The 71,885-nt window shown below is 46.2% G+C and overlaps 3 protein-coding genes across 3 annotated transcripts; all 3 read left to right on the top strand.

Annotated features, from left to right (window-relative positions):
• Positions 1–35,406: 35,406 nt before the first annotated feature.
• On the top strand, positions 35,407–39,977 carry LOC123396646 (conserved oligomeric Golgi complex subunit 8). Its single transcript, XM_045091524.1, has 12 exons — positions 35,407–35,614; positions 35,730–35,882; positions 36,753–36,901; positions 37,091–37,168; positions 37,241–37,334; positions 37,575–37,649; positions 37,861–38,157; positions 38,253–38,320; positions 38,399–38,453; positions 38,651–38,789; positions 38,906–39,090; positions 39,278–39,977. Exons 1-12 carry the CDS (start codon positions 35,462–35,464, stop codon positions 39,683–39,685), a joined length of 1,854 nt encoding a protein of 617 aa, XP_044947459.1. The 5' UTR covers positions 35,407–35,461; the 3' UTR covers positions 39,686–39,977.
• A 2,105-nt stretch (positions 39,978–42,082) lies between these two features.
• LOC123396647 (E3 ubiquitin-protein ligase MIEL1-like) lies at positions 42,083–47,074 on the top strand. The gene is made up of 12 exons (XM_045091525.1): positions 42,083–42,373; positions 42,633–42,720; positions 43,760–43,804; positions 43,897–43,929; positions 44,021–44,098; positions 44,176–44,219; positions 44,295–44,335; positions 44,797–44,879; positions 44,952–45,043; positions 45,163–45,232; positions 45,409–45,447; positions 46,567–47,074. Exons 1-12 carry the CDS (start codon positions 42,279–42,281, stop codon positions 46,723–46,725), a joined length of 867 nt encoding a protein of 288 aa, XP_044947460.1. The 5' UTR covers positions 42,083–42,278; the 3' UTR covers positions 46,726–47,074.
• Positions 47,075–50,521: 3,447 nt separating this feature from the next.
• LOC123396779 (putative glutaredoxin-C14) lies at positions 50,522–51,336 on the top strand. Its single transcript, XM_045091606.1, has one exon. The coding sequence runs from the start codon at positions 50,706–50,708 to the stop codon at positions 51,015–51,017; it is 312 nt and encodes a 103-aa protein (XP_044947541.1). The 5' UTR covers positions 50,522–50,705; the 3' UTR covers positions 51,018–51,336.
• The last annotated feature ends 20,549 nt before the right edge of the window (positions 51,337–71,885 follow it).

Genomic DNA, 71,885 nt, shown 5'->3' with positions numbered 1-71,885 from the left:
CTGGATCGCACATACAAAGAATGTTTGTCATGGTGCTGTAAGTACAAGTAAAAAAGAAAAGGAGAGTATATACCTTGCTGGAGAGGAGACGTAGAGATTGATCTAAATCAACCAGATCCTAATGGAACCTTCCTAATAGAAAGAAAAGGCAAACAAAAAAAAAGTTAGATCGAAATTTCCCACGCAATCTACGTGATAGATATGGATGCTTGGTTGAACACACGAAACTCACCAGAAGCACATGGCGATCCGTTCTACTCTGAGATTGCCAAGTCGTAATGGAACACTCGCACCTCCTATGTCTAACAAAGTAAAGAGATTGGATCAAATAATCATCACAACCGAGATATATGCCGCAGATTGGCTGACGACATGCATACCAAAAAACCCAAGTGATGCAAGCAACGAACTACACGCAGGGCAAAACAACCCTGAATCACGATGCAAAGAAAGGGCAAAGAAAAAGACGTACGCTCCTGCCAGACCATGCCTATATAGCGGCAAGCCGGCCAATTCATAACAACCATTAAGGATCAAGGCCTTATCCGATTAAGAGATCCTAACTAACTTTCAAAGATATGAAAAAAAAAACGCACGCAACACAGTTTGCATCGAGCCAGCTGTTCAAACTAAATACGTTTACGCCTGGAGCGCTAAGTCAAATATTGGAGACACGTAAAAAAAACACATAGTTTCGAGCTCTTAAATCCGAATCACAAATAAACAAGTGTTCACATTAAGACCTCGAGGGGCATCTGCTGACATGGATTTTGACCAAAATAAAATAAAATGCATAGACCACATAAAATATAAATGCAAAACAGCAAAAATTAGTTTCATATTGGAAAGAAACAATTTAAAAAAGATAATGAACCGCTTAAATTGAGGAACGACAAAAATAAACATACATATTCGATATATTTTCAACCGTCAATGATGCACATATTAAACTAATAATTATAAAATTCGACAAACAATTGAACAATCATCAAGTTTTTTACTATAAAAAATGGAGGCTACCTGGTTTGTATGTACGAGCACCGTCGCCGATGGATAATGATATAAAAAGACGGCGCTAATATTGTCGAAGCATCATGGAGTATGTTCCTTATCAAAATATTATTGTATATTAACGGATACGCACAAATATAATTGAGAGAGAAAGCCAGTAATAGAATCGATCTGCTACACACAAAAAAAAGATACATTGAATATCGTACACACACAAAAGTTATGCATACATGCATGACATGGCCCACATAGCCACACACGGTATTGGTTTCTTCCTCTTAATCATGACATGCATGCATTAAAATCGAATTAAACAATTGGGTTAAGAAGCCCATATGTTGGCTCAATAGACATCAATCAAATATTAAACTAACCTAGTCCAGAGCCCACACGATTGACTAGAACATGGCCTAATTAAGCACATACCGGCTAATTAGTACCACACAATTAGTGATTAAGAAATAGAAAAAGGAACGAAACCAGAAACGCTCCCACGATCGTCAACATGATCCCACGATCTGGACATGGGCACGCGGTTCCCGAATGAGAGCTAGCTACTACTCTCTCTTCCGCACCTATAAATACTAGGCCATTTTAGCTGCGCAAGGGTCGGTTGCTCATTCATCCAACCATCTACAAGCACTCAATCCATCAGCTCATTCATCCGTCCATCCAGCAAGCAGTCCGTCGTCGTCGTTGCCGCCGCATCCGCTCATCGTCGCCGTCGGCCATTCGCTTGCCGCCGTCGTTGCCGGCCGTTTGTCTCGTCGTTGTTATCGCCGTCGGCCGCTCGTCATCGTCGCCGCCAGCCGCTCGTCGTCGTCGCCGGCCGGCTGCTCATCTGCATCTTGCTTCTCCACACGTACGGAAGAAGATCCAAGGCAAGGTGTGTCGGAACCCCGATCCTAAGCCATAGGAATCCAGCCTGTAACACATCGCATCCATTTGCGGTCTCACGCACGGTTAACTCCATGGCTGCAACCTTACCTTAGCTGGGACCGTTTGCGTCTTTTGACTCACGTATGCAATAGTGTCGCTAGCATTCCAATGTCAAAGAACCCGGATCGACATGTCTAGTCATAAACCAAAGTGGCAGTACCGTACAAGGACAGACATACATGACCCAACAAAGCAGGTGTCGGTCACCAGCGAGTGTAGACGAGTCGTAGCAAGCTACAAGGACTCCATTACATCGCGTGACATTTCCCCAAAGAGGACAGACACAGCAGCTAAGAAGGACACATGCCGGTCAACCAATGTGTCTGGAGCAGTAGCGAGCTACCAAGGCTCGTTGGATCACAAAGGGGCATTTCCTTGTAAGGAATGCTACTAAAGTTCACGACTAGGTAATCGAACCCCATACATATCAAGTACGACACACGTACGCATGGCATACCGATATGTATAGATACATCGATGGCATCACAACATAACCATAAACATACAAACTTTATTTAAGAGGCTCGGAAGAGCCACACACATAATATTACACATTAAGGGTCTCACGACCCATAATAGCAGTCATTCAGTTACAAGCCAGCGGAAGAGTTTAAACTGTCTGAGTACAGACAGGGCAACTAGAAGGCACATGGCCTGACTATACTACAGATCCAACGTAGGGCCAGATCGTAGCTGGGACACCAGCTACTCGTCGTCGTCGATGTCTACGAAGAACCCTCCATTAGGGTCATTAGCAACATCTGCAACATTTATTAAGCAAACATGAGTACGAAGGTACTCAGCAAGACTTTAGGATAACTAACTACTCATGCAAGGTACCAAAAGGTATTGTGGGGTTTCATGCGGAAAGCCAGCATTTGACTCGTGGCTAGACAACTTGCATTTTTAAATAATTTTGACAACTTAATTTCTCGCACACGAGTCCACTAACACCACAACAATACACTATCGTGGAATCATTCCGTCTCCATACAGAAATGCCGTCCACGACACTCACGCTTATCTTGACAATTTTATGAGTAGTCATTGAAGTTATCTATGAACAACATATGTCTCCAAGTAGTCCATATGCGGCTATTCGAATAGATCATAACCCTGCAGGGGTGTACTTCGTCACACACGCTCTCGTCACTTATCGCCATGTGCACGTCATGCACCTCGGCAACCTTCAAGCGGAAGCCCAGCGAGGGAGTCGGCCACGACCGTTAACCACACTAGTACCTAGTCCAGGTTTATCGCCTATCTGAGAGTAACCCGTACGGAAGTCCGGCCGAGGTTTCCGCCACGGCCTCAAACGATGTGCGCAGGGTTCCCAAGCCCACCATCCGGGTGCCACTTGGTACACCGTGCCACTGCCTACCGCATCACGGTCCACCTCTCAGGTCAGCACCATGCACGGCCTCCAGCATTACTATAAACACCAGAAACTACTTGCAACTCCTGGACCGAGTACTAAACGATTAATAGGCCGAGCGGTGTCATATTTCAGGGCCCAGCATGTGGTAGTATCTAGTCTTGGATTACATACACAGAACTCGGTTCCTAAGGACGGTTCCAATGAAACAACCCGCCATGTACTCCTACACAGCCTTTCACCGGTACCTTTACCAAATCAGATTCAACACACAACCTTTGCTTACCGAACGCATTCTCATAGTTCTGTTCATCTCCCAGATGACAGACCATACACAACTCTAAGCATAGCATGCATAGCAGGATAAGGCACATCATGGCTCAAGCAACTACCAGGTATGCTAGGTTGCAAGGTTCGGCTATTTACTGTGACAAGGATAGGTCATGCAAAGGAAGTGGGTTCAACTAACGTGGCAAAAGCAGTTGAAGCATTTGATCCTAATGCAATAAATAAGTGCAGGAGCAAGAACATGGGATTTATCGGGATGATCAAAAGTGTTGCTTGCCTTGTTGCTTAGAGGAGGGACAATAACCGTCAAACGGATATTCGGTGGAATCCGGGGGTGCGGAGCCTACCGAAATGAATGGCAACAATCAATAACAATCATATGCAAGCAAGATGATGCATGAGCATGGCATGAGAATGCAAGGTGATAAACTATTATAATCAACATGTATTAGGTTTAGGGTTGATTTGAATCACATTCGAATATCAATTCAAACGAGGTATTCTCGGATACGGATTTAATTGATTCGACCTGATGCTCAGATCAACTTGATGTTAGCATGCATGAGATGTCATGTTAAGGTACTGGTTTGTTATTAGATTAATGTTTGATCATGTCAAACAAAAAGAAATTTAATTACTTTTCATATTCCATTTATAAAGTAATTATAGGAATGGACTTATTCATTATTCTACATGTTAGGGTTCTGTAACTTTTTCAAACATGAATGAAAATAGCATATTTAGATTCCTTGAATTTTTTTGATACTTTTTCATATATAAATTATTTTCATTGGAGTTACAGATTAATTTCTATGAATTTTTGAAGTTTTAAACATTTCTGGAATTATTTCTATACTCGAAAATACTTTTATTGCATCAGCATGACATCAGTAGGTCCATCTGGCCGTTGAAAGTCAAACCTGACCAGTGGGACCCACTGGTCAGTCTCTCTGGTCAATTTTAGATTAGGATTAATCTTATTTAGTTAATTAAACTCACTGGACCCACATGTCAGTGTCTTATTAATTTATCTGATTTAGTTTTATTATTTCTAAACTAACCAGAGGCTGGCCCCACTCGTCAGTGGCTTAGGCCAGCTGAGATCCACCGGCGGCGAGGTTGTGCTCGCCGGCGGGGAGCCTCCGGCGACCACCAGAACGGCGGAGGGGCTCGGAAACGGCGCACAGGGGGCCAAACGTTGCGCGGAGAGCACCAGAAGAACGACACATCTCCCGCGGCTCCATTTCTGCACTTAGCCGGGGCTGATCTGGCCGAAGATGACGCCGGCGACGAGCTTGGCGGCGGCCAAGGCTCGGGCGTCATCGGGGTCTTTGATACATAGGGAACTACGCACGGTTCTTAGCTCCTACAGCATCTACGCGACGGCCTGAAGCTGCTGGTGCCCTTGGAAGGACGAGCTGATCACCGGAGGGCTACCGGCGACGAGCTACAGCGGCGGATCTTATCGGGCTCCGGTGGAACTAGGCCTAGAGAAGGGGATCGACGGGGAGATCTTAGGGGAAATGACCGCATGCTCACGGGGAGTGCAGCGGTGGCGCTAGTCTGCTCGGGGACGGACTGGAGAGGGAGAACGTCAGCGGCGATCTTCGGTGACCCGAGGAAGAAGACGATAGCTGCTCGTCGATTCACTGCATCTGGGCGTCGGGCTCGTGGCTAGGAAGCTTCAGGGGGTTGCGGCGGAGCTAAGGCGCGGCTCAGAAGGAAGGGAGGTTGGCTAGAACGACGACGAGCTCGAGCTCTGCTCGGGCTCCAATGGCGGCAGAAGGAGGGAGGAGAGATCCGAGAGGAGGGGGAGAACTGGCGCTGGGAATGGGTAGCCACGGGCTCGGGGAGCTTATCCCCGGCCTTGCCAGCGCGAGGCAGCGACCAGGCAGGCACACAGGTGCTGGCCGCGTCGGAGAACGCGGCGGCCACCTCCTGCTCCTACTGGCGCGGGGGAGGAGACGACTAAGGGAGATGGGCCGGGCCAGGCTAGGCGACACGTAAGCGTTTTCCCATTTTTTTCTGTTTTTGTTTCTGTTTTAGCTACTTCAATAATTTGCTATTTATTTTAGCTCCCAAATAATTTGTAAAATTTATTTGAAGCACCCTAGAATATTTGTTGGAATATTTCCAACTATTTTCAAAGTTTTCAACATTTTTTGAAAATTTAAAGTTTCTGATTTCAAATTTAAAACTTGAAACCAGTAGCTTTTGCATTTATTTAAAATGCTTAAAGTGTCAAGAAAATAGTTTTCTCCAATGCTCATTTACTTTCAAGATTTATCAGAAAGTTTGAACATTTCTTGAGGCCATTTTGGGTTCATTGATTTTAACTAGTTTGAGATTTCCTTTGTTTAAAGAAGTGGCTAGGGTTTGAGTTTTTCCTTCACCTCTTTCTTTGTTCTTGTTGAAGATTTCTTGAATGCAATGCAAAGAAGACATGAGCACAAGACTAACTTGCTTAAGGGGTTAGGGATGTGACAAGGTGAGAATCCATGGCTGCCTCCTTGCTCCCTTCTTGATGTATTCCTCGTGCACCACATGTCTCAAGTAGTATTGGTGTTCTCCGTTTCTCCATATAACACACCTTGTTTTGGTCTCATGGGGTCTAGCATCCTTTGTTGATACAAACCAAGATTAAATTAAGTCACTCTTGTTTTGGTCTCATGGCAATATTGCATCCCATGCTGATACAATTCAAGATCAAGATATATACATCGATGATGCTTTAGTTTCACCGTACACATCTCATATATGTTCGGTTTTACCCAATTAATCTGCCCCTGATTTGGTCTCATGGTGGTCTCACATCCCATGTTGATACAATTTAAGAATTAAAATATGTCTGTCTTGTTTTGGTCTCATGGGATCTCGCATCCCATATTGATACAATTCAAGAAATAAAATATGTTCTTTCTTGTTTTGGTCTCATGGTGATCTTGCATCTCGATGTTGATACAACTCAAGAACAAATGATAGCCATCTCGTTTTGGTCTCATGGTGATCTTCCATGTCCATGTTGATACAACTCAAGAACAAATCATAACCACCTTGTTTTGGTCTCATGGTGATCTCGCATTCCATGTTGTTACATTTCAAGAGCAAACCAAATCCTACTTGGTTCGGTCACATGGTGATTTTGATTCCATGTTGATGCAAATCATAGACGGAAATAAAAATAAAAGGTTTCATAACTACCCATATTGATAGAAATTGAGACACATTCCTTTCATATAAGATACCTAGACTCCTAAATGCATGAGTCATTGTTCCATCACGTGGTATTAGTTATGTATGCATGAAGTAAAAATCAAATAAAATAATATTTGCATACCGTCTGCCTAGTTAACAACCTTGATTAGCATAGGATGTAAACTTGGTAAAAAGCAACCCTAGTGCATGCGGCCATGTATGCTTAAAATATTCATTAGTCTCAAGAAGTAGCATCATGCGCTCAGAATTGATGTGAAACAAAGCTATACACACATGACAACTAGAATATATTGTACATGACTTTGCTCTACATAGTTTAGTGTCATATATCTAGACTTAAAATGAGAACTGTCATACACCCCACCATGTCCATATAAAATATAAATTGATATATACTTCTGTTTGTTTACACTACGAGCATACAGTCTATGCTATGTTAGTAATAAAACAAACAAGAAGAAATCACCATACTTCATTTGGTTATGCTACACATGGGCGCAATGTTGCTCCATGATGCTAGTACTAATACAAGTGGAGTGAAACTTTATGTCGTGGGTATAAGCCTGACAGTAGATGTGTAGGGTACAAAAAGGATGGGCAGAGCCTTAGCTACGGCGAGGTTGTATGAGTTCAGGCCCCTCTGCGGTGGAGGTAATAGCCCTACGTCTCAGTGCTCTGGGAGCTTGTTGTCGAGTGGAATATGGAATACAAATGAGTTGCCAACCCCTTCACCGGCGGGGGAGGGTGGCTTATATAGAGTGCGCTGCCCCCCCACAACGGTTCTGGTACACGGGTGGAGTAGTGGCGATTGAATGCATACATTACAGGTAACGTACGTCCTAAATGCTAATAAATGCACCGGGAAACGTACGACCGTTTCCCTCCAGGGGGGTTACGATGTTCCGAGCGACATCCAGTCGGTTAGTTGGATGTTCTCCGAATGCTAGTCTCCGACTGGATGGTCGAGGACCTGTTACTGTTTGGATGATGGAGACTCCTTAATTCAGTCGGAACTGACTAAAGGCCTCGTCTCTTATGAGGAATAGTCCTTGGGTAGGACTTACAGGGCAGGCCTATGACCCTACCCTAGGACTATAACCCCATCATTAGTCCCCGAATGGATTGGGGTTGGAACAACGAAGCGATGCTTGAAGTTTAGATCCGACTGGAACGGATGTGACTTTGGCGTTGCTTGCCTCGATCCATTTTATCTTCTCTGACCAACGATCCGAGTGGAAATCTTTGTGGAACAAACTGTCGGAAACCGAGTGCTTCCAGGGTATCTCTTGACGTGATCAGTCAACTGACAGCGGCGGATTTTCCGGGATCCTCAAATTTCGGTTTCCGCACGCTCAGCGGGGATGACGCCAGCGCGCTCGAGTAGCGCCTGACGCCTCGATTCTCGCACCTTCGACTTCTCCACTGATATCGCCGCGGTCGGTAGGGGGATAAGGTTTCGGGGCCACCTGCCAGCGACCCAGTCGGAACCTTACTTAAATCCCAGCGGCAAGGGTTTTTCGTTACGCCCGCCGGATCTTTTGCCTTTGCTTCGTCCTCCTCGCCGTCTCCAGCGCACCTAATCTTGCCTTTGCTTCGTCCTCCTCGCCGCCTCCAGCGCACCTAACTTCTCCACTCCTCCTTCCCCTCCGTGGATTCGCAACTTCCGCCATGACCAAGGGTCAGACCAGCAAGATGGAGGCGAGGAAGAAGAAGGGGAAGGCTGTGACAGCCCGAGACCGACGTTCCAGAAGATTCCCCCTTCTTTTCCGTTTTCGTCGTGTGATTAGAAGTATTCTTGCATCGTCATGTAGTTGCATCACGCATAATGGCATCATGTCATCGGTGTTTTGTCGGTGTTGCTTGTTGCTTCGTGTTGTTGGGTGTTAGTGTTTCGTGAGTGGCGTCGTTTGTTGGCGCGATGAGAGAGGGAGCGTGAGAGCCGCCGTTAAACCCTGTTGCACCGCTGACCTAAACCTTCTCCCCTCTTCTCCCCTCCTAAGTTGTTTTGTGGTTTTGCTAAAGATTTCTAACTTTACCCCTCTTCCAAAATATTCGTCTTCTTTTTAAAAGTCCTTTTATTAAATGTAGGGGCAACCCTTAGGTTTTATCTTAACTCTCCGTTGGTTTTATTTTAAAACCCTCCCATTTTATTTTCTCTTTTAAAAGGCTCTTGTTTATTCTTTGAATAAAGAGGTTTTAATTAATACTTTCGAAAAGGGGTTATTTTTATCTTCTTGTTAAAAGAGCTTTATTTTAATTCTTTTTAAAAGGGTTGTGATTTTAATTCTTTTAAAAAGGGTTTTGATTTCTTTTAAATTCTTTTAAGTAGGGTTTCATTTTAATTCGTAAAAGGGGTTTCATTTTCGTGTTAAAAAAACCCAAGCTACTTTAGAGTTGGGGTATAATTTACAAAAGGAGTGAAACATTTTTTCTATTTATTTTATTTTATTCCGCCCCGTCGTGCTCGCCGGACCGCCGTTCCTTTGCCGACGCCGAGGTAGCACGCCGATGTGCCACGGCCTCTTTTTTGCTGTTGCTCGCGCTGATGCACCGTTGTTGTTTGCATGCTACTGCCAGAGGAGTTGATGTCTTGCTGCTGCCGCTGGTGCTTGCGTCTGTTGTTGCTGTCCAGTGTTGCGTGGTGTCCGCGATAGTTGTCGTTGCCTGCCCTGCTATGGCGTTGCTAAGCTGCTGCTGCCTGATGTGGCGGTTGCTGCTGCTGTTTTGAGCTGATTGCCTACTTGTGTGGCTTGCCGATGCTGGTCCGTGTAGCTGCAGTAGCTAGCTGCTTGCCTGTTTGTGCCGTGGCTGTCTATAGTTGCTGCGTTTTGTTGTTCTGCTGCCTTAGGTGTGCCTGCTTGTCGCTGTTGCTGTTGGCCGCTGCTGCTTGGAGATGCCGGCGCGCCGCTGCTGTAGCTGTCGCCATTGCTGCTGATGGCATGCTGTTGTTGCCGTGCTTGCGCCGCTGCCGTGCATTTGCTGTTGTAGCTTGCTTTGCTACTGCTAGTTAGCATTGCTGCTAGTGGTAGGTTGCTGCTTGCTAGTAGATGTTGCGTGCTAGTGCTAGTGCCGCTTTGCCGTTGTAGTTGCTGTCGAAGTTCCAAGTCTATCAGTATCTCTTTGTAAAGCCTCATCTATATCATTGCAAGGCCTTTAATCTTATTCATTTCTACTTTGATATCTTTGCATCATTCTTTTGTATACGGAGGTCCTTCATGGTGCTTCATCAAGGTTTCAATTCATTCTCATGTGTTCTTCAAGATTCTTGTTGGAGTACCTCTAGCATCCTTTCTCTTGCATTCATATGTGCAATTGTTCTTCCTTTATCCTTTGAGGTGGTATTATAGCCTTCTTGTTAGTGTAGGAGCCTCGAAGAGACTTCCATTCAAGTATGAGATAATTAAAACCACCAATTCTATGATCATGAGATATTTCAACCCATGATTTCTTCATTGAGCTATCTTGGTTTGGATTTCACCTAAAGCTTTTCCTATGGATTATGCTATCATGGTGCTTGTCATTAATCCAAGTTCTCATTGTATCCTCTTGGTGCACGTAATTGTTCTTATCTTGTTGCTTCCAATACGTCCTTGTTTCTTGTAGTGGTTGGTTGTCACCTCATGTTTGTTGAGATGATTTTCATAAGCCCACTACTATCTTGTCCTTTTCGTTGTTGGTTTTCCAACTACTCCGTCTATTCTTCTATCCGGAGGCTCTTCAATTCTTTTGTGATGATAGTTGGCATTCTTTTCTTCATTCTCTTCTTCTGCTTGAGCTAGTTCATATTCTCTTGTTCTGGATGCATTGTGTTGTTGCTCTTATGGGTCTATTGTGTTGTTCTATCAAGATCATGGTGTCCCTTGCTCTATTGTACTTGTTTGTTGTGATTATTGTCTAATTCTCCTACCTTTTCGAATTTTTTGTCCCTTTTTCCTACCGAAGTGCTGCCGAAATTTTCCGTGAATTCTGGCTTCTTTCTCATGTCATTCCTCAACTCCTTGCAACCTTCAAGGGTCGTGGGTTTCACTCGTTTGTCAAAGAAGCGACTAAATTTTTACCTCTTGTTCTTTCTCATCCTCTTCCCCCTTTCATTCTTGGATCTCGGGGCGAGATCTTCTTGTAGTGTGGGAGAGTTGTGACAGCCCGAGACCGACGTTCCAGAAGATTCCCCCTTCTTTTCCGTTTTCGTCGTGTGATTAGAAGTATTCTTGCATCGTCATGTAGTTGCATCACGCATAATGGCATCATGTCATCGGTGTTTTGTCGGTGTTGCTTGTTGCTTCGTGTTGTTGGGTGTTAGTGTTTCGTGAGTGGCGTCGTTTGTTGGCGCGATGAGAGAGGGAGTGTGAGAGCCGCCGTTAAACCCTGTTGCACCGCCGACCTAAACCTTCTCCCCTCTTCTCCCCTCCTAAGTTGTTTTGTGGTTTTGCTAAAGATTTCTAACTTTACCCCTCTTCCAAAATATTCGTCTTCTTTTTAAAAGTCCTTTTATTAAATGTAGGGGCAACCCTTAGGTTTTATTTTAACTCTCCGTTGGTTTTATTTTAAAACCCTCCCATTTTATTTTCTCTTTTAAAAGGCTCTTGTTTATTCTTTGAATAAAGAGGTTTTAATTAATTCTTTCGAAAAGGGGTTATTTTTATCTTCTTGTTAAAAGAGCTTTATTTTAATTCTTTTTAAAAGGGTTGTGATTTTAATTCTTTTTAAAAGGGTTTTGATTTCTTTTAAATTCTTTTAAGTAGGGTTTCATTTTAATTCGTAAAAGGGGTTTCATTTTCGTGTTAAAAAAAACCCAAGCTACTTTAGAGTTGGGGTATAATTTACAAAAGGAGTGAAACATTTATTTTATTTATTTTGTTTTATTAAAAGCATTTTTTTCTTTTCTTTTTCTTTAGTCTTAAAAAAAAGAGCTGTTGTTTTAAAAGTGTTTAAAAAAAACATTTGGGGGAGGAGCCAGCCCAGGCCGAGCCGGCCCAGGCCAGTAGCCCCCCCAACCCTAGCGAGCCTCTCGTCGCCTTCTCCCTCCTCCACGCGCCTCCTCCCTCGCCTCCTCTCCCCGCACGCCGCAGCTTGGCCGCGCCGCCGCCTCCGTTCCCTGTGCGCCGACCTCCTGCCGCCGACTTGCCGCCCTAGCCCAAGCCCCGTCGGTCGCCGCCAAGCTCCTCCCGTCTGTCGCTGCGTCCCTCCAGCCCCGAGCGCCGCTCCTCCCTCGCCGTGCCGCGGCTCCCCGCGCAAGCAGCGCCGCCTCCGGCCTCCGGTGGCCTCCGCCCTGCCGCCGCGTGTGCTCGCCTGCGCCTCGGCCCGTCGCCGTCATGGCCGCGCCGTCAGCGAGCCGCCCCGCACGCCGCCCTGTCGTGCCCGCCGCCAGGGGCTCCCCTCCGCCGCACTGCGCGCCGTGGACGCCTCCTCCTCCTCGGACCTCGCCCCCACGCGCCATGCTGGTCGCCCTCTCGACCCGAGCGCGCCACCGCCGCCGTCTGCTGCGAGGATAGCTCCTCCCTTCGCCCCTGCTTCCCCAGGCCCGAGATCGTCGCCCCGTCGGCCTCGCCCCCTGGTCATCCTCGCCGGCCTCCCGGTCGCCGCCCCATCGTGCTCGCCGGACCGCCGTTCCTTTGCCGACGCCGAGGTAGCACGCCGCTGTGCCACGGCCTCTCTTTTTGCTGTTGCTCGCGCTGATGCACCGTTGCTGTTTGCATGCTACTGCCAGAGGAGTTGATGTCTTGCTGCTACCGCTGGTGCTTGCGTCTGTTGTTGCTGTCCAGTGTTGCGTGGTGTCCGCGATAGCTGTCGTTGCCTGCCCTGCTATGGCGTTGCTAAGCTGCTGCTGCCTGATGTGGCGGTTGCTGCTGCTGTTTTGAGCTGATTGCCTACTTGTGTGGCTTGCCGATGCCGGTCCGTGTAGCTGCAGTAGCTAGCTGCTTGCCTGTTTGTGTCGTGGCTGTCTATAGTTGCTGCGTTTTGCTGTTCTGCTGCCTTAGGTGTGCCTGCTTGTCGCTGTTGCTGTTGGCCGCTGCTGCTTGGAGATGCCGGCGCGCCGCTGCTGTAGCTGTCGCCATTGCTGCTGATGGCATGCTGTTGTTGCCGTGCTTGCGCCGCTGCCGTGCATTTGCTGTTGTAGCTTGCTTTGCTGCTGCTAGTTAGCATTGCTGCTAGTGGTAGGTTGCTGCTTGCTAGTAGATGTTGCGTGCTAGTGCTAGTGCCGCTTTGCCGTTGTAGTTGCTGTCGTGTCGCGTGCCGTCGCTGCGTGCATGATCACCGCCTTCGTGGGTCCTCGACAAGTTCGCCGCGAGAACCACGACGCCCCGACGACCCCGGACATCTACGGGTTCGTGATCGACTACCGACGCCGAAGACCGTCTGCCGACGCCGAGAGTACGACTACCGTCGACGAGCCCGTGTACCACTACTTCAACTACCGGCGCGTGAACGTCTACTTCCACGACGACCACGACGTCCGCTTCGACCGAACCCCTCCGACTCGCACGCGTCGAAGGTATACCGATGGGACATGTCGTGTACCGTGTGCTAGTGTTGTATGGATGTGTGTGTTGTACCAGTCGAATGCATGTATGCACCGTATTTATGCACCGTTTTATGCACTGTTTATTTGCCGTGCACGTCGTCTTCCTTTTTCTTCGAGCCCTCGACACATGGGAACCCGGGATACGGGGTCACCCCACCTTTATCTACCGTTCCCGCGCGCGCTCCCTATTTGTTGTCACCGATATCTCGTTGAGTATCGGGATAGGAACGTTGCCGTGGCATCGTTTCCGATTTGCCGCCATGGTTTCCTCTCGCTCGCCATGGCATCACCATGCTTATATCCCTCCTTGTCGTGATGTTTGAACCCGCATGCATAACGCATTCATGGCATATTTAGTTTGTGTTGCTTGTTCTTGTGTCGTAGCTCCGTTCAAAGTCCGACGTGCTGTCGACTAGGTTGTCATGTAGGTTCTTCGCTCACCCCTTGCCATGTTAACAACATTTAATATTGTCGTGATAATTAACGGGAGTTAATTAAATATTTAAACGTGGAGTTTCGTCGATATGCAACCCGTTGCATATCGAGCTTCATTTAATGTGTAGGGTATGTGTGAGATGTTTTGCCGTGCCATCCCGTGCATCGATGACCTGTTCATGCATCATATTAGGGTTTGCATCATGTCTTGCTTTGTGGTGGTGAATACTTGTGTTGATGTTTGTTTCCGGTTTCCTCCGTCTCGATAGAGTTCCGCAAGCGTGTCGGAATGTGAGGGCCCGTTCGACTACGTTGGTTCGCTGATTTCACCGAGTTGTTCTTCTTCCAAGCGGGATCTCAGGCAAGATGATCATTTCCCCAGATACCATTACTATCATTGCCATGCTAGTTATTTCGTTGCTACCGTTTATGTCTCGTTGCCTACCACCTGTTAAATTTCAGCCTGTCAACAATGCCATGATTACCCTCGACCTATTCGACCTAGCAAACCACTGATTGGCTATGTTACTGCTTGCTTAACCCTGTTGTTAGCGTTGCTAGTTGCAGGTGCAGATGCTTCCATGTGAAAACATGGGTCCCTTGTCATATCACCATATATTAATGCTATTTAATTTAATGCACCTATATACTTGGTAAAAGGTGGAAGGCTCGGCCTTTTCTAGCCTGGTGTTTTGTTCCACCTTTGCCCCCTTAGTTTCCGGCTACCGGTGTTATGTTCCATAAACGAGCGCTCCTAACACGATCGGGGTTGTTATGGGGACCCCCTTGATAATTCGTTTTAGATTAAAGCTGGTCTGGCAAGGCCCAACTTTGGTACTACATTTGCCTAATCACTAATAAACTGCATAGGGAGTAATTAACCCGAGGAAATTTAATCAACCCCTGGGCCAGTGCTCCTCATGAGTGTTGGTCCAAACTAGAGCCGTTTGCGGGGCCAACCCGGGGCAACTCGGGAGATTTCTATCAGGCCACCGTACGCTGTGCTTATCCGTCGTGTCCTGAGAACGAGGTACGCGACTCCTATCGGGATCGTCGACACGTCGGGCGGCCTTGCTGGATTAGTTTTACCTTTGACGAGATATCTTGTGCATCGGGATTCCGGTGATGCTTTGGGTAATCTCCGAGTTGAGGTTTTCCACTAGGGAATTCGACGAGATCGCGAGCTTCGTGATTGAGGATTTCTATGCGGCTTGTGGTAATTTGTGATGGACTAGTTGGAGCACCCCTGCAGGGTTAAATCTTTTCGGAAAGCCGTGCCCGCGGTTATGTGGCAACGTGGATACTTTGTTTAACACTGGTTCTAGATAACTTAAAGTTAACTTAATTAAAATATGCCAACTGGGTGCGTAACCGTGACTGTCTCTTTCGTGAGTTCCTTCTCCGATCGAGGACACGGTGGGGTTATGTCTGACGTAGGTAGGTGTTCAGGATCATGCTTTTGATCATCAGTAGTTCACGTCCGTTATGCGTAGATCTTCCCCCTCTTATTTCTGGTACTCGTAAGTTAGCCACCATATATATACGCTTAGCCGCTGCTGCAACCTCACCACTTAACCATACCTCACCCATTAAGCTTTGCTAGTCTTGATACCTTTGGAAATGAGATTGCTGAGTCCCCTGTGGCTCACAGATTACTACAACACCAGTTGCAGGTACAGGTAAAGGTTACTTGACGCGAGCGCGTTGATTGTTCATTTGGAGTTGCTTCTTCTTCTTCTTCTTCTTCTTCTTCATCGATCTAGGATGGGTTCCAGGCCGGCAGCCTGGGATAGCAAGGATGGACGTCATTCTTCTTTTGTCGTTTGTTTTCGACCGTAGTCGGATCCTGCTCTTACTCTTGATGTTTATGTAATGTACTGATGTGACTCTGATGTAGCTTGTGGCGAGTGTAAGCCAACTCTTTATATATCTCTTCTTTTCAGTACATGTACTTGTAACGATATCCATTCTTGCGACATGACGAGATGCGCTTCTATCCCTGACGAGGCCCTCGTGCCAAATTGAGGATAGGGTCGCATCTTGGGCGTGACAAAGGCGGTGGGTCCTGCTCAGCGGTGGCAGCGGCCGTTGCCGGCGGGGTGGATCCAAGGCGACTTCCTCCCCTCCACGGTGACGGAGGGGGGTCTGCTACAGCTGGTGGAGGACGGGATGATCATGCACAAGTCTTGGAGGCTGCCGGCGGAGAATGAGGTCGAGCCGGCACCCCGGGAGGGGGAGCGCGTCCTGCTGCTCAGCCATGTCTATCGAGGTTTCTCTCTGCCCCCGCATCCTTTATTCAAGGGCATTATGAACCACTTCGGGGCACAGCTTCATCACTTTCCCCCGAATGCTATTGCCCATCTCTCTGCTTTCATAGTTATGTGCGAGTGCTTCATCGGCTGCCCTCCCCATTGGGGGTTGTTCAAACACATATTCTCTGCTAGATCTCAAACTATCAAACGGCTCAGCCAGTCGGATGATAAAACGCATCTTCTTCAACTCTGCGGAGGCTTAGGTTTCCAGAAAAAGAGTCGGAGTAGTTATCCTGCTCTTCAGCTGAGTGAGTCGGTTAGGAACTGGCAGTCGACGTGGTTCTACTGCCAAGACATTGCCTGCCCGAATGCCTCGACAGGGTTGCCTCCTTTTAGCTTAGATCGTCCCGCTCCACCTAAGCAGCTCGCGCTCACAAAGGCGGAGAAGATCGACATCCAGCCCCTGGTCGACGCACTCGTAGACGTCGTCAGAAGGGGGGTCACCGGCATGGATTTGCTGGAGACTTTCCTTGGTCGGCGCATACAACCACTGCAGGCTCGCGACCACGCCATGTGGCACTACGCGGGGCCCGAAGACTCCACTCGGACCAACGTCTTGAGCGTGACCGAGGAGAAGGTGGCGTCGTGGGTGCTCCAGATCACAGGCGCCTGCGAGAACCCCAGAGGGTCTCGGCGAGTGAGGGCTTTCAGCGCGGACAATCCTCCTCCGAACCAGGTGAATACCATTTGTCGAGTGCACGTATCTGTTTTAGTTTTATCGCTTTCTTGAATCCCTGCCCGTCGTTTGATGTCGCCGACTGTTTTTCACGCAGAAGTGGACCAACTGGTTTTCTCCTGTCTCGAACGGGAACCCGGACGAGGAGGAAGAAGGCAGCCAGGAGGGCAGTGTGGAGAGCGGCGAGTATGTCTCCGACAGTGGGGAGACGGAGGAGGAGTCTGGTGAAGAAGAGGAGGATGACGAAGAGCAGGACTCGCCGCCTCCGCTGCCAGAGCACCGGACCAAGCGCCGACATGAACCTGCGGTTCCTTCGGCCCCTCCGGCATCCTCGAGTGCTCCGCCTGCTACTCCTATGGTTCCGAGTGCTCAGAGCACCAAGAGGGCCAGGGACGCTGCTATCGAGCCCGTGGGTCAGCCTTCCAAGGCGGCCAAACCGAGTGGGTCCAAACCTCGGAAGGCTTTGCCGCAGATAAGGGTCGTCGTTCCTGTCACCTCGACGTAAGTGCTCTGTTCCTCCAACTTCTTATGATATTCGGTTGAACTCCTGTTTGAAGGTCGAATGAATTTCACTCGACAGGGTTGCCACCTCTGCCACCTCTCGGCGCGCCAGGAGGATGATCCCATGGACGCGGACAACGTTGTCTCGTCCCAACCAGGTGCGTTGTAGTAACTCCGAGAGTGTTATACTATCGCGGCGTGAATTCTATCTTAAGTCTTGCCTCTTTCTTTTTCTGAGATCTCGTGTCGTTCGGTCTATCAGGGGCGATTTGCGTGGACGAGGGCGAGCAGGGGAGACCTGAGCAAGCCGCGGAGCCTGTTCTCGAGGCTGCCCCTCCAGTCACTGTTCTCGCCGTAGACGTGCTGCCGGCCGAGGCGATGCCGCCGACTGAAACGGCGCTGGTGGCTGATGAACCTACTGGAGCGGGTCTTGGGATGCCCCAGGAACTTCCAACGATGCCAGGCTCGTCGAATGTCGAGTTCAACATCCAGCGTCTCCCGGAGGAGCAAGTGGGAGCGGCCAAGGGGGCCATGGTGCAGGCGGAGCTGATGGCGGGAGAAGCCAAGAGGGCATACGACTCCATCGCATCCCTGTACCAGCGGAGTTTGGAGCTGCGGGAAGATATCCGAGTAAGTGGGCTAGTAAGTATTTACTTTTCTCTTGTAACCCACTAGGTGTTCTCGGATATCGGATGATGTTTGCAATGGGTTCACTCTGAGTGAACCCAGTGGGTGTAGTCCCTGAGACTTCTGTCAGTGCTTGCACCGGCAGTTGTCTTTATACATATTGTTTTTGCCTTGGTCAGATCTTGAAATAGTATGGTCGACTGCAAACAGTTGTGGCAGTCAGGGTGCACTTACTGTAAGAGTCCCCGAGAGTAATTTTACTCAGGTCGGGTAGTATTAGCCTCGTAGGCGTGGGTGGTAACATGTATCTCAATAGGGCAGGCCTGCTTGAGTTGCATGCCAGTGGGGTCACTCTCAGTGAACCCACTGGGTGTAGTCCCCGAGACCGCTGTCGACTGCTTGCGTCGGCAGGGGTCTGAAGAACTTAGACTTTTATTGTTGAATTATTTGATTGTCTCTTGGTGCTGGCTGGCAGAAAACTTGTGAAATGGGGACAGCATATGAGACTCTAAGGACGGAGAAGATTCAGTTTGCTGGTGAGTGGGGTGCGGCACTGCTTGCAATGGATGGTATGAAGGTGGTTCTGGCGGAGCGAGAGAAGTCGTTGGAGCAGGCTCGTGAAGCGAACAAAGTTCTGACTGAGGAAGTTGAGAAGATGGGGAAACAAAGGACTGCTCTGATGGGACAAATGGACGTGTTGAACAAACGGTGCAGAGCGCAGGAGAAATACGTCACTGACTGGGCTCGGCAGATGATGACGCGTCTGGCTGGTAAGTCCTGCTTTTTCCGAGTGCTTGTGGTATGTGCGTCACACTCGGCGCTTATTGTTTGCGTGTCCTGTTGTTGCAGATTTTTGCATTGACGCCGAAGCTGAAGCAGCTGATGTGGAGCGGTCGATTCGTGAGAACGTTCCACTCGGCGAGGACGCCAATCGAGATGTGCTCCGAGCGCACATCCGCGTGGGCAAAGTTGGCCCTTTCATCGGTCGACTCAGAGAAGTCGTCGGCCGGATCGACAAGGAGCTTTGGCCTGAGGATGAGTCGCGGCAGGAGATGGAAAACTTGCTGAGTCGACTGGAGGAGGTCCCCGACCGAGTGCAGTCATGGAAGAAATCTGCGGCTCGTTGTGGTGCAGATGTTGCTCTGTCCTTGGTCCGAGTTCATTGCAAGGAGGTGCGCGAGGAGAAGCTAAAAACGTTGAAGGTCGCCAACACGAAGAAACTTCAATTCGAAGACTTCATGGAAACCTTCCTTGAAAGTGCCACTCGCATCGCCGACGGAATCGACCTGGACACCTTCGTGGAGCCGTCCAGTCCTGGCGCCGATCCAGACGACGCGTAAGAAAACATATCCTTGGTATGACGAGTGTTGCTTTGTAAGAAACTTTGGCCACTGTTGTTGGCCGTCACATTCTTGTTTCAGTGTGGGTAAGCTTGATCCACACCAAGCCAGTATCTTTGTTTGAATTTTAAATCGAATCCTTTGCTCTTCTGTTGCAATTTTGACTCGAGTTTTGTTTGACGTTTCTTGGTGAAGTCAAAGGCAAACATTCGGAACATGTGAGTTGTGTTGGCATTAGCATGGGCCTCATTGAGGGTCCGTGGAATTTCCGATTGGATCCGTATTATCACCGAGTGGATCGGTAGGATCGCCGAGTGGATCGGTAGGACGTACTCGGAGGTCAAAGAGTACTTGGGCGATGCGGGATCGCAGCTAGGTTGTCGAGTGCGACTATCAGGTCGCACTCGGGGCGAGTTGGTACTGATGTAGTTGTCAGTTGTTTTGACATCCGCATGAGCCTCGATGAGGGTGTGCAACTCAAGTAGTTGTCGGTTGTTTTGACATCCGCATGAGCCTCAATGAGGGTCTGCAACTCATGTAGTTGTCAGTTGTTTTGACATCCGCATGAGCCTCAATGAGGGTCTGCAACTCATGTAGTTGTCAGTTGTTTTGACATCCCCATGAGCCTCAATGAGGGTCTGCAACTCATGTAGTTGTCATTTGTTTTGACATCCACATGAGCCTCAATGGGGGTCTGCAACTCATGTAGTTGTCAGTTGTTTTGACATCCACATGAGCCTCAATGAGGGTCTGTTGAGTTCCCTAGTGTACCTGTAGGATACAATCGAAGGTATGTTGGTGTTTTAGGCGATTCTGGATCGCAGCTAAGTCCCCGAGTGTGGCGTTAAGTGCACACTCGAAGAAAGTTAAAACTTAGGCAATTCTGGATCGCAGCTAAGTCCCCGAGTGTGACGTTAAGTGCACACTCGGAGAAAGTTAATACTTAGACGATTCTAGATCGCAGCTAAGTCTCCGAGTGTGACGTTAAGTGCACACTCAGAGAAAGTTAATACTTAGGCGATTCTGGATCGCAGCTAAGTCCCCGAGTGTGACGTTAAGTGCACACTCGGAGAGAGTTAATACTTAGGCGATTCTGGATCGCAGCTAAGTCCCCGAGTGTGACGTTAAGTGCACACTCGGAGAAGGTTAATACTTAGGCGATTCTGGATCGCAGCTAAGTCCCCGAGTGTGACGTTAAGTGCACACTCGGAGAAGGTTAATACTTAGGCGATTCTGGATCGCAGCTAAGTCTCCGAGTGTGACGTTAAGTGCACACTCGGAGAAAGTTAATACTTAGGCGATTCTGGATCGCAGCTAAGTCTCCGAGTGTGACGTTAAGTGCACACTCGGAGAAAGTTAATACTTAGGCGATTCTGGATCGCAGGTAAGTCCCCGAGTGTGACGTTAAGTGCACACTCGGAGAAAGTTAATACTTAGGCGATTCTGGATCGCAGGTAAGTCCCCGAGTGTGACGTTAAGTGCACACTCGGAGAAAGTTAATACTTAGGCGATTCTGGATAGTAGCTAAGTCCCCGAGTGTGACGTTAAGTGCACACTCGGAGAAAGTTAATACTTAGGCGATTCTGGATCGCAGCTAAGTCCCCGAGTGTAACGTTAAGTGCACACTCGGAGAAAGTTAATACTTAGGCGATTCTGGATCGCAGCTAAGTCCCCGAGTGTGACGTTAAGTGCACACTCGGAGAAAGTTAATACTTAGGTGATTCTGGATCGCAGCTAAGTCCCCGAGTGTGACGTTAAGTGCACACTCGGAGAAAGTTAATACTTAGGCGATTCTGGATCGCAGCTAAGTCCCCGAGTGTGACGTTAAGTGCACACTCGGAGAAAGTTAATACTTAGGCGATTCTGGATCGCAGCTAAGTCCCCGAGTGTGACGTTAAGTGCACACTCGGAGAAAGTTAATACTTAGGCGATTCTGGATCGCAGCTAAGTCCCCGAGTGTGACGCTAAGTGCACACTCGGAGAAAGTTAATACTTAGGCGATTCTAGATCGCAGCTAAGTCCCCGAGTGTGACGTTAAGTGCACACTCGGAGAAAGTTAATACTTAGGCGATTCTGGATAGCAGCTAAGTTTTTTTTTTGAGACCGGAGTTTGTGACCGCGGAAGAACTTTGAACCTGCAAAAAACTCAATCTGCTTTATATTATTTCACCAATACTTGTTCTTTACATTGCTTCAGTCGACGGTCACGTGTAGAAACGCTTCAGGAGATCTCCGTTCCATGCTCGTGGCTCGTCTATCTCCCTGTCGATGTTGTAGAGTCTGTATGCTCCGTTGTTCAGCACCTTTGAGATGTTGAAGGGTCCTTCCCAGGCAGGAGCCAACTTATGAGGTCTTTGCTGATCTACTCGGAGCACCAGGTCGCCTGCTTGGAACGTACGACTCCTGACGTGTCGCGCGTGAAAACGCCGCAGATCTTGTTGATAAATGGTTGAACGAGTCAGTGCCATCTCGCGCTCCTCCTCTAGAAGGTCCACTCCGTCTTGCCTTGCTTGTTCTGCTTCAGCTTCGGAGAAGAGTTCGACTCGTGGAGCGTTGTGAAGCAAGTCACTTGGAAGGACTGCTTCTGCTCCATAAACGAGGAAGAACGGTGATCGTCCTGTAGATCTGTTCGGGGTTGTGCGGAGACCCCAAAGCACTGAAGGTAACTCGGTGACCCATGCGCCAGCGGCATGTCCCACCTCTCGCAGGAGTCGGGGTTTCAAACCTTGCAGAATAAGTCCATTCGCCCGCTCTGCTTGTCCATTGGATTGAGGATGTGCTACAGAAGCAAAATCTACTCGGATACCTTGGCTTGCATAGAAACCTTTGAATCTGTCCGAGTCGAAGTTTGTTCCGTTGTCCGTGATTATGCTGTGAGGCACACCGAATCTGGAGATGATGTCCCTGACAAACTTGATGGCTGTTAGGGCATCGAGCTTCTTGATGGGCTTGGCTTCAATCCATTTTGTGAACTTGTCGACTGCCACCAACAGATGTGTGTATCCACCTTGGCCTGTCCTGAATGGACCGACCGTATCTAATCCCCATACTGCAAACGGCCACACAAGAGGGATTGTCTTCAACGCAGATGTCGGCTTGTGGGACTTGTTGGAGTAGAACTGGCAGCCTTCACATTGGTCAACCATATCTTTAGCCATCTCGTTAGCCTGCAGCCAGAAGAAACCAGCCCTGAATGCCTTGGCGACGATTGCTCTCGAAGAGGCGTGATGACCGCAGGTCCCCGAGTGAATATCCTCCAGGATCAGCTGCCCCTCCTCTGGGGAGATGCATCGTTGAAGAACGCCTGAAACGCTTTCCTTGTACAATTGGCCATCAATGATAGTGAATGACTTCGACCTGCGGACTATCTGCCTGGCCTGGACTTCGTCTTCTCGTAGTTCCTGCCTCAAGATATATGCAATGATCGGCACAGTCCAATCGGGGATGACAGCAAGAATCTCCATGACCATATCAACCACAGCAGGTACATCGACTTCAGTCGGATCTGTTGAACTCTTTGGTTGTGCTGGTTCCTCTGTAAAAGGATCTTCTTTGACTGAGGGAAGGTGGAGGTGCTCGAGGCAGATGTCACTCGGGACTGGTCTCCGAGTGGATCCGAGTTTTGCCAACTCATCAGCTGCTTGGTTCTTCAGTCTCAGAACATGGTGAAGTTCTAGACCTTCAAACTTCTTCTCAAGCTTCCTCACTGCATTGCAGTATGTGGTCATGGTGGGGTTCCTGACGTCCCACTCTTTGATCACTTGATTGACCACCAAATCCTAATCGCCGTAGACCATCAGGCGACGGACGCCGAGTGAGATGGCCATACGCAACCCGTAGAGGAGAGCTTCATACTCTGCCTCGTTGTTGGAGGAATCAAAGTGTATCTGCAGCACGTACTTGAGTTTGTCGCCCTTTGGCGATATGATCACAACGCCAGCGTCGGAGCCATTCAACATCTTCGACCCATCGAAGAACATTGTCCAATGGGCCGAGTAGATGTGGGTCGGTTGCTATTGTTCTACCCATTCTGCTATGAAGTCAGCCACAGCTTGAGACTTAATAGCTTTCTTGGCCTCGAACTTGATATCGCAGTACATCATCTCCATTGCCCACTTCGCCACTCGGCCTGACGCGTCTCGATTGTGGAGAATTTCCGACAATGGAGCATCAGAAACGACAGACACCGAGTGGTCTTGGAAATAATGGGCCACCTTCTTCGTAGTCATGTAGATCCCGTAGATAAGTTTTTGATAGTGGGGATACCTTTGCTTGGAAGGAGTCAGGACTTCAGAGACGTAGTACACTGGCCACTGAACTTTGTATGCTTTGCCTTCTTCTTCTCGTTCGACTGTAAGAACATTACTGACGACTTGACTTGTAGCCGCGATATACAGAAGAAGGGGCTCTTTACTGAGCGGAGCAATAAGAACCGGCTGGGTGGAAAGTAGGACTTTGAGGTCGTCAAATGCGACTTGGGCTTCGTCTGTCCACTCGAAAGAATTTGATTTCTTCATGAGTCGGTACTGAGGAAGTGCTTTCTCGCCGAGTCGACTGATGAACCTGCTCAAAGCCGCTAGGCAACCTGTGAGCCGTTGAACATCGTGTATTCTGACCGGCCTCTCCATTCGGACGATGGTCCCGATCTTTCGGGGTTGACATCGATCCCTCGTTCGGAAACGAAGAAACCGAGTAACTTTCCGCTGGGAACACCGAATGAACATTTGGTGGAGTTGAGCTTGATATCGTACCTACGAAGGTTGGCGAATGTTTCTGCCAAGTCAGTCAGCAGGTCGGAACCTTTGCGTGACTTGACTACGATATCATCCATATACGCCTCCACATTCCGACCGATCTGGTCGAGGAGACATTTTTGGATCATGCGCATAAAGGTAGCTCCTGCATTCTTCAAACCGAATGGCATAGTGATGTAGCAAAAGCACCCGAATAGGGTGATGAAGGTTGTTTTTAACTCATCGGGACCATACAGACGGATCTGATGATAGCCCGAATAGGCATCAAGAAATGACAGACGCTCGCAACCCGCAGTCGAATCGACAATTTGATCTATGCGGGGGAGCGGAAAATGGTCTTTCGGGCAGACCTTATTGAGATGCTTGAAGTCGATGCACATTCGAAGTGACTTATCCTTCTTGGGCACCATTACAACATTGGCGAGCCACTCGGAGTGGTGAACCTCGCGAATGAAGTTGGCTGCCAGTAACTTGGCCACCTCTTCCCCGATTGCCTTCCTCTTGTGCGCGGCGGACCGGCGCAGGCGCTCTCAGACGGGCCGAGCGACGGGATCCACATGCAGTCGGTGCTCAGCCAACTCCCTGGGTACACCTGGCATGTCAGAGGGTTTCCATGCAAAGATGTCCCAGTTCTCACGGAGGAATTGGGTGAGCTCGGCTTCCTATTTAGGATCGAGGGTGGTGGAGATGTTCGTCAGGGGCAGCAGTGTCGTCCGTCGGGTGGATGCTGACCTTCTTCGTCTCTCCTGCCGACTGAAATGCACACTCTGAAGCTGGTTTCTTCGAGCGCATCAGGTCAGCGGGGTCGACTGTTTTCTTGTACTCGTCGAGCTCGAGGACGGCCATCTGCTGGTCGGTGATTCTTGATCCCTGCTGCAGACACTCTTCGGCTCGCTAACGATTGCCCGTGATGGTGATCACGCCTTTCGGGCCTGGCATCTTCAGCTTCAAGTATACGTAACACGGCCGGGCCATGAAACGCGCATACGCTGGGCGGCCCAAAATTGCATGGTAAGCGCTCTGGAAGTCCACCACTTCGAACGTCAGCTTCTCCTTGCGGAAGTTCTTGTCGGAGCCGAAAACGACGTCCAACGCGATCTGGCCGAGTGACTTGGCCTTCCGTCCATGGACGACTCCATGGAACTGCATGCTGCTCTCGCTGAGTTTGGACATCGGAATGCCCATCCCCTTGAGTGTGTCGGCATACATGATGTTCAAGCCGCTGCCGCCGTCCATGAGGACTTTGTGCAGTCGGACTCCTTCCACCACCGGGTCGACGACCAGAGCCTGTCTCCCCGGGGTGGGTACGTGTGTTGGATGATCCGACTGGTCGAAGGTGATCGCAGTCGGAGACCATTTGAGGAACTTGGGGTTGGTGGGGGTGGCCATGTTCACCTCCCTGTTCACCAACTTCAGTCGACTCTTGCTCTCGACGTCAGCAAAAATTATGAGAATTGCATGGACTTGGGGGAACGGATCCTCCTTATCCTCCTCATCCTGTTCGTTGTCCTTTTCACTCGGTTGTCCTTCGCCGAACCCCTGGATCAGGAGGCGAAACTGTCGAGTGGTATGCTTTGGATATATGGGGTTGCCTTCTTCATCCATCTTCGTATGAACTGGACAAGGCTGGTCCAGGATGGGATTATTGAACTGCTTCTTCTTGGGGGTAAACTGCGCCTTCCCTTTGCCCTTGAACTTGGCATTGGTCACGGCTGCAGCTTCTGCCTGCGGGGTGGACGGAGCTTTCTGCTTCTGCTTTCGAGTGTTATTCCCGTCTCCATCACCGACTGTCTTGTGCTTGCCGCTTCGGATGCGGTCCTCTTCTTCGCCATTTGCATAGCGAGCTGCTATCTCCATCATCTTGCTCATGGAGATGTCACCTGTTCGGCCGAACTTTAGGTACAGATCTCTGTACCGCACGCCTGCCTTGAAGGCGCAGACTGCTTGATGCTCGGTGACGTTCTCCACCGTGTGGTAGAGGGTTGTCCAACGTTGAATGAAGTCACGCAGGGGCTCATTCTGCTTCTGGACGCAATGTTGGAGCTCCACGAGGCCTGCAGGGCGCTTGCACGTCCCTTCGAAGGTCTTGATGAACACTCGGGCCAGATCTGCCCAACTGTAGATGCTGGAGGGGGCCAACTGGTTCAGCCACGCTCGCGCCGAGCTGTTGAGCATCACAGGGAGGTGTTTCATGGCGACATGGTCGTCCCCTCCTCCGATCTGGACTGCCACTCGGTAGTCGTCCAGCCATGTTTCTGGCTTGGGCTCTCCTATAAACTTGCTGATTCCCGTCGCCAATCTGAAGTTTGGCGGGATGTCAGCCGAACGGATGGCTCGACTGAAACACTCGGGACCAGACACGATGGTCCTGCTTCCACTCGGACGGTCCATATCATAACCATCGCGGTGGGCTCGGCCCCTGTCGACCCTTCGCTGAGCGACACGCCCTCTTGCGTCAGGCCTTGGGTCATAAGCGTCACCGACTGAACGCCGATCATCATGATGTCGGGGCCCGTAGGGCCCACCCCGCGGAGGGGTGCGTGAACGGCGGCGATCTTCGTGATTTATGGAACGACTGCCTCCTCTGTGCCGCTGATGGGAACCAGGGCTATGAACCGACCGATGCGTATTCGCATGAACGAAACTATTATGGATCATGTTATGCGACTGGGAGACTGCCGAATTCTGCTGCTGCGCCGTGTGCAACAGAGCTCGGATCTGCTCGATTCCCCTACCAGCCTCTGAATCAGTCGGCTAGAGGGAATCGACTATCTTGGCAGCTGCGGCCAAGTTCAGGAGGGGTGTGCGAAACAACTCCACGTTGCTCCGCCGAGTGTGTCGACTGGCAGAACGACGAGGCGGACGACGCGCGCCGGACGTTTCGCCGATCTCGTGCTCGTTCCGGCCAGCTTGACGGGGATCTTCATGGGAGTTGACCATGTGTACTTCTGCTGCAGGCCCGCGACCCGCGTACTCGGAAGGAAAGTCAGTCGGAACCGAGCCCGAGTGCTGGGACAGCCGGGCAACCACAACAGACTCTAGAACCGTCACTTGTGAAGACGCGTTCTGGCGCGCCCGGGCGTGTTGCACCCAACGTTGAAGTCGTGGACGGCGGGACCGCTTGCTGCGGCGCGTGACGGAGGTGTAGGTCGACACCGGAGCCGACTGCTGGAGAAGAAGAATGTCGCGGGCGCCGGCACGGAAGTGCGTAGCCCCACGACGGGGAAGCGCCTCGACGTCGAGAGGCGCATCCCGAAGCCATGCCGAATCGTCAACGATGAAGGAGAGAGCGCCGAAGAAGATCTGGCGACCCATGCTCGAATCTCCACCGGACGACATGACGAAAGGAAGTAGTCGCAAACTCGCCGGAAGTCGCTTAGACGCCTGCCCCACGGTGGGCGCCAACTGTCGTGGGTATAAGCCTGACAGTAGATGTGTAGGGTACGAAAAGGATGGGCAGAGCCTTAGCTACGGCGAGGTTGTATGAGTTCAGGCCCCTCTGCGGTGGAGGTAATAGCCCTACGTCTCAGTGCTCTGGGAGCTTGTTGTCGAGTGGAATATGGAATACAAATGAGTTGCCAACCCCTTCACCAGCGGGAGAGGGTGGCTTATATAGAGTGCACTGCCCCCCACAACGGTTCTGGTACAGGGGTGGAGTAGTGGCGATTGAATGCATACGTTATAGGTAACGTACGTCCTAAATGCTAATAAATGCACCGGAAAACGTACGACCGTTTCCCTCCAGGGGGGTTACGATGTTCCGAGCGGCATCCAGTCGGTTAGTTGGATGTTCTCCGAATGCTAGTCTCCGACTGGATGGTCGAGGACCTGTTACCGACTGGATGATGGAGACTCCTTAATTCAGTCGGAACTGACTAAAGGCCTCGTCTCTTATGAGGGGTAGTCCTTGGGTAGGACTTACACGGCAGGCCTATGACCCTACCCTAGGACTATAACCCCATCACTTTATAAAAAATATTCTCATGAACTCGAAATCCAAACTCACATAAATATTTGACTAGATTCACTTAGTCGCATATCCATATATGACATGTCTAAGACTATAGGAAAAGTAGCACATGGGCATATCTCATATGTCGTAAGGTAATCTCTCATATAGACTATAATTAAACCATGCATTCCTCTCATATAGGTGCATGCATCTACAAGATTAAATGATAACTAGGATCATAGCCTATGTTACTTGCACTAAACATAGCTACATCATCAATTCTATATAGCCTCCTCATATGTGGTTTGACAAAATATATCCGTTATCATAAAGTGAACACATATTCCCTAAATTCCATGCATTCATACGGGAATTAAATGCATCCCATATATTGCACACATGCTCACAAGCCAGGCTAGTTAACCATTAAATATATCTTCATATTGAAATCTGCGATGGTTAAAGAGCTAGGCATGCACGTGCTATAAGAACGAGCATAGTCAAATTATGAGTGATATGCAACACATACATTAGCGTGGACGAACTTGAAGGCTTCCCGAGTACGCCGACATCGACGACAACGAGGAGGATTTTGTTTCTACATTTTGTAGTTTTCTTTTATCTCTACATTTTTTAGTACCCATACGTTGCAATGTTATGTAAGATATATGTTGGAATTCTTAATCAAGGGTTTTCTCCATGGAGATGTAATTAACAGACCTTTTATATAAATATAAGAGTTCTGGAAATATGTACCTGCAATACTTGATCTTCATTTTATTTTATGCATTGTATGCATTTAAATTTATTCACTCTGTATCAATGACGTGGACGCGTGTTCTACATGTCCGCCATTTTCCCGTCATCACGTCTATCACACCCTGTGGTTTGCCTTACTTTGCTAAGTTAACATAGCCCAAAAATTAGGACCAATTAAAAGTTATTTTCCTATCTTATTTAAATACCTTTTTCTGAGGCTAGAAATGGTCTTTTATGAAGAAAGGTTACTTTCTTACTTTCAAAATATTTGATAAAATTTAGGGAAACTCGGTGGACATATATATTCCATATATAAGAGTTTCAACACATTATCATGTTAAAAATATTGGACAAAACCCTCCAAAACCCTTTCTTCCTATTTCAAGCTTTTGGAACATTTCCACAAGAAATATTCTTATTAAATCCCAGAAAAATTCTATCATGTCACACATGACATATGTGATGATCTTGCCAAGTTTCATCTCAATCCAAGATGATTTGATTAACCTAAATATTCCAAGCCCCTATCTATTCAGATCCAAATTTGAGCAACTCTACATTGCTAAGTGTATCTAATTGTGCTCAAATTTTGTGGACATATTTGAATGCTCCCATAATGCATCCACACCAAGTGGTGAAACAAGGAGATCAGATGAACTTTTCCAAAATCCCTCAAAACCTCTTCTGTTGATTTCTAGAATTGGGAATTTTTACATTGTGAAGTTTCTGCAATTGATCCCAAACTTTTTTGGCATGCTATAATACTCAAATAATGACACCACACCAAGTGGTGCATTAGTGGGAATTAATTTGCATGGATATATCTTCAGAAAGCCATTTCTGCCCATTTCTAGAGTTTATCAAGTTTACATTGTCAACTTTCACGATATAATCTCACAATTGGTGATCAGGGCCAAATGGTCTTACCATTCACCCCTGGTAAGTATCAAGGCCATTGGATACCCCTAGATGCCCCTGGACAACATCAAACACCTTCATACACAAGCTAGAGGACAGTTAAAGTTGACGCTAAGATATTCTCCTTCCTCCAAGATTTTTACCATAGACTGTGCTAGCCCTATTCTACCCCCAATAATTCTACCTTGGCCAGGGGACAATCATTGATGGTAAAACCATCCCCATATGGTTGTTTGGACAACTTTGACATGCCTTTCTACCACCTTTCCTGTGTACTCATGATTGCCCCCAGACTCTCCCATAACCTCTCTAGTGTACTAATGCGTCTTTCCACACCCATAAATAGCAGATTCAAATGGGAAATATGAGCAGTTCATCTAAACCTAAGATTTGGCAGCAATAGTGCCTTTGAAGTGCAAGTACCCTCTAGATTTATCTCCTTGAGGTAAAAATTGGTGAGAGTCTTCTCCTTGCATGCCTAGGACCACTAGACAACCTTTTAACTCATTTACTCTTCAGTAAGACCCCCTGAGATAGCTCCCTAGTTTGATGTTGCAAACTTACCTGCAGTAAAAACCCAACCTACCCTACCTCACTTGGGTCCAAGTTGCACCAGTGCCCTCTGGCATGCATGCCTTGCATGCTAGACAACATGGCCTGACCAAAGGGTGGTCCTGGACAAGCCTTGGCATGGTGACCACACTCATCGCAGGCAGGAATGATGCTCCGCCACTTGACCTCATTGGGTAGCCCATGTCCAGCCTCAACAGAGCACCAGAGCACATCCGAGGCCACCCGAGCCCCCCTCGGTCGCCCCCTCGCTTTATCTCTTCCCCCGAGCCCCCTGAGTGCTTGAGCCTACTCCCCTCCATCCTAGATGCCTCCCGGAGCTCCTCATCGCCGCTCCTCCTCTGCATTGGCGGCAATTGCCAAAGACATGTCGGTGTCCCCCTCAAATTGGGCTCCTCCGAGTCCCTCCTCTTCATTGGACTGCACCGGAGCACCCCTCTGCACTCTCTTGGTCCGCTCCCGCACTTCCTCTCCTAGTTTCCATGGTTGAGGCACCATGCCCATCACTATCGTCGGCACCCGCTGCCACAGCCAAAGGCACGCCCGCCCTTGACCTCCCAAGGACCCGGGGTAGCCCACACAGATGCAACACGCCTCCCCAAGCTCGCCGGTGGTCGGAGCACCGTCAGGGACAGCCGATGCTGCTGGGGGCGGGCTCCTGCGTCGGCCGGCTCCGCCACCCCCGCTCGCTCTCTGCTCGAGCGGGATGAAGGAGAAAGCCCTGCACGCGGGTCCCCCTGTCAGCGACCCAACGGCCGCCCCCCGGTTTAAGTGGACACGGGATTGGCCGGAGGCCGCCTTCGCCCGAGGAAGGCATATTTCCCCCGGGTACGCCTTCGAAGCCGACTCTACCTCACCCGCCCGAGCTGTTGGGCCGGCCCGCGGCCTATCTAGTGCATAGAGAGCAGTTTAGCCCTTTTGGTATAACCCCCTGTTCCTGTTTTTATTTATTTTCTCAAAGACTATATAAATCATAGAAAATTCATTTCTACTCCAAATTTAATGATTCAAATTCCTACAGATCCCTAAAATCATGAGCTATATAAATATTTGCATTGCACATTTTTTAAAGAACTGTTTTGTAGTGTTAATATTCAAATTCAAAATTTGAATATTAAAAAAAACCTTGCTAATTCCCACAACATCCAAATCAACTCCAAATGGAGTGATTCAAGTTCCTAGTTGTCTATAAACTCATGCTCTATTTTTCTGGCCTAGGTGAATATTTTTCTCATGCATTGTTTCTGCTAGGTGATACGTCTCCAACGTATCTATAATTTTTGATGGTTTCATGCTATTATCTTGTCAAACTTTGGATGTTTTGCATGCCTTTTATTTATTTTTTGGGACTAACTTATTAATTCAGTGCCAAGTGCCAGTTCGTGTTTTTTCCATGTTTTGACCCCTTTCAGAGGAGATTTTGAAACGGAGTCCAAATGGAAGAAAATCCCTGATAAGATTTTTCTGGAACGGAAGAAGATCGGGGGACTTGGGAGCCAAGCCAGAAGAGCCCCAGGGGCCCCACAAGCCCCCACCCCACGGCCAGGGGGCGCGCCATGCAGGCTTGTGGCCCCCGTGGAGGTCCCCTGACCTAGATCTTGCGCCTATATATTCCCAAATATTCCCAAAAAAATCAGGGGAGCATCGTAATCACTTTTTCGCCGCCGCAAGCTTCTGTCTCCGCAAGATCCCATCCAGGGCATGTCCTGGTGCCGTGCCGGAGGGGGGATTCGGACACGGAAGGCTTCTTCATCAACACCATGACCTCTCCGATGATGCGTGAGTAGTTCACCATAGACCTACAGGTCCATAGCTAGTAACTAGATGGCTTATTCTCTCTCTTGGATCTTCAATACAAAGTTCTCCATGATCTTCATGGAGATCTATCTAATGTAATCTTCTTTTGCGGTGTGTTTGTCGAGATCCGATGAATTGTGGATTTATGATCAGATTATCTATGAATCTTAATTGAGTTTCTTCTGATCTCTCTTATGCATGATTTCATATCCTTGTAATTCTCTTCGAGTTGTGGGTTTTGTCTGGCCAACTAGATCTATGATTCTTGCAATGAGAGAAGTGCTTGGTTTTGGGTTCATACCATGCGGTGACCTCACCCAGTGACAGAAGGGGTAGCGAGGCACGCATCGTGTTGTTGCCATCAAGGGTAAAAAGATGGGGTTTTCATCATTGGTTTGAGATTATCCCTCTACATCGTGTCATCTTTCTTAAAGCGTTACTCTGTTCGTCATGAACTCAATACACTAGATGCATGCTGGATAGCGGTCGATGTGTGGAGTAATAGTAGTAGATGCAAAAAGTATCGGTCTACTTGTCTCGGACGTGATGCCTATATTTATGATCATTGCCTTAGATATCGTCATGACTTTGCGCGGTTCTTTCAATTGCTCGACAGTAATTTGTTCACCCACCGTAATACTTGCTATTTTGAGAGAAGCCTCTAGTGAACACTATGGCCCCAGGGTCTGCTCCACACCATATTTTCAGCCTTAGACTTTTTACTTCGTTGCACTTTCCGCCTTCAGATCTCACTTTGCAAACAATCTTAAAGGGATTGACAACCCCTTTGAAGTGTTGGGTGCAAGCTTGTTTGTGTTTGCGCAGGTACTCTGGACTTGACGAGACCCTCCTTCTGGATCGATACCTTGGTTCTCAAACTGAGGGAAATACTTACTGCTCCTGTGCTGCATCACCCTTTCCTCTTCAAGGGAAAAACCAACGCAAGCCCAATCTCCGTCAACGTGTCAAATTCTGGCGCTGTTGTTCAAGAAGTAGCACTAGGCCAAATAAATAGCCCCATTTCCATTTATTCCATCTTATTAAATCTCTAGGGAATTCATAGCAACTCCAAAATCCAATGGAACCACTTCCTAAATTCTTCTAAAATCATTCCCTAATTGATAGGCACATCCACTCATTTTTATAAGAATGTTTTTGTATACTTCTTATAGGATCATCAATTCCTCTTTTTCCTCCATTCAAAATACTCCGGTGATCCAAATCCATTAGAAAAATTGTAGTTATTTTTCTTATAACCAGAGATGTCCAAGAAAAATAAAAGTCCTATTTTTAGAGCACTTTATTTTCTGCGTGTTGTGTGGCTTATCGTGGTTATTTCCGACGATAGTTGACGAAGTAGACGAAGTGCTCGGAATTGGACGAGAAGCGTGAGAAGACCTCAAAGACTTTGCAGAACCAAGCAAGCAACCCTTTGATCATGCCTGCGAAACTACTTTTATGCATGTCATATATAGCACTCTGTTCCGATGCATTGAACCATGTTAAATCGGTAACCACCTTGGTGGGTTGTTTCCGATGACTCCGTATTTACACTTGCACCGAGCATGACCCTACCTTCCTATGAGGGTTGTGCGGGTGGGAAGTAGTTAGGTTGCTAGTAGTTGCTACACAAATGGGATGGGGCTATGCATGGTGACGATGAAAGAAATGATTACAAAGGCTTTTCGAAAACCCCGTTGGGTGCCACTAATGTCCGAGGGAGATGGTGCGAGATGGGTGACCACTTGGGAAGGAACTGGTGTACCGAGAGAAGTTCTGTGAGTGTGGTTTCGAAAATAGGAGAGATTTAAGATTTGCTGACCATCCCAACCTTACATGTGCGACCACGATACCTCAATATGGGAACATGGCTTTGTTGATTACCTTGGTCGATGCTAGCAAAGGACCTGCATTACTAGTGGCGAGAGGGCCGAGTCACCCTCTCGACACGGGGTCGTGCTAGGTAGGGCGACCATGAGCTATTTTTATAGGACACACCGTTGTGTCCCCTCAGGAATGGTACGATCTTGAGCGAGGCTCGTATGATGTATATCATGAGGACGTGGGTCAAGGAGTGGACTCTTTGTTTAGTGTCGCCAGGGGAAATGCATTGTTCGGGTGCTTACCTTGGGTATGTAATATATCGCGAGTCGTGGATGACACAGAAGTTCCCCGAGTCTTGTGGGTACAACGCGCAACCTTTGTAGAGTGTAAAAACTATTTAAATAGTCGTGTCCACGGTCAAGGATAGTTGGGTAATCCTGCTTAAACTACGTCCAGAAGTTTTTACATAAACCAAGTGTGCGTGTGTGAAAAAGGTGATGGTGTGAGGAAGATGATACTTGAGCTAAGTCATGTGACTTGGTATGACAATGAGTGTGGACGTTCAACCCCTGCTTATGATGATATCTATAACTAGTTCATATGGATATCCGCAAGACGTCGTTGATGGATGATTTTACAAGATTGACCATGTCACTGCACTCAAAATTAGCTTTCTGCAAATTACCTACTTAGTGCTATATCGTGCATTGTTATTGCCTTGTTCCAAAACATGTGTTGCTTGCGAGTACTTTCAAAGTACTCATTGGCTTGCCACTTGTTATTTTATTAGCCATGCATGAGAGAACATGATATATTGAAGTTTACCACGATGACGTGCGTGCGAGCTAGGACGCTCCCGAGTCAGAATGTATATAGGGTTAAGGCAGATGGCATGGGTTCACGTTATCGATCAAGACTTTCCGCTGCAAATATATGAAGACTTGGCTATAAAGACCACACCCGAGTTAAATAGTACATAATGGATGTAAGACTCTTATTATTCAGTTTCTATGTTTTCAGTGAGCATTGATCTCTGGGATCACTGTGCACGTTCATTTCAATGATCACGATTTATGAGTCGGGGTCCCCATACGTAATTCAACAATGACCTACCCATTGTTATGGAGATATGAGATAGACTCTATCGATGCAGTTTCTATAAACGTTGTCTGTTCGGTTTATGCTTCCCTTGTGAAAGAGATTAAGCATTTGATGGGTCTTAGACAGATTTGTATTACTCATATTTCTAGGTCTCAAAATAAAGCTAGTGATAATTTAGCGATTTTTGCTTGAACTAAAGTAGGATCATGATCTCGTTTGGGGCTGATCCGGTAGAGGTGTTGGAGATTGCGTTTGATGATTGCAAGGATATTGTGATTGAGTAATACTGTACAAGTTTTCCTTCGGCAAAAAGAAGTAGTGGTTTGGTTCATATCCAACACTTGGTGGTGAGCATATGTGATTGTACCGCTTAAAAAAACATAAAAATGAAACCTTTCCTACTATGCCTACTAAGGAGTATTTAAAAATCCTAAAAGTTTGAAGGATTAAACTGAACAGCTGAACAAAACCCCGAGGGTCTCAACCGCTAAATCCCCAATCTCCTTCTCCACTCTCTCCCTCTCCCTCCAGATCTCGCTCGCCATGGACCTCCTCGACGCGGGCCACCACCACTCGTCGGAACTTCCCGCCGCCGGCGCCGACATGGAAGGTGCTTCAGTGCTTCCGCTCTCCGGAGCTGCCTATCAGCCCTACGTCTCCGAGCTCCTATCCTTCTCCATCGAGCGCCTCCACAAGGTACGGCCCCGAGACAACCCCCGCTTGCAGCACCCCGTAAATTCCGTAGTCGTTACTAAGATCGGTGGTGATAGTGATCTCGTGATGTATTGGTGGTAATGTTCGTGGGGCGCAGGAGCCGGAGCTGCTGCGGGTGGACGGAGAGCGGGTGCGGCGGCAGATGCAGGAAGTGGCGGTGGAGAACTACGCCGCCTTTATAGCCGCCTCAGAGGCGCTCTCCTTCGTGCGGGCACAGCTCGAGGGGTTCGACAAGCACCTCGAGGCACTGGTAATGTCAGCTGATCTCAGCTCGTAGCAACATGTACCATTTTTGTATGCCCCTTAGCGTGAAAAACATATGTTGCTTTTATATGGATTAGTAAGTAGATCTCATCTTAACTAACTCCGTTGTACGAAAATCGAACAAAGTTAGGTTGAGTCATCCGATGGATGCTGCAAGTTAAGGTGGATGATCTAGGCATATAGCTAGTAGATCTCATTTTGATATTGCAACAGGAAATGTGAGGTGTACCTTTTGCTGTGTGTTCATCTGCAAATGTGATTGTTCTATCACTTGCGAGTGCTGTGGGGATCACATTTTTCTTGTTGTTTCCATCAGTTTATTGGCTATTTATAACTGCGTGAGGATTTATCTTTGCCTGTTTGCTTTCAAGTGAATCCAATTTTAAACACCAAACAATTACCTTCAACTATCTGTTTGCCCGCAAATGTTGTCCGGCGTTCTTGTGTGGTCGAGAAATTTGACTGGCTCTTATGAACCGTACATTATAATATTCTTCTCTAAACTGTTTGCTATTTGTATGCTTCTGACGTGATTGATTTTAACTGTATTAACATGACCATAATTATATGCACTGTAAGGAAAAATGATCTAGTCCACACACATATTATGTATCACCTTGCTCTGAAAAACCACAACCATTGTCTGTTAAACCAGTGTCTGACACTAAATACTGCAAAATGGAAATTATGCAAGTGCTGTTAATTTGTTACTACCGGCAGTGGGAGCTAAAATTAACCGCATGTCCTTATGCAGCTTTTACTTCGTTCCAGAACGACTTGTGTATGATTCAGTCCATGTTGGAAGTAGAAAATGAAAATATGAAATGCTTGACAATATTTTTTTTACTCATTGTAGGTAGAGGAGATACCCAATTTAACATCTGGTTGCACCGAGTTTGTTGAGTCCGCACATCAAATTTTGGAAGAGAGGAAGCTCAATCAGACATTACTAGCCAACCACAGTACCTTGCTAGACCTGCTTGAAATCCCACAACTTATGGACACGTATGTGATATGCATTGTTAGTGTTTACTTTGGATATTTGCTTTATATTTGAGTTGGCTGATGTTGTAGATATGTCATTTGGTTTTTGCTTAATTTGTATGGATTATAGACACTTATTCTTGTCCTGTATTGCATAACTTCAAGTGCTGTATCAATGATGAATCGCTAACAGCGAGCTGCTGCTTACAGATGCATACGGAATGGGAACTATGATGAGGCACTCGATCTAGAAGCTTTTGTTAGTAAAATTTCGAAATTGCACCCTGAGTAAGTCGAGTAACATAATACTTGCCGTGTCCCGTCACTAAAATCACTAACTATTTGCTATTTCAATCGAAGTTTACCTGTCATCCAAGGATTAGCTGCTGAAGTCAAGAAGACGATACAATCACTAATTTCGCAGCTACTCCAAAAGCTTCGATCAAATATTCAGGTGATGATGCTGGTCAACTAAACTTATTTATCTCAAGCACCATTTTCATATTTTAGTCTGTCTCAGATTGTTCTGTGCTGTCTTCTGTGCAGTTTACTGCTATAAATATATTATATTTCCATTTAGTGGTAAATGTATTTCCTTGTGTTCAATAGTATCACTTCTTGCCCACGATTGTTTGATCTGTCTAATCTCTTCAGCACACTTGTATCTAAGTCTGATCCATTTTATCGCCTACAGTTACCCGAATGCCTCCGTATTGTCGCACATTTGCGCCGGATTGGAGTGTTCAGTGAATCAGAATTACGCCTCCAGGTATTTTGAATCTTCCAAGTTATTTGATAATACCATTCTTTTTATTGAGTATTTGTTTCTGTTAGCATGTCTCTTAAGTTACCCCAAGTATGTGTGAATAATGCAGGCATTTTAGTTATGACATTACACTGCTTCTTTTTTATATAGGCCATAGCAGGGGTCAGAATACAATTTATTTGTCTTCACCTCCTAACTCTGATATAAGTTCTAGTTCCTGAGATGCAGGGAAGCTTGGCTTTCTGGGATTCTTGATGATCTAGACCAAAGGAATGTATATGATTATCTGAAAGGCATGGTGACTTGCCACAGGACACATCTATTTGATGTTGTCAATCAATATCGGGCGATATTCAACAATGATAAATCCGGAAGTGAAGAGAACAGTGATGGTGGGCTGCTTTTCAGCTGGGCAATGCACCAAGTTAGTAATCACCTCACCACTCTTCAAGTTATGTTACCAAATATAACGGAAGGTGGGTCCCTGTCAAACATGCTTGAAAACTGCATGGTAAGCATTTGCTTTCGTTTAAATTTCTCGCTGAGTAACAGTTGCACCAAAGGTTTGAATCTTTTGTAATGTTTTATCACTTGATCATCTCGCAGTATTGTGCGATGGGTCTTGGCTTGGTTGGACTGGATTTCCGTTGCCTGCTTCCACCAATTTTTGAAAAGTAATTGGTATTTGATTATTAAAATTGATCGTCTATGCTGTAGAGGGGTTGCATTTTCTAACATTGTCTGCTTCGCAGTGCGGTTTTAAATTTATTCTCAAAGAATATGAGTACAGCGGTTGAGAATTTTCAGGTAAGCATTTGTGTACTACGTGTTTGGACATGTTATTCGGTTCTTCTCTAGACAAACATAAGATGATTTCGTATTAGAAGGTCGTTGGTACTTTCTTTGTTCTTTCAAATCATACTCTCTAATGCTCTAGGCTCCTTCTCCTACAGACATCACTGTAGCACCATAAATTAACACCCCTAAATTTTCCATCATGCTAGGTTGTCTTGGATTCACATCGTTGGGTGCCGATGCCATCTATTGGCTTTGTCACAAATGGAGCTGTGGATGATACTTCTGATGATGTGACACCACCTTCTGTTTTAATGGAACATCCACCTCTCGCAGTTTTTGTTAATGGTATGTTTTACTGGTAACATTTTCCAGGAATTAACTTGTATTCGTCACGTGTTGGCTCTATTGGTGCTAGTGAGTATACTAGTTGCCATGTCCTTATTTCGAACTCTTGGATGCAGGTGTTTCGGCAGCAATGAATGAGCTAAAACCATGTGCACCATTGAGCTTGAAGCATGTCCTTGCTCAGGAGGTGGTGAAAGGATTACAAGCAGTTTCTGACTCCCTAGTCAGATACAATGCCATGCGGATGCTGCGTGGAAATGAGTCCTCCCTTTTCCTCTCACTTTGCCAGGCATTTATTGAGGTAACTGCTTCATATAAGCACCACATATGGAAGTAGGGAAAAAAAGTGTACCTCTTCTGGAAAGTAAAGAAAACAAAATATGCATATGCTCAAAGAGGCCAAAACCCATCAGATCTGAATTCCAGTTTGTGATGTTTCTCTTTTGACTCAGAGAAGTCTCATATGTAAATTCGCCATCTCATCTCAGGTCGCATATCCTTATTGTGCTGCATGCTTTGGACGATGCTATACCAACGGAGGAGCGTTGATCACACAGTGCCCCAGCTTATTGGATGCTGTCAGCCAACTACCTATAAGATCAGGTTCTGGGATCAGCAACATTGATCGAAAGCCGTCAGGAGGCATCGAAAGAAGGCAGTCGGGAGGCATCGAAAGAAAGCAGTCAGGAGGCATCGAGAGAAAGCAGTCGGAAGGCATCGAGAGAAGGCAGTCAGGAGGCATTGAAAGAAGGCAGTCGATCGAGAGTGTTGGGACTGCGGCATCTGAGAACGGACTTGTAACCAATGGCCCCGAGCCCGAGGCGACCAGCGACGCGGGAACAACTGCTGCACCAGCTGGTGCTGACACGCAGACCGATGCACCCACAAGTACATAGCCTGAACCGCTTTGATGGAGTCTGTGGAAGTTCTTGCTATCTTGAGCCATTGCTGTATTCCTGGTTAATCGACAGTTTGGTTCGTAATTTTTGGTCGTGGTCTTACAGTGTACACAAGAGAGCATTGGATGTTAATCTGTACAATACACAATTGAAAATTTAGCTGTTCATCTCTAGCCCACATACGTACACAATTGAAAATTTAGCTGTTCATCTCTAGCCCACATACGTAGATGTTGTAGACCCAAGGTTGCTGACAATAAGTTGATAATATGAAGAAGCGAGTGCCCTATGTATGTTGTTGACTGGTAACGAAGCTCGAACTGGAATTCCGCATACTTTCTTGACAGCCTGTTTGTGTTTGAAAAAAAGGAATTCCGCATTTCACAGAGTGAATGAATATTACTCCCTCCGTTCACGAATGCTCTCTCCGTCCCAATATAAATATCGCAGTTCACGAATGCTCTCTCTGTCCCAAATAAATATCGCAGTTCACGAATGCTCTCTCCGTCCCAATATAAATATCGCAGTTTTAGTATTAAATTTACATTAATTTAGTATTAAATTTACGACACATATTTTGATACAAAGAAAGTATAAAACGTTTTATACTTTCTCTGTAAATTAATATAAAAATATTTGGATAACTAAATTAGTGATTTAAATGCTTTCATATTAATTTACAGAGAAAGTATATTATAATATAAACTACATACAGATCATAATGAATAAACAAACACACTGCATGTGTATACACGCATGATTCAAATAAATAAATAAAACATATTATATTTGTGAAAAAAGGGAGCATTTAATACAAGCAGTGGAATTCAACAAACAAACAAAAAATAATGAGGTGGTAGTGCATGAGTGCAAGCGAATGGAAGTCTGTCGGTTTGAAACTATGAATTGAATGAATAAAGTATAGCAGCCGGTGCAGGAAGGAAAGGAAGGAAGGAAGGGGCGTGCGAGAAAGACGCATCTCAACATCTTCCTCTGCTGGCGTGCCGGCGCCGTGCGCGTGCGTGCGGCCCATGCCATGTGCGCACCTCATCTCTTTATCTTCGGTGACAAGTTGGCATCAAACAAACCATTAAAAAGGATGCAGTAGGCGACTACAGGACTTGCCTAATACAGAGGGTGTTTGGATCCAACAGACTAAAACTAGTTTGATTAAAACTAGTCTCTTTAAAAGGCTAAAGTTCCAAGCATCCCTAACTAAAGAAAAGCTAAAACTAGTCATGAGGCTAAAATCTTTTAGTCAGGGGTACCCCTACTAAAATGTGCATTAGTCCTCTCTCTCCTTATTTAACTCCTCATGCAAGTTCTGGATTGGAGGGTTTGAAGGATAATAAATGCTCATTAACTTGATTTTAGCCTCTTTACTACTTGGATCCAAGCATGGGTGAGGCTAGCAAGTTTTAGTCTCATTACTTTTAGTTATGGGACTAAAACGTATCCAAGCATCCTCATAATAACAGTGCTTTTCCGTCACCTGAATTCCACTGTTTGATCCGGCAACTTATTCTGTCCAGGAATTTCGTGCTGATTTTAGACCGTCTTTTTTTCTAAACACGATATAGACACATATTTATATACGCCCGCGTATACTTATTTTTATGAACACACTCATTCTATCCTACGAGCACTTTAAAACATTGAGTCATCACATCATCTTAAAATTAACAAGACTTAATATTGATGCTCGCATTACAATAAAACCACTCTGTCATGGTTGGAGTCTTAGCTTGATTCATACTGGTGTTTGTAATTTTTTAAACTTGTTTTTATCATTTTGGCTATGTTAGTTCAGTCAAAGAAGATGTTTTCGTCTACTACAAATCATTTATGATGTCCTCATCAATTTTAAGATGTTATGCCGGTTCATTATTTCCAAGGTATTTATAGCGATAAGATGTGAGTGCGTGAGTTTATATGAATGAATATTTGTGCCTATACTTTAATTCTGCGTTGGTACTGTGTTAAAAAATTGCATGAAAATCCTCCATGTTAAATAAATAGTATGGGTCTAGCAAAACCTTTTACTCCTACTACCTCCGTCCCGGTGTATAAGTCATTCGCGTAGTTCTAGGTCGACAATTTAACTATCTAAATATGTATCATATGTAATAAAAAATATATATTTAGAAACTACATCCGTGTAGAAATCTAGTGATATACTTTTCATGACATATAACACATATTTAATCCTCAAATCGGTGATCTAGAACTACGCTAATGACTTATACACCGGAACGGAGGGAGTAGCTACATTTCGGAAAATCATGAGATCCATCTCCAACAATTTATGAGATGATGACACAAGGGGACAGTTAACAATTAAGGCGGTGGGTCCAACTCCGGGCTTGGCGACGGCCTTCCTCTTCTTCGTTCCGGACCAATAAAGAAACAAGAGGGAAGAAAAAGGATTGGATTTGGGGCTTCTCCACCTTCCTTCCTTCCCTATCGCGCGCCATTTTGACCCATAGCCCCCTTCCTTTACTCGTTTCTACCACTCTGCCATCGACTCCTCCTCTTCCCCTTCCCCTTCCCCACCACCATCCTCTCGCCGCCGCCGCCGCCGCCGCCGGGGATGGGAGGAACGCACTTCGCCGGTGACGACCTCGCCCACGAGGCCACCGGCGACGGAGACGTGTGCCGCCGCGACGTGGGCAAGATGGAGCACGGGTTAGGCAGCGTCCCCTCCCCTCCCCCCTTTGCCGCGATTCGTTCTTCCCGTTCCCGTGGATCGAATTTGCCCGATTCCGCGCGATTGCCCCGTATTTCCGTGGCGTCCGCCGCGTTCTTCGTCGCGATTTCGCTCCTTCGCCTGGTCCGATTGGTTCATTTCTTCGTCCCGTGGGACTTCGTGATCCATCTCTGCTCTTCTCCCGGGTTTCGTTTCGTCCCTCGGACCCGATTGCGACTCACCCCTCTTGCCGCGCAGGTGCGAGCATTACCGGCGGAGATGCAAGATCGTAGCACCCTGCTGCAAGGAGGTGTTCCCCTGCCGCCATTGCCACAACGACGCCACGGTACGCTGCTAGTTATTGTTTTCCTCACCACGCCCACATAATTACCGTGCTCGTCCATGTGGAAACCAAGTAAGCATGGTCGTACAGCAATTAGCACCACCTGCCCCATTTACAGTTTCGCTGGGATGCTAAACAGTTATTGGTTACTGCACTATGAACCTTGTTTTGTTTGTAACAAGCGATAGAAGATATATGGTTTATTTCGTGCTTGAGAGGGAACTAAATCCCCCCGGAAAAGGCCCCATCGTCCCAACTCCAAACAAGTCTAACATGCCAACCTCACAAGTCGAGTTGGTTCGTTGATATTGAATCGCTATGGCTCTAAATTTTGATTAGTTTTGATCTTAATTTCCTTCATTTAATCCTTTTGGACAACTTGTTTGGTTGAAATTATGCACGATAAGTCGTCGTGTGAGATTGTAATTACTGATAACATATAATCTTAAGGGTGCTGGCAAAATAAATGTAGAAACATAACTGATCTTCTTGATAGATTGAAAATGTAAATTAGCAAAATGGGAATTTGCCAGACTCATTGAGAACAGTTGCTCTTATTGGAGTTTAAACATTTCCATAGGAAAAATAAATAAAAGAATTAGACCAAGGGGGAAGACGCCTCCCTGACTTATTCTTAAAGTGGGGCGATTTGCTCTTCACCAGGGATCATATTTGCTCCATGTGATTGCCCCATCTTTCCATGGCATCTGGCGCGTTCCAATCCTTGTTGCCATTTAGCTCCTTTGCTTGGTCCTTTCCGTGGCGCTCTTATTGGATTTTAAACATTTCCCTTTGAAAAAAAAAGAATCAGACCAAGGGGAAGACGTCCCCTTGACTTATTCTTAAAGTGGGGCGAGTCTGAACCAGGGTGGGTGGATTCACAACCATGTGTGCCACCAAGGCACCCTTGGAGAGTTCTCTTTCCCTTGGAAAAATATAGCTGTTAGATGTTGATGCTTGATAGTTTGCATAGAACAGCTAACGTGCAACAAACTGCATTTATTGAATCTAAGTAGTTTTGATAGCATTGTCTTAATTGTAGGCTTTGGGTGATCGGCATAATATATGTCGCCAGGATGTTGAAAAAGTACGTCTCTCACACCCTTTCATTTTCTGTACAATCAGTAACCTCAGTAGGTTCATAAATTATGAATGATTGATTGTCCTTTTCTGCTACAGGTAGTGTGTGTACTCTGTGATACTGAACAACCGGTACGACTTAAATCTACACTTTTTTTTTTACTTTGTAATCATGTCACATAGGATGCCATTATGCTCAAACTAAAACTCTTGTGTTGTTCAGGTGTCACAAGTGTGCGTAAGATGTGGAGTCAATATGGGAGAATACTTCTGTGATGTATGCAAGTTTTATGATGATGACGTAGGTCTCAATTTTGTTTCCTGTGGTTATGTACTTAGTGTGGTTCGTATCTGCTGATGCATTGTCTTTTGCTACAGACAGAGAAAGGGCAGTACCATTGCCATGATTGCGGCATATGCAGGTGAGCTCTTAACACTATCTTCACCTGTATCTTATCAAGCAAAGTTTTAACCCTGTTTCCATTCAAATCAACCAGGGTTGGCGGCAAGGAAAATTACTTCCACTGTGCAAAGTGTGGTATGCTATAATCATGCTGGCTTTGTGTTAACTGTTGTTCCAGACTCATGACAATGCCATGATTGATTTGTGCCTTTGAGTAATCTACATGATGCAATAGCATAATACTTTTTCCTGAAACTTTCCGTGCTCCTACTGGAACTGGAACTGGAACTCCACTTGTATTCTTTATGTAACTACAATGGATCATGCCTTAAAAATCATGGGGAACAGTTGACGATAATCTCATGAGCCTATTTGTGTACAATTAATGAGTCCACTATCTAGTCTTAATCATGTGATATCTAGGTTATAGAAAATTTACCAAGAAAGAAAGATCCCTGTGTAAGTTAAAAAGTTATATTTGTTCACTTGTATTTTAAATTTGCCGATGGTACATATGATGCCCAGGATGAATTCTTGTCTAGTAATACTAATATCAATATGTTTAGTTTCGTAACTATTTTTTCTGCAATAAATAGGGTCATGTTACGCTGTTGCGTTGCGTGATAACCATCAGTGTGTGGAGGATTCAATGAGACAGAATTGCCCAATCTGTTATGAGGTAACATCAGGAACTTGTACTGTTTCACTTATTAAAACTATCGAGATGTTAATAGTGAAATTTCCTGTGCAGTATCTATTTGATTCATTAAAAGGAACAAGAGTTCTTAACTGTGGACACACGATGCACATGGACTGTTTCGCTGAGATGGTGGACCATAATAAGTAAATCATTTCACTTGTGTTAACATGGATATATACGTGCACCTAGTTCTTCCTTTTTTCAAAACCTCTCTGATGTTGTCGCTTTTGTTGTAACTATTTATTGGCTTATGATGCCGCAGATACACTTGTCCAATATGTTCCAAGACAGCTCTTGATATGACAGTTCACTGGGGCATGTTGGATCAAGAGGTATAACATTTAGTATCTTAATAATTTTAGATATTACTATATGTGCATTACAACAATCAGTCGACAAAATATTCATCGTATTCTGACCTTGTGATGCATTGATGCTCAGGACAGCTCTTAATATTTGGATATATTTTGGAGCTTGCTTCATTAATGAGTTGGTTTTCCTTTTGCAGATTGAAGCAACAATTATGCCTCCTGTATATCGTTACAAGGTATTCTCTTGTGATTGAACTATATAGTCCAACCAGACATAGCTTACATTGCCAAACTGGTTCATGCTAGTGCATGAGCCAATCTTATGTTGCTCGTTGATATATACCATATTTACCAGATTCACGATTCATTTGGTTCGCGATTCAAATTTGCTACCTCATACGAATTGGATTTGTTAGGGGGTATACATTTCCGATTCGCGAATCGAAGATTGGGTTTGCGAATTCATTGTCTCCAGTTCGCAACATGGGAGTGTAATAGACATAATAAAGCAATAAATATTTTTCCTAGTAAGCACATACTAGTTTTTTTTTTTTGAGAATATTTAAGCACATATACTAGCTAACAACCAAACGGTAGAAGAACTCAGAATCATAAAAAGCTAAAGAAAAAAAATCTTTCACGGGTAGGGCCAAACTAGCCCAACGAGCACATGACTCAACCCTAGACTACATCACTATGCATACACACAAGGAATCTCTCTGGAATCCACTTGTGCTCTCGTTGTTGCGGCGGCCGGCGAGCCGCCGGCCTGCCGTCACAACATGGCTGCAGCCTTTCTCGTCCTTCCTCCACCTCTTCGAAAGATTGGCTTCCCATCCACCCTGACTCCAACGCCATCTTCCTTGCAGCAATGATCAGCCGCGGCAGCCTGCTCATCTCCTTTGCTTCCGCCTCCATCTTGTCCGCGGCAAAGGAGAATTCCATCCTTCCGCCCCATATATTCCCGGGTTTGCTCCAGTTTGACGAGTCGGGCACTGAATTTGCATTGATCGGAGCAAAATCGAACCCCGATATGGATCGATCGATCCAGATCGGTGTTCGATGCCGATCTTAGCGAATCGGGTAACTTCGATATATACATTCAGAACTATCTTCACTAGCCATACTTTCAGAATCACATGGAAATCATTTTCTGCCACTTATAATATTGACAAATTAGCTTTCTCACAGAAAATAAGCATCCAATGGTGGAAGTTCCATTATACTGTGTTTTTGATCTATCTGAACCTTTGAAGAGATGAGATGACCATTGTCATGCCAAGCGATAATTTTGTGTGTGCATATAGTAGTTGAGTCAGGCTAACAGTGGTTTGTCCTTGTGCTGAATTTTGCAGGTTTGGGTTCTTTGCAATGACTGCAACAAAGTCTCAGAAGTGGACTTCCACGTGATTGGCCATAAGTGCAGCCATTGCAACTCATACAACACTCGATCGACGTCGCGGCCTGCAGATTTATCAGGAAGCAGTTCTCCGTCGACAACAGACTCATCTTAAGACAGACAAGCTGTAGAGAATACATCATACTGGTGTATCACCTGGTCTGTGCAACCAATGCCAGAACCATACACATAGAAGAAGCATTGTTTCGCGGCATGGCCCGTCTAGTAGTGTCAACCCCATCCCTGGGCCATTGCCGCTTTACCATTTTACCAAGATTCAATTCATCTCTTGAATGGTCAGCTACTAGCGTATTGCTGCAAACAGCATTGCTTGATTATATTCCCCAGGAGTTGAATTCTGAGCTACTGTAATCCATGGGAATTGTGTGTACGCTGCTGTTGTCATGTCCCTGATTGTATCATCCTCAAAATTTGAGAGAAGTTTATTAGATTTTTACACCAAATCTTTAGCGTGTGCTGTGTTGAGGTTTGGTTTTCATCAGTCTTCTAGAACAAACCTTGGTCAGTTGACTAAACCATACCTTACCTGCAATAGGTATGCATCCAGCATCCAGCATCCTGCATTCCCAGTGCCATGCTCGTCGTTCTTCATCCCTCGCGACAACAAAAAATCATGCATATCCCTCCTTAGGTTGGAATTTTAAGGAGAAAACATCCACAAGAGGGTTCTCTGAAGGTGAAGGTGAAAGTGTGACGATTCACTGGAGTGATGACAGGCATCAGTTTCTGTCCATGTCCAAAGTTGGAATCTAAATCCTTAAAAGCTGGGTAGGATGTCGTTCAAGGATAGAGGATAGATTGTGATATGTTAGGATCTGATGAGAGTGCACACGTATGTATGTATATTAGACATGGACGGTATTGGTTGTTGTTAGGGTTTCAGGTAATCAACAAGCTAGCTAGGTTCATCAAACAATAAAAAGCCAAGGAATAAGATCCTCTTAGGTGTCGGCACCTCAAGGCTGACAGCAATGTACAGTAGCTAGGTTAGGTCTTTGTGATCCACATGTCAATTTGCCAAAGAATCAGAATCAATGTACTGTTCAAATGTACTACTAGGCGCTTCCCTAACTCTCCAGATGCATTTCAAAGTACTCTGTATCCAAATATAAGACGTTTGTGCAGTTGAAATTGAACTGAAAAACGTCTTATAAATAAAAACATCTTATAAAATAAGAACGTCTTATATTTGGATACAGAGGAAGTATTTGTTAGTACATCTCTGACATACTTGTTTTTTTAAGGAACCAGCAGGAGCTCTGTCTTTTTCATATAAAAAAATAAAAATTGGCCAGTTAATAAGGAAAACTGGCCGAAAACCGATACAGCAACGACCCCACACACCGGCCGCGCATCTCTGACATATTCAGTTGTGCATAAAATGCATTTAGCACTCTTTCTGTCAGCGTGCGCCACATGCAAGCTTGAGAATTTCTCCTATTTCAGCAATGTGTGGTGCATGCTAGATTGATCTGAAGAGCTGCACTACACATTCTTTTTGCAGGAGCCAAGGCTAGGCTAGCCCTTGAGACGGCGAGGAGCCAGGAATTGATGAAGAACCATAAGATCCTTCAGGAGCTAGCCATGGAGATTGCCACTACATAACACTAGCCTTTTCTTTCCAGGTGAAGAGCATCAAGGCAAATCTAGAGGATAAAGGATATCTCTATCAAGATATATATCCATTCGTAACACCGCGAGGTTTGCGTCATGCATTAAAACTGCAGATAAAGAATGGGAAAAAAATCTGGTAATATATATCTGACTTTCTGTAGATGCTTGCAACACCATGCATGTGGCAACTGTGTGGTGCCACACGCAGCATCTCTCTCTCTGTACTTTCCTTGTTTCGGCAGAGCTTTGTAGGATCGATTCGGTGAGGATGTCAAAGAAAAAGCAAGGATGACACCCTCGTCGGTATCGCGGCGCCTCATATCTGATACGGCCAGCCAGATGATGATGATGGGCGTTGCTCAAAGCCGAAGCAGCTAAATCTTGAGAGAAAAAGCAGGCAGGTTGGACATATTCTGTGCTTACAGATAAGGCAGTGTGAGTGATGAGAGATTGAGAGCTCTGTCGACGATGCTATTCTCTGAACCTGTGGCGACCCATCGCTGGTTAACTAGAAACAAGGTGAGCCTGAGGTTTCCTTACAAGCAAAGTATTGGCCGTACCATATGGGCATTCCGCATCATTGTCGATACGGTTCTTGTTGTCGCAGGTCATCGACACGTTCTCGCCATTCTCCACTGCAAATCTTACAGCTGCTGTACATCTATACTTTTGCGAAACTGACAGGAGCACTGCATTTCGATTAAGTACTCCCTCTGTTCCTAAATGTAAGTCTTTCTAGAGATTTCAATATGGACTACATGCGGATGTATATATACATATTTTAGAGCATACATTCGCTCATTTTGGTCCGTGTGCAGTTCATATCGAAATCTCTAAAAAGACTTATATATTTACGAACGGAGGAAGTACTAGAAAAGAGTTCCTGAAAAAAGAAGTTAAGGTGGGAAAGAGTGACCTGTTTGTTAAGTAAAAACCGGCAGAATTGCTGTTCTGATCTGACAAAAACCAACCTGTTGACCTGTTGTAAACACATGAATTGCTCTTCTGTTTTCCTTGGATACGGGCATATGGCCTAACACTCAAACGAGGAGAGAAATCTTGAAAAAAGGAAAAAAAAACCTGCCTTGGAATTTCATACTGAAATTTCATCCCTTTGGTTTGGGTGCTTTGAGATAATATATATGAGCACACTTTGGATGATGAGATTCATATTCCGAGCTTTTTACTTTCCAGATTTCTACTTGATGCACCGGTCAAATCTTAATCTGTGACCTGTACATTTTGTTCATCCATTACCCATGGTTGCATGAGTCAATTAAGATTGACCGCTCCTTCAAGTTCTTTATTAGTTCTCCTAAAGATTAGTCATGCATGTAGTGCATGCTCAAACGGCCAAATAGATGTCAAAAGCAGAACCCGTCCATAGGCATATATATGAGATTCGCTCTAGCTAGGTCAACACAATCGATGGGATTATTCCAGTCGTGTTTGGGTCCATGTTGATCAAAACACAGCTCCACGCGCGCATTATCTAATCTGATCTCCCTCTTGGATACTCCCTCCGGTCCTTTTTTGTTTGCGTTTAGGGTCCAGCTCACATACCAATGAAAGAAGAGTTAGGTAAAACTTGGACTAGTTTGCCCTTGAATTGCTAGAAGGAGAGTTACTCGACGCATGCCAACCATTGGTCCTTAATTCTTGCGCCCACGTTACTCCTCTTTCTGCAGGTGTGCATGCTGGGTCTCTCTCTTTTTCATCTCTCTGCATGGGACTCTCTCTCCCATTCTGCATGCATGCATGTCTTGGGAAGGGACGAGGGACACGGGAAGGAGAGATGAAAATTATTATAGTTGCGCATGCGGAAGAGTTCAGAGGGGCACTATTGGAAAGAAGAGTAAAAATATGCTAAGACGCAGAGCATTGCGGAAAAAGTGAAATTTTCTTAGACGCAAACAAAAAAAGGACCGGAGGGAGTACCAACCAACCAATATGCTTTTGAGCAAACCAATGGCCCCAATACCAGGCATGCTAAGCTATCAACTATGCATGAATGGTCCTAGCTAGCTAGCTAGAGATTTCATTTGTTTCTTCTAGAAAAATCCAAAAATTGCCCTTTGTACAATGTTAAAGATGGCTGCTAGCTAGATCACACTGGTCTGTTCCAAACACTTCCTGATCTTACTTGCACTGGATATTCCAACCCATGCATGCATGCATGCATGCATGAAGGGCACCCTAGCTAGTGCATACAAAGAAGCACCACCCTTTTGTAGCTCTATAAAAGGAAGCCACCCCCGTGCTAGCAAACCATCCAGGTTTCCTCTTTGGCATCACACAAGGCAGCAACAACTAGCTATAGCCTATAGCTAGCTACTCAGAGGAAAGCTAAACCATCACATTTCAAAGTTTTCCTCGAGTCCTCCTCAAAACTAGCTAGCTTTAGAGACCCGTGCCCGTGCGCGCGTACACATAACATAACCCAGTAGCGTTGGAAGGCAGATGGACCGCGTGATGAAGCTGGCGTCGGAGCGAGCGGTGGTGATCTTCACCCTGAGCTCCTGCTGCATGTGCCACACGGTGTCGCGGCTCTTGTGCGACCTGGGCGTGAATGCGCTGGTGCACGAGCTAGACCAAGACCCTAGGGGAAAGGAGATGGAGAGAGCTCTGCTCAAGATGCTCGGGAAAGGCCCGTCAGTTCCGGTGGTGTTCATCGGCGGGAAGCTTGTGGGCGGGACGAACAGGGTCATGTCCATGCATCTCAGCGGCGAGCTGGTCCCAATGCTGAGGAATGCAGGTGCCCTCTGGCTATAGAGGAATGCATGCAGGTGTGCCGCTTGGGAAATAAAATTTTGTCAAAGAGTGTCAAGTATATGCATTTTCTTATAGTAGAATAATGACCTAATGACCTAGTTAGCGTCGACCGAGCAGGTTTTTTCAATCCTGTTCCGGCGGTAACAGGTGCTAGGAGCGAGTTTTACGTACGTACGGGTGATGTTCGTGTTGTAATCCCAGTGCTATCTGTGCAGGTGTACAACCCTTTTTTCTTTCAAAGAGCTACTAGTTGATAAATACTGTATATGTGTAACCAGTTCATTATATTATCAAATGACACGTGCACATCTTTGACGTACAGATTTTGTAGTTGCATTGCAAATTGATCATCATATAGTTTACCATCGTCTCCTGTTCGTTATTAAAATTATTTTACAGTACGGCTTTGGTTTGCCACGTCTAGGCGCCATCGGCCTCTACTACAATGGCTCTGGGGCACGTGCATGCGTACGAGGTGTTGAAGGTCCAATGATGACGTTCGAGTCTTCGCGAGGTGCAGCGTTTCGTGTTTACACATATACTCCCTCCGTTTCTAAATATAAGTCTTTAAAGAGATTTCATTAGTGGACTATATACGGATGTATATAGACATTTTTTAAATATAGATTCATTCATTTTGTTTTGTATGTAGACTTCTAATAAAATATCTTAAAAGACTTATATTTAGAAACGGAGGGAGTATATGGCTTTGGTGATGTCTCATGTGGTGATGTCCATGTCAAGGTTATGCACGTGACCTGTTTGTTTCCCGTCATGCATGTACAGTTTTGAATGCCATCTGGAGTATGCCATGGAAAGGCTTGAATTTCAATGGAATTTCAATGGAGAAAATCCAGTTTTGACCTTTGTTGCTTGTACCTAACAAACGGTGGAATTTACATTTTGCGTCTATGTTAAGGGCATTGCATTTGAAATTTCTTAGACGTATTCTTCGGGATGAAAACCAATGACTCAACCTTCAACAATTGGATCGACGACAACTTTTGGGCATTGGATGCGCCATTTTTGGGGAATCTTGCTCGTAGTTCGTGTAATGTCTAGAACAGTGATGGCGTTGCACTTGTTTTGTTGCGTGCCGCGTCGTCTGTCTTTGTTTTTACCTCTTTTTCTCTTTCTCTTTTTCGTCGTATGCATCCTCAATGTTTTGACTAGTTCTTGATAATTAATGTGCAGTTGAAGAGGTTAAGTGTAATTGAAAACATATTGTTAGTAATATATATATTGTGCACACGCCTACGCAATATGAAGATTGCGTCACATCGCATTACATTTATTGTAGGAAGGTTTCTGCATACACCCCACTAGAAAAATTTAAAATGGAGTATCCTCATGTGCTAATTGATATTAGCTAGAAATTAAAGTTGGCTAGCTCCATGATGTTTATAATAGAAGCCTATACAAATAAAATCTCTTATAACTAGATATGTTATTTTTCTTAACATACAAGCATGCCAAATCAACATACGTACTATACATGAAAAAATGCCCACCTCAACAATATGGTCGTACATGAGAAAACACTCATCTCAGCATGCAACCATGCATGGAAAAACTATTATGTTACTTACATTCATTAAGTACAATAAATCTTATTCATTTGCAGATTTATTTGTCACATTACTAGCCAGCATGTTTATGTTCCAAACTCATTGAAGTATATTGCAACCAATTTTCACAACAACGTGTAAGATATCATCTTGTATTTAAAATGTATGTTCCCATTAAAAAAAAAGGTCTAGAGCCCATATCCAGCCTCTGATGGTTTCACCACGCCCACCTCTAATCCAGAAGTACAACCACGATACCCTCTCCAATAAAAGCACTCGGACTCCAATCCCATATGGGTGGCGCTTCGTGCGCTTTTGCATACGCGCTTTGATGTTTTTCATCATCACTAGTACTCCCTCCGGTCCTTTTTTGTTTGCGTTTAGGGTCCAGCTCACATACCAATGAAAGAAGAGTTAGGTAAAACTTGGACTAGTTTGCCCTTGAATTGCTAGAAGGAGAGTTACTCGACGCATGCCAACCATTGGTTCTTAATTCTTGCGCCCACGTTACTCCTCTTTCAGCAGGTGTGCATGCTGGGTCTCTCTCTTTTCCATCTCTCTGCATGGGACTCTCTCTCCCATTCTGCATGCATGCATGTCTTGGGAAGGGACGAGGGACACGGGAAGGAGAGATGAAAATTATTATGGTTGCGCATGCGGAAGAGATCAGAGGGACACTATTGGAAAGAAGAGTAAAAATATGCTAAGACGCAGAGCATTGCGGGAAAAGTGAAATTTTCTTAGACGCAAACAAAAAAGGACCGGAGGGAGTACATATACCCGTACGTTGCAACAGAAGTGTTGGGTTTAGTCCCACATTTATTGTGGAAAGAGGCATAACAAGACTTATAAGGGTGAGGGTGTCCCTGCTAACAGTCTAGTTTTTTGAGAGGAGAGGGCCCAAGGTCTGTGATAAGTCGGTGTTGCTCTCCGGTTGGGCCTGTTGACGCATGTGAATCGCAAACATCGGTGTTAGCGGACCCGGGATTGCGTAATAGGAAGAAAATAATTTTTCACATCCTTAGCTCATGTCTCATGAATTCCTTGGTTGCAACACCATAAAAGAAAAGAAAAGGCACTTGTTTTTATAATTCCATTTATTATTTATTTATAGTTGTACACAATACATCATAAATGATATATACAAATAGCACTACAATTATCAATCAGGTTTGATAAGGTGGGGTTGCATGAGATTATGGTTGTTAAAGAGAATATTGGTCTAGAAAGAATCCATATGTTGACATCAACTAAATTGTAACTTAGCCGTTATCATATCAAAAGTAGATTTAATTACACGTTACCTCAAACACATGGTGAGCAGTTCTAGAGGTAATGAAACACCTATGATAAGTGAAGAAAAAGGTTTCTCCCAGAAACCAACCGATACATCCAGCTCGCTGGGGTCACAACACAAGCAAGGCCAAAAATAAAGAAAAGAGAAAAGAGAAACAAATGCCGACACCGGCAAATTGACAAGGAGAAGAAGACCGGCAACCGCTGCACCCGCCGGAGAAGTACCACCGCGTCCCATCAATCCGAAGCGTCCCGCACCAAACAACACCTCCAAGAAGGAACACGACGATGCCGCCGTTGTTGCCCGATCAAGTCTGTTGGGGCATAGTTTATGCCTAAGTAATTTTGGTGATTGATGACAGTACCGTAAAGGACTAACCATGTGTGTTAAGGTTTCAGATAACACACGTCAACGGCACAAGACGACTCGCCTCCTCATTCATGGAACGGAAGCACGACGCTCTCTACGATTCTCTTTATTTGAGTCATAGGAAAGCCGTACTATTAAGAGGGGAACCGTAGTGGAAAGGTTTGGGTGGAATCTATCTTTGCACGCGCACACTTCACATATTCTCCCTTACCTTCATCTTTGGAGCGGCCCCCGCCACTGTGTTTCTTTCCTCCTTGCAAAATGGTCCCCAGCGGTAGTACCGCCCCTGGTCAGCGGTAGTACCGCTCCAGGAGCTTAGTACCGCCTGCCTAGCGGTTGTTCGTGGACGGACCTTTTTGCGAAGACTTTCTTGGCGATGGTAGTGCCTTTGCACTACCAGGGGCCCAGCGGTAGTACCGCTGGAGTGCCAGCGGTAGTACCGCTAGTTGGCGGTAGTACCGCTAGTTGGCGGTAGTACCGCCCCTGGTCAGCGGTAGTACCGCTGCAGCGAGCGGTAGTACCGCTGGAGCTCGGGCAGAGAGTGGGAAAACGGTTGGATTCCCCCCCACTATATAAGTGGTTCTTCTAGCTGTGGAACCTCATCTCTTACCCTCTCAAGCTCCATTGTTGCTCCCTAAGCTCAAAAGTGCCCGATCTCTCTCCCTAGCCAATCAAACTTGTTGATTCTTTAGGGATTGGTTGAGAAGGCCTAGATCCACACTTCCACCAAGAGAAAAGTTGATTCCCCCACCAATCCCTTGCGGATCTTGTTACTCTTGGGTGTTTGAGCATCCTAGACGGTTGAGGTCACCTCGAAGCCATATTCCATTGTGGTGAAGCTTCGTGGTCTAGTTGGGAGCCTCCAAGCTTTGTGTGGAGTTTGCCCCAACCTTGTTTGTAAAGGTTCGGTCGCCGCCTTCAAGGGCACCTATAGTGGAATCACGGTACCTTGCATCGTGCGAGGGCGTGAGGAGAATACAGTGGCCTTAGTGGCTTATTGGGGAGCATTGTGCCTCCACACCGCTCCAACGGAGACGTACTTCGTGTCAAAGGGAAGGAACTTCAGTAACACATCCTCGTCTCCATCGGTTCCACTTGTGGTTATCTCTAACCTTTACTTTGTGTATGCTTATGTTGTTGACTATATCTTACTTGTCTTAATAGCTCTCGTTGTTAGCTCCATTAGGGTTCACCTCATTGTCGTAATATTTGTGAACCCATATGTTGTTTACCTTAACTTGCTAAGCTTAATTAAAAAGTGATAGTTGTCTATTCACCCCCCTCTAGTCAACCATATCGATCCTTTCAATTGGTATCAGAGCCACGTCTCTTTATTAAGGATTTAACCACCCGAAGAGTATGGAAAGCGAAGAGGGAATTAACCATGGGCAACCCGAGGCCATGGACTTGACTTCGGTCACAAGGGACGACTTGAATACGGCTATGGCCGCCCTCAAGACATCCTTGACGAACGAAGTCAAGACCATGCTTAAAGAGTTAAATGAGGGATTTAAAAGTTCACCCGAACCGGCTATAGTGGTTAAACCCACCGTCACCGATTCGGAGGCCAACTCCTCTAAGGAAGCGGCTAAAGGTATGCGACCTTCCTCATCTCACTAAAAGGAGGAACAGGAACAAACGATCTCCCACCCTCATGGACATCTTTGTCAAAGAGGGTGAGGGGACTCAGAAGGTGAACAGGAACAAGGTGGACTATGGAAACCTCAAGAAGGGCAAAACCATTCCTACTAACACAGCCAGTAAATTCAATTCTTCTTATGTCTTATGTTGTGCTAGTGATGGGCATGTTTATGCCAGATTTGTTGGTTCCTACGATGAGGATATTGAATGGGCTATCTGGGTTCCTAAGACCCTTGTCTCTAACATGAAAGGACCCATTAAAAAATGGGTACCTAAAACCAAGCCTTGATCTATTGCAGGAGTTTGCTTCCGGTGGGGTGTCATGGTTGCTCGATAGTGGAGCAACACATCATATGACCGGAAGCAAGGACTTAGTGGTGGATGTGCATCCTTCTCCATCTATGCCCACCCATGTCCAATTCGCCGATGCATCCTCTTCAAAGGTATTGGGATTTGGTAAGGTGGTCGTCTCTCAAGATTTATCTATTGAGAAGGTCATGCTTGTTGAGTCACTTGCCTACAATTTACTTTCGGTTCGTCAACTCGCAATTATGGGTTTTTCCACATTCTTTAATCTTGATACCGTGGTCCTCCTGAGGAGCAAGACTCTTAAAGTAGCCTATGTTGGATATGTCGAAAATGGTCTTTATGTGGTGAACTTCTCAAAGCGACCCACTAAGACTGCGACATGTTTAATGGCTAAAGTTGAGGTGGGCTGGCTTTGGCATCGCCGTTTAGCTCATGTCAATACGAGATCTTTGCAAGTCTTCTGACAGGGGACCATATTCGTGGACTAACAAATGTGAGTTTTGATAAAGATCGTGTTTGCAGTGCCTGCATTGAAGGAAAGATTCATGAAACTGCTCATTGTCCAACGACTCTTATCTACACTAAGAGGCCATTGGAACTTCTCCATATGGATCTGTTTGGTCCTCCATCATTTGATAGTCTTGGAGGCAGAAAGTATTGCTTAGTGATTGTTGACGACTACTCAAGATATACCTGGGTATATTTCTTTAAAAAGAAGAGTGAAACTCAACAAACGGTCATCAACTTTGCTAATGAAGCGCAACGTCAACATGAAGCAAAGATCTTGATGATTAGAAGTGACAACGGCACCGAGTTCAAGAACTACACCTTAGATGAGTTTCTAGGTGATGAGGGAATAAAACACCAATATTCTGCACCATATACCCCTCAACAAAATGGCGTGGCAGAAAGGAAGAACCAGACCTTGATAGACGCTGCAAGGACAATGATGGCAGAATTCAAATCTCCATATAACTTCTGGGCAGAGGCCATCAACACAGCATGTCATGCATCCAATCGGCTCTACATCCGCAAAGGCTTGAACAAGACTCCGTATGAGATTCTAACTGGAAACAAACCCAATCTCAAGTACTTCTGGGTATTCAGTTGTAAGTGTTTCATTCTCAAGAAAGGTGCACGGTTTAGCTAAATTTGATTCTAGAGCACATGAGGGTATCTTTGTTGGTTATGCTACAAACTCTCATGCTTACCGTGTCCTCAACAAGTCCACCAGACTAATTGAGGAGACGTGTAACATAGAGTTTGATGAAAATAATGGCTCCCAAGTGGAGCAAAGTGGTCTTTGTGATGTAGGTGATGAAATTCCTCCCCAAGCCATAAGAAGAATGGGGATTGGTCAAATACTCCCCATTGAGGAACCCCTTGTGGCCGAAGGAGAAGGAGAATGCTCTACTCAAGTGGAGCCATCACCTCCACAAGCCCCACACGCATCCGATGAACAAAGAGAAGACTCTCAACAAAATAAACAAGCTCAAGGTCAAGATAAATTGCCCAACAATGATGATGTGTCTCAGGATATTCAAGCACTACCCCAAGACTCCGAACCTGCTCATGATCACGATCAAGTGCAACCCCGAGATCCAGACCAAGTAGAAGCACAAGATCAAGATCAAGAGCAACCACAAATACAAGAACAAACTAGTGAACCTGCTCAAGTCGAATGAAAAGATGATCAGGAGACTGTCTCACAATTCCCTTCTTGTCACGCCCAAGATGCGACCCTATCCTCAATTTGGCACGAGGGCCTCTTCAGGGATATAAGCGCATCTCGTCGTGTCGCAAGAATGGATATCGTTACAAGTACATGTATTGAAAAGAAGAGATATATAAAGAGTTGGCTTACACTCGCCACAAGCTACATCAGAGTCACATCAGTACATTACATAATCATCAAGAGTAAGAGCAGGGTCTGACTACGGACGAAAACAAACGAGAAAAGAAAGAACGACGTCCATCCTTGCTATCCCAGGCTGCCGGCCTGGAACCCATCCTAGATAGATGAAGAAGGAGAAGAAGAAGCAACTCCAAATGAACAATCAGCGCGCTCGCGTCAAATAACCTTTACCTGTACCTGCAACTGGTGTTGTAGTAATCTGTGAGCCACAGGGGACTCAACAATCTCATTTCCAAAGGTATCACGACTAGCAAAGCTTAATGGGTGAGGTATGGTTAAGTGGTGAGGTTGCAGCAGCGGCTAAGCATATATTTGGTGGCTAAACTTACGAGTACAAGAAATAAGGGGGGGGGGAAGATCTACGCATAGCGGACGTGAACTACAGATGATCAAATGAATGATCCTGAACACCTACCTACGTCAGACATAACCCCACCGTGTCCTCGATCGGAGAAAGAACTCACGAAAGAGACAGTCACGGTTATGTACACAGTTGGCAAGTTTTAATTAAGTTAACTTCAAGTTATCTAGAACCAGTGTTAAACAAAGCTTCCACGTTGCCACATAACCGCGGGCACGGCTTTCCGAAAGATTTAACCCTGCAGGGGTGCTCCAACTAGTCAATCACAAATTACCACAAGCCGCATAGAAATCCTCAATCACGAAGCTCGCGATCTCGTTGGATTCCCTAGTGGAAAACCTCAACTCTGAGATTACCCAAAGCATCACCGGAATCCCGATGCACAAGATATCTCATCAAAGGTAAAACTAATCCAGCAAGGCCGCCCGACGTGTCGACGATCCCGATAGGAGTCGCGTACCTTGTTCTCAGGACACGGCGGATGAGCTAGACGTCGTGACCGCTAAACCTCCGGGTGACCAGAGGGGCGCCGGACATCGCTCAGGTGGGACCAACACTCATGAGGAGCACTGGCCCGGGGGTTGATTAAATTATCCTCGGGGCCCGGGAAGTCCCTATGCAATTTTATTAGGTGATTAGGCAAATGTAGTACCAAAGTTGGGCCTTGCCAGACCAGCTTTAATCTAAAACGAATTATCAAGGGGGTCCCCATAACAACCCCGATCGTGTTAGTAGCGCTCAATTATGGAACATAACACCGGTAGCCGGAAACTAAGGGGGCAAAGGTGGAACAAAACACCAGGCTAGAAAGGCCGAGCCTTCCACCTTTTACCAAGTATATAGGTGCATTAAGTTAAATAGCATTAAGTATGGTGATAAGACAAGGAACCCATGTTATCACATGGAAGCATCTGCACCTGCAACTAGCAACGCTAACACAGGGTTAAGCAAGCGGTAACATAGCCAATCAGTGGTTTGCTAGGTTGAACAGGTTGAAGGTTATCATGGCAATGTTGAGAGGCTGATATTTAACATGTGGTAGGAAATGAGACATAATCGATAGAAGCGATAAAACTAGCATGGCAATGATAATAATGGTATCTGGGGAAATGATCATCTTGCCTGAGATCCCGCTTGGAAGAAGAATGCCTCCGTGAAGCAGACGAAACGACGTAGTCGAACGGGTCCTCACATTCCGACACGCTTGCGGAACTCTATTGAGACGGGGAAACCGGAAACACAAATCAACACACGAAATTCACCACACGATGCACAACACATATGATACATGAGCAGCTGAATACATGCAAGACACGACATGACAATTCACACAATCAAACACTACACATTAAGTGAAGCTCGATATGCAACGAGTTGCATATCGACGAAACTCCACGTTGAATTATTTAGTTCACTCCCGTTCAGGTACACGGCTATATTAAATGTTGTTGAACATGGGACGAGGGTGAAGCACAATTATTCTACCTAGCTAGGCATTTTAAATGAGGCCGGAAATGTCATATAACATCTCCGAAATGACCCCACGCGTTAAACTCTAATTCTGTCCAGATCTGAACTAACACATTTAACAGGTTGTTAAACAGCAAAACAAATAGGTTATCGTGATTCTACGTGTCAAGGCAAGCATTCTACACATAAAGATCATCTCCAACGGAGCTACGGACAAATAGTTACGACCTAAACCGTTTTCAACACGTCGACACGCAAATCGAACCAAACAACACACCTAACAGTTTTAAATATGCATGAGAGTTGGAAAATAATACCCTACGCAAAATTCTACATCTTCTACATATCTACGATTTTTGCATATGAGGCGTCGTTAAAAAGTTATAAGCATTTTAAAATCAATCATCTATAATCCCTAGCGCAACCAAGAAAAAAAAACAGGGATAAACAACATGGGGCTTAGCTGGGATTTGTACCAGGATCCCTCGGTTACAACTCAACAGGCTAACCAATTGGATACACCGAATTTATGTTAATAGAAGTAGTGTTACGCTAGGTGAAGCACAACCTGCAGCGACTCTGACGAAAAAGCTGGCAAAATAAACATGATGCTACTGGGATTCGATCCCGAAACCTCATGGCTGCGTGCGTGGAGTGCCTACCACTAAGATAGCCAAGTGTTCGTGTCAAATTAGCAGAGCTAAGTTAACTGAACCATAAACTCTCACGAACCTGACGAAAAACAACGCTAGGCTGGCTGTGCTCGTGGTGGAGTGCAGGTGGTGACACAACTAGGCTAGGCTGAGGAAGAAATGACGGCGGGGCGGAGGCTCACCTCGCTGGATTAGGCCTGCTCGGGCTCTCGTGGTCCACACTCACGAGCTGGAGCTAGCCTCGCTCGGTCAACAAGCACAGGGGGCGCTGGCGTTGCTCGTTTTCTCTGAAGAACAGAGGAAACTTCAAACAGCAAGGGAGCACCACGGAGGACGACGGCACGCCGTGGATGGGGCAGGGAGGCGAGCTCGATGCAGATCCGAGGGATCTTGGCGTCACGGATCCATTCCCGGTGGTGGCGGCGTCTAGCATCGCAAGGCCGGACGACGACGAGCTCCTTGGGGCAGCGGCCCTGGTGTATTGCACGACGTCGAGTACGACCATGACAGCACCGTCGTGGAGCTATGACGGGCGGGTTCCGTTCGTTCCTTGGCACATCAGAAAAACCAACGGAAGAGGGAGAGAGATCAAGAGAAGAAGAGAAAGAGAGAGGGAGGGAGCAAGGGCGATGGGGCTGGCCTGGATTTGGAGCTCGCGGGGGAACACATCAGCGGAGAGAGAGGCGACCGGGTCCTACGCAGCTCCGGTGAAGGGGGGGGGGTGCTGCAGGGGACCTGCTGGTCGGTGATGGTGGGGAAGGGAGGATCCAGCTCTCAGGGGCACCACATCTGGCCGGCGATGGAGCTCCAAGGCAGCAACATGCTCCTGTCCATGGCCGTGGTCGTTCCCTGTCAAACGAAAAGAGAGAACCAAGGTGAGAGAGAGACAAACGGACACAGGAAGGAGAGGGAGCGTAGGAGGGGAGGTCAGGATGCAGGCGGGGCGCAGCACGGTGGCGAGCGGGCGGAGGAGCTGCGGCTCGGGCAAGGCGCGGCCTTGACTGTGGAACTGCTCGAGGTGGTGTGGCAGCGGGAAGGAGCGGGGGTCCCCAGATCAAGGGAGGAGGGAGCTGCGGCGAGCTGGTTGGTTGGATTGGATCTGGGACGATCCCGAGAAGGGAGATGGAACAAGGGGTGGCAGCGGCTGGGTGATTGGATGGGTCATTCCTCCTAAAATCTAGGTTTGGCTCTATATATAGCTAGTGGTTAGATATAGGGGCATCTGGACCCTCCGATTTAGATCGGATGGTCGAGATAATAAGGTTAGGGAGTGTAATGGACAAACCGATGACGATTTGCGGTAAAACGGGGTTGATCCGGATCCAATGGTCACGACCGCCGGGCTCGGGTTCCGGGAGGTTTTCGGACTGGATTGCGCGCAGGGTCGATGCACTGTGCAGAGGGGCTAGACGGAGATGAGAGGGAAAATGGCACTCGGCAACGTATTTTCTTTAAATCACCGGAACACGTCCGACGATAGACCGAATACGGTGCCGCTACGGTCGACCGTTCGGTTACCAGACGGACTCCGATCGCGACGAAATTCGACAAGCGGCCTACCTATATAAAAATAACACCGCACGACAAATTCCAGCTCAATCGGAGAAAGCATTATACACACTTTAAAAACAGGGTTACGACGGTGTCGCGGGCGCGTGCGAGTGCGGTCGGGCTCAGAACGGACAACGACGAGAACCGGCAACTACTAACGGATGCAAGTTTTGAAAACTGGCGGCAACGGAGATGCCGATGCAATGCAGATGATGCGAATGATGTGCTGATGATGCGACAAAAGAAAATAGACACACGACGAAAACGGAAAGAGAGGGGAATCTTCTGGAACGTCGGCATCGGGCTGTCACAACACTCCTACACTACAAGAGGATCTCGCCCCGAGATCCAAGAATGAAAGGGGGAGAGGATGAGAAAGAACAAGAGGTTAAAACTTAGTCGCTTCTTTGACAAACGAGTGAAACCAATGATCCTTGAAGGTTGCAAAGAGATGAGGAATGATGAGAGAAAGAAGCAAGAATTCACGGAAAATTTCGGCAGCACTTCCGTAGGAAAATGGGATAAAAAATTCGAAAAGGTAGGAGAATTAGACAATATTCACAACAAACAAGTAAATAGAGCACGGGAACACCATGATCTTGATAGAACAACAAGATAGACCCAAAAGAGCAATATCACAATGCCTCCAGAACAATAGAATATGAACTAGCTCATACGTAAGAAGAGAATAAAGAAAGAAATGACAACTATCATCACGACAGAATTGAAGAGCCTCCGGATAGAGAATTGACGGAGTAGTTGGAAAATCAATAACGAAAGAAACAAGATAGTAGTGGGCTTACGAAAACATCTCAACAAATATGAGGTGACAAACAACCACTAAAAGAAACAAGGATAGATTGGGAGCAACAAGATAAGAACAATTCTTACACCAAAAGGATACATTGAGAACTTGGATTAATGACAAGCACCATGATAGCAATAATCCATAGGAAAAGCTTTAGGTGAAATCCAAACCAAGATAGCTCAATGAAGAAATCATGGGTTGCAAATATCTCATGATCATAGAATTGGTGGGTTTAATTATCTCGTTCTTGAAAGGAAATCTCTTCGAGGCTCCTACACTAACAAGAATGCTATAATACCACCTCAAAGGATAACGGAAGAACAAATGCACCGGAAATGGAAGAGAAAGAATACTTGAGGTATTCCAACAGGAATCTTGAAGAACACATGAGAATGAATCACATCCTTGATGAACCACCAAGAAGGACCTCCGTATACAAATGAATGATGCAACGATATGAAGGTCGAAAAGAATAAGATTATGACCTTGCCAAGATTTAGAAGAAGCCTCACAAAGAGATACTTAAAAGAACTTGGAACTCCGAAAAGAAAGACAAGCACAAGAGGAGCGAATCGATATCATGAGCCACTCCGGAAGAAGAATTGAAATATCTTGGAAGAAGGAAGAAAAAGAATAAGAATTATGTTATGCTAATCCTTCACCAAGTTTAATTGATGACAGGCAACGGATTTAGCATACCACCTATTCTACTAGAAATGAATCTTGAAGAGGTAGAGAGATAAGCACCACTTGAGGCATAAATGAAAGAAGCACCGGTAAGAATTCCAATTAATGGAAAAACTAAGAATTAATGAAGATACAAGAAAATGAAGAGCTCATGAGCCACCTGAGAGAAAACTTGAACAAGGCACCGGAATAACCGAGAGACGAACGAAGAGACAACAATGGAGAAGAATTAGAGAACGAAAGCTGAAAGCTGAGAACGAAGAATCTTCTAAAATGATGGCCTTCGGAGGAACGAGAAATAAAAACAACTCAGAGAAGCACCGGATAGCACGAAAGGGATTACTCATGATTGCAACAAATAAGATAATGTCACAAAGCTGAAATGAAGAATCTGCAAGAGAGTGGACCAAGATTCGAGAGAAACACTCCTTCGGTCTTGAAAGAAGAGAATGATGAGAAGAACACCACCAAGAATTAATGAGACACTCCGGAATAAGAAGAATGCAAGGTTGAGCCAAATCTGAGAATTAATTAAATGGATCTTGAAGAAAGAATATGACTGATGAAATCCATACTTACGTCATAGTTGAAAATAATTAATGATCTCCGGTAAAAGATTACAAGAGCTATAACAGATCCTGGGGAAAACCTGTGGGTTATGGGCCCACTCAAAGAACCCATCGTTAGAAAAGATTGCTTAGAAGAGAGATATTGCACCGGTATGAAGAGAACTAGATGAGGTTGAGCACCTCGAAATAATTAAAAGAATTGAAAACACGAAACTCAGAGATGTCTTCACCACTCCGGACAGAAAAGAGAGAAATGATAACAACATAGGCTGATAAGAATCTCCAACATAGGAAAGAATTAACAAGGATGAAAAGGATATGATGAACACGGATAGCTGAATTAAATTCACCGGTAAGGATGACAAGAATGAACAAATATGACACGAATCTCCGTAGAATCTTCACAACGAATCACCGACTACAAAAAGGAAGAAGAGATAGCGGAAGCATCACTGAATAAGAAGGCACTTGGATGAAATCCAAACACTGAAGAAAAGGGCGGGAGGGCGGGAAAAAACAAAGACGACTTGGGCTAGATGAGATGAACTCCGGAATAAAATGAGAGAATGAACTTGCAAAATTGGAGAGGATTGAGTTCACTTGGAGAGAAACACACCGGTTGAATGGAATTGATAAGACGATCCGAATGAGCAAAGAATTTGCATTCACAATAAAATATGAGAACACAGATTAGGAAAGATCTGAAATCACCACTTGACATCGAAGCAAGTTGAATTACGCTATACAAGAAAACAAAGGTGCGTCTTGCAATTAGCCAGAACAAACTCAAGAGAAAGATTTTGTCCGATATTTTCGTGGACAAGATCGCACGGGCTCGATTTTACAGTAGCCATCAAGTGCAAGGCAGTGCACCCGACATACGAAGCGTCCCCGAGTCATAGCAAGCTACAAGGACTTTTTAAGACACAACGTGTACTGCTGTAAGTCGACCGTGAACAAACGAATCCACTAGATGTCGAACCCCAACCTAACATCATGCATTTGTTGGAAGATTGTCCTATAAGCAACTACTTGAATTCCCACCTATGAATTCCCGAAATGTCTGGTCATGCAATCTGGTACACGGATACAAGGAGTAATAATCACACAACTCCTATACTAACCCGTCACCTGTATCACATCTGTCAACACACAACCAGAATCTCGGACCTTCATCTACAACAGACCCTCGTGATCACAACGATACAAAGTATGGCAGTACTCCCGAACAATCTGCACCAGTACTGGGGACATCGGGGTTATCTCGCCACTACTAGTATTGAAGCAATTATGAACATCCTTCGTTCTTAGATACTAAGAAATCTGAATGATAACGATGTGCTCAAGAATCCCCTGGAGTTCAACTCCCCTGAAACTCAAAGCAGATAGGAGGCACCAAGACAGAACTCCGTCACATCGGCATCATATAGATTCCAATAATATCCGCGTGATCCTAAAAAAAATTGAGTGGGAAGAGGAGTAGAGTAAATTATTACGTCAAGATTCCTCACCAGAGCATAGAAGAGGAGAAAAAAAGAATCCTACTCTTCGATATATAACTAGACTCAAAGCAGTTTTTTTTTCACTAGAATCGACTCGGCCAAGTTCGATCAATCAAGGGGGCTCCTAGGTCGGTACGGCTCTGATACCAACTTGTCACGCCCAAGATGCGACCCTATCCTCAATTTGGCACGAGGGCCTCGTCAGGGATAGAAGCGCATCTCGTCGTGTCGCAAGAATGGATATCGTTACAAGTACATGTATTGAAAAGAAGAGATATATAAAGAGTTGGATTACACTCGCCACAAGCTACATCAGAGTCACATCAGTACATTACATAATCATCAAGAGTAAGAGCAGGGTCCGACTACGGACGAAAACAAACGAGAAAAGAAAGAACGACGTCCATCCTTGCTATCCCAGGCTGTCGGCCTGGAACCCATCCTAGATCGATGAAGAAGGAGAAGAAGAAGCAACTCCAAATGAACAATCAACGCGCTCGCCTCAAATAACCTTTACCTGTACCTGCAACTGGTGTTGTAGTAATCTGTGAGCCACAGGGGACTCAGCAATCTCATTTCCAAAGGTATCACGACTAGCAAAGTTTAATGGGTGAGGTATGGTTAAGTGGTGAGTTGCAGCAGCGGCTAAGCATATATTTGGTGGCTAAACTTACGAGTACAAGAAATAAGAGGGGGAAGATCTACGCATAGCGGACGTGAACTATAGATGATCAAATGAATGATCCTGAACACCTAACTACGTCAGACATAACCCCACCGTGTCCTCGATCGGAGAAAGAACTCACGAAAGAGACAGTCACGGTTACGCACACAGTTGGCAAGTTTTAATTAAGTTAACTTCAAGTTATCTAGAACCAGTGTTAAACAAAGCTTCCACGTTGCCACATAAACGCGGGCACGGCTTTCCGAAAGATTTAACCCTGCAGGGGTGCTCCAACTAGTCCATCACAAATTACCACAAGCCGCATAGAAATCCTCAATCACGAAGCTCGCGATCTCGTCGGATTCCCTAGTGGAAAACCTCAACTCTGAGATTACCCAAAGCATCACCGGAATCCCGATGCACAAGATATCTCGTCAAAGGTAAAACTAATCCAGCAAGGCCGCCCGACGTGTCGACGATCCTGATAGGAGTCGCGTACCTCGTTCTCAGGACACGGCGGATGAGCTAGACGTCGTGATCGCTAAACCTCCGGGTGACCAGAGGGGCGCCGGACATCGCTCAGGTGGGACCAACACTCATGAGGAGCACTGGCCCGGGGGTTGATTAAATTATCCTCGGGGCCCGGGAAGTCCCTATGCAATTTTATTAGGTGATTAGGCAAATGTAGTACCAAAGTTGGGCCTTGCCAGACCAGCTGTAATCTAAAACGAATTATCAAGGGGGTCCCCATAACAACCCCGATCGTGTTAGGAGCGCTCAATTATGGAACATAACACCGGTAGCCGGAAACTAAGGGGGCAAAGGTGGAACAAAACACCAGGCTAGAAAGGCCGAGCCTTCCACCTTTTACCAAGTATATAGGTGCATTAAGTTAAATAGCATTAAGTATGGTGATAAGACAAGGAACCCATGTTATCACATGGAAGCATCTGCACCTGCAACTAGCAACGCTAACACAGGGTTAAGCAAGCGGTAACATAGCCAGTCAGTGGTTTGCTAGGTTGAACAGGTTGAAGGTTATCATGGCAATGTTGAGAGGCTGATATTTAACATGTGGTAGGCAACGAGACATAATCGATAGAAGCGATAAAACTAGCATGGCAATGATAGTAATGGTATCTAGGGAAATGATCATCTTGCCTGAGATCCCGCTTGGAAGAAGAATGCCTCTGTGAAGCAGACGAACCGACGTAGTCGAACGGGTCCTCACATTCTGACACGCTTGCGGAACTCTATCGAGACGGGGAAACCGAAAACACAAATCAACACACGAAATTCACCACACGATGCACAACACATATGATGCATGAGCAGCTGAATACATGCAAGACACGGCATGACAATTCACACAATCAAACACTACACATTAAGTGAAGCTCGATATGCAACGAGTTGCATATCGACGAAACTCCACGTTGAATTATTTAGTTCACTCCCGTTCAGGTACACAGCTATATTAAATGTTATTGAACATGGGACGAGGGTGAAGCACAATTAATCTACCTAGCTAGGCATTTTAAATGAGGCCGGAAACGTCATATAACATCTGCGAAATGACCCCACACGTTAAACTCTAATTCTGTCCAAATCTGAACTAACACATTTAATTGGTTGTTAAACAGGAAAACAAATAGGTTCTCGTGATTCTACGCGCCAAGGCAAGCAATCTACACATAAAGATCATCTCCAGCGGAGCTACGGACAAATAGTTACGACCTAAACCGTTTTCAACACGTCGACACGCAAATCGAACCAAACAACACACCTAACAGTTTTAAATATGCATGAGAGTTGGAAAATATTACCCTACGCAAAATTCTACATCTTCTACATATCTACGATTTTTGCATATGAGGCGTCGTTAAAAAGTTATAAGCATTTTAAAATCAATCATCTATAATCCCTAGCGCAACCGAGAAAAAAAACAGGGATAAACAATATGGGGCTTAGCTGGGATTTGTACCACGACCCCTCGGTTACAACTCAACAGGCTAACAAATTGGCTACACCGAATTTATGTTAACAGAAGTAGTGTTACGCTAGGTGAAGCACAACCTGCAGCGACTCTGACGAAAAAAGCTGGCAAAATAAACATGACGCTACTGGGATTCGATCCCAGAACCTCATGGCTGCGTGCATGGAGTGCCTACCACTAAGATAGCCAAGTGTTCGGGTCAAATTAGCAGAGCTAAGTTAACTGAACCAGAAACTCTCACGAACCTGACGAAAAACAACGCTAGGCTGGCTATACTCGCGGTGGAGTGCAGGTGGTGACACAACTGGGCTAGGCTGAAGAAGAAATGACGGCGGGGCGGAGGCTCACCTCGCTGGATTAGGCATGCTCGGGCTCTCGTGGTCCACACCCACGAGCTGGAGCTAGCCTCGCTCGGTCAACAAGCACATGGGGCGCTGGCGTTGCTCGTTTTCTCTAATGAACAGAGGAAACAACAAACAGCAGGGGAGCACCACGGAGGACGACGGCGCGCCGTGGATGGGGCAGGGAGGCGAGCTCGATGCAGATCCGAGGGGGTCTTGGCATCACGGATCCATTCCTGGTGGTGGCGGCGTCTAGCATCGCAAGGCCGGACGACGACGAGCTCCTTGGTGCAGCGGCCCTGGTGTATTGCACGACGTCGAGTACGACCATGACAGCACCGTCGTGGAGCTATGGCGGGCGGGTTCCGTTCGTTCCTTGGCACATTAGAAAAATCAACGGAAGAGGGAGAGAGATCAGGAGAAGAAGAGAAAGAGAGAGGAAGGGAGCAAGGGCGATGGGGCTGGCCTGGATTTGGAGCTCGTGGGGGAACACATCAGCGGAGAAAGAGGCGACCGGGTCCTGCGTAGCTCCGACGAAGGGGGGGGGGCTGCAGGGGACCTGCTGGTCGGTGATGGTGGGGAAGGGAGGATCCGGCTCTCAGGGGCAGCACATCTGGCCGGCGATGGAGCTCCAAGGCAGCGACATGCTCCTGTCCATGGCCATGGTCGTTCCCTGTCAAATGAAAAGAGAGAACCAAGGTGAGAGAGAGACAAACAGACAGAGGAAGGAGAGGGAGCGTAGGAGGGGAGGTCAGGATGCAGGCGGGGCGCAGCACGGTGGCGAGCGGGCGGAGGAGCTGCGGCTCGGGCAAGGCGCGGCCTTGACTGTGGAACTGCTCGAGGTGGTGCGGCAGCGGGAAGGAGCGGGGGTCCCCAGATCAAGGGAGGAGGGAGCTGCGGCGAGCTGGTTGGTTGGATTGGATCTGGGACGATCCCGAGGAGGGAGATGGAACAAGGGGTGGCGGCGGCTGGGTGTTTGGATGGGACATTCCTCCTAAAATCTAGGTTTGGCTCTATATATAGCTAGTGGTTAGATATAGGGGCATCTAGACCCTCCGATTTAGATCGGATGGTCGAGATAATTAGGTTAGGGAGTGCAATGGACAAACCGATGACGATTTGCGGTAAAACGGGGTTGATCCGGATCCAATGGTCACGACCGCCGGGCTCGGGTTCCGGGAGGTTTTCGGACTGGATTGCGCGCAGGGTCGATGCACTGTGCAGAGGGGCTAGACGGGGATGAGAGGGAAAACGGCACCCAACAACGTATTTTTTTTAAATCACCGGAATACGTCCCACGATAGACCGAATACGGTGCCGCTACGGTCGACCGTTCGGTTACCAGACGGACTCCGATCGCGACGAAATTCGACAAGCGGCCTACCTATATAAAAATAACACCACACGACAAATTCCAGCTCAATCGGAGAAAGTATTATACACACTTTAAAGACAGGGTTACGACGGTGTCGCGGGCGCGTGCGAGTGCGGTCGGGCTGAGAACGGACAACGACGAGAACCGACAACTACTAACGGATGCAAGTTTTGAAAACTGGCGGCAACGGAGATGCCGATGCAATGCAGATGATGCGAATGATGCGCTGATGATGCGACAAAATAAAATAGACACACGACGAAAACGGAAAGAGAGGGGAATCTTCTGGAACGTCGGCATCGGGCTGTCACACTTCTGGAGCACCAACAGCCGTCTCAAGACGCAAGGGCAAGCAAAGGAAACAAGTCGATGCTCCCCCGTTATCTAATGAAGAACTCTTGGAGCGTCGAGCAGCCAAGATTGCGAACAAGCTGAGAGTCAAGTCACATCTTATGAAGAATGTACTTGGCAGTTTAAAAAGGGGAGTATCCACCCGTCAACAGATTTGGAATTATTGTGAGCATCACGCGTTTGTTTCGTATTGTGAACCTCAACAGGTACATGAAGCGCTCGATGATGAGGATTGGCTTATGGCCATGCACGAAGAACTTAACAACTTCGAGCGCAACCATGTCTGAGATTTAGTGCCTAGGCCAACGGAGGAACATAATGTCATCGGGACCAAATGAATATTCAAGAACAAGCAAGATGCCAATGGGATTGTGATTCGAAACAAGGCAAGATTGGTGGCTCAAGGCTACTCCCAAGTCGAGGGTATCGACTACGGTGAAACCTTTGCCCCTGTTGCTCGTCTAGAATCTATTCGCATGTTGCTTGCATTTGCTTCTCTAACTTCAAATTACAACAAATGGATGTGAAAAGTGCCTTTCTTAATGTTCCTTTAAATGAGTTGGTCTATGTCAAACAACCCCTGGGATTCGAACATCCCAAGCTCCCCAATCATGTGTACAAACTTAATAAGGCACTCTATGCCTTAAACAAGCCCCACGCGCGTGGTATGAGTATCTTACTGAGTTGTTACAAGATCGTGGGTTTGAAATTGGGAAGATAGATCCCACTCTTTTTACTAAGAGGGTTAAAGGGGATTTGTTCATATGTCAACTATATGTTGATGATATTATCTTTGGCTCTCCTAACATTTCCTTCAATGAAGAATTTGCTGCACTAATGACTGAGAAGTTTGAGATGTCCATGATGGGAGAGTTGAAGTTTTTCCTCGGGTTCGAGATTAAACAAGGTCTAGAAGGAACATTCATCAAACAAGCCAAGTACACTCAAGACATGCTCAAACGGTTCGAGCTCGAAGATGTCAAACCGGTCAAGTTCCCCATGCCAACAAGATGCAAGCTTGACAGTGATCCCAATGGTAAAGCAGTGGATCAAAATGTATATCGCTCCATGATTGGATCCCTCCTTTACCTTTGTGCATCTAGACCGGATATTATGTTGAGTGTAGGGATATGTGCACGGTTTCAATCCGCACCAAAAGAAAGCCATTACATGGCTGTTAAGCGAATCTTTCGATATTTGGCTCATACCCCAAACTTTGGCCTTTGGTATCCCAAAGGAGCAAACTTCAATCTAGTTGGGTATTCTGACTCAGATTGGGCAGGAGATTGTGTGGAGAGGAAGTCAACGTGTGGAGGATGCCAATTCCTTGGTCGCTCATTGGTAAGTTGGTCGTCAAAGAAGCAGAATTGCGTCTCCTTATCATCCACCGAAGCTGAGTATGTGGCAGCTGCAAGTTGTTGTGCACAATTGCTATGGATGA

The sequence above is a fragment of the Hordeum vulgare genome, chromosome 5H (assembly GCF_904849725.1).
Source record: "Hordeum vulgare subsp. vulgare chromosome 5H, MorexV3_pseudomolecules_assembly, whole genome shotgun sequence".
Classification (NCBI taxonomy): Eukaryota; Viridiplantae; Streptophyta; class Magnoliopsida; order Poales; family Poaceae; genus Hordeum; species Hordeum vulgare.
The sequence above is the reverse complement of the archived record's forward strand: the minus strand, read 5'-3'. Positions and strand labels throughout refer to the sequence as shown.

Bases quoted from the DNA above. Each gene is read 5' to 3' on its own strand.
- LOC123396646 (XM_045091524.1), top strand. From the start codon at position 35,462: ATGGACCTCCTCGACGCGGGCCACCACCACTCGTCGGAACTTCCCGCC. The intron at 37,169-37,240 runs GTAAGTCGAGTA...TTTCAATCGAAG, and splicing joins ATTTCGAAATTGCACCCTGA to TTTACCTGTCATCCAAGGAT. The intron at 38,158-38,252 runs GTAAGCATTTGC...ATCATCTCGCAG, and splicing joins ACATGCTTGAAAACTGCATG to TATTGTGCGATGGGTCTTGG.
- LOC123396647 (XM_045091525.1), top strand. From the start codon at position 42,279: ATGGGAGGAACGCACTTCGCCGGTGACGACCTCGCCCACGAGGCCACC. The intron at 43,805-43,896 runs GTACGTCTCTCA...TTTCTGCTACAG, and splicing joins GTCGCCAGGATGTTGAAAAA to GTAGTGTGTGTACTCTGTGA. The intron at 44,336-44,796 runs GTATGCTATAAT...TGCAATAAATAG, and splicing joins CTTCCACTGTGCAAAGTGTG to GGTCATGTTACGCTGTTGCG.
- LOC123396779 (XM_045091606.1), top strand. From the start codon at position 50,706: ATGGACCGCGTGATGAAGCTGGCGTCGGAGCGAGCGGTGGTGATCTTC.